The sequence below is a fragment of the Cupressus sempervirens genome, chromosome 10 (genome assembly GCF_028749045.1).
Source record: "Cupressus sempervirens isolate cs-2001-9-10 chromosome 10, ASM2874904v1, whole genome shotgun sequence".
NCBI lineage: Eukaryota > Viridiplantae > Streptophyta > Pinopsida > Cupressales > Cupressaceae > Cupressus > Cupressus sempervirens.
Window position 1 is genome coordinate 710,813,384 of NC_143127.1, and position 72,089 is coordinate 710,885,472.

General features: G+C 34.5%; 1 protein-coding gene and 1 pseudogene across 1 annotated transcript; one reads left to right on the forward strand and one right to left on the reverse strand.

Moving 5' to 3' along the window:
* Positions 1-30,483: 30,483 nt before the first annotated feature.
* Positions 30,484-31,464, reverse strand: LOC149535799 (protein DMP3 pseudogene; annotated as a pseudogene).
* A 31,242-nt stretch (positions 31,465-62,706) lies between these two features.
* Positions 62,707-63,231, forward strand: LOC149535800 (uncharacterized). The gene has a single exon (XM_089804276.1). It carries the CDS (start codon positions 62,934-62,936, stop codon positions 63,093-63,095), a length of 162 nt encoding a protein of 53 aa, XP_089660402.1. The 5' UTR covers positions 62,707-62,933; the 3' UTR covers positions 63,096-63,231.
* The last annotated feature ends 8,858 nt before the right edge of the window (positions 63,232-72,089 follow it).

A 72,089-nucleotide genomic window follows, 5' to 3' on the forward strand; every position in this document is an offset into this window, starting at 1 on the left:
AAAAACATTGTGGAAGAAGATAATCTTGAAAGATGTACCAAGGAACAAAGAGAAGTATTTATGTGCAACATAAGGGCAAGAGAAGCAATATTGTTAGCTCTACCTAAAAATGAGTATAGATAGGTAAAACTACTCAAAACTGTAAGAATTTGGTATAGCTATGATACCATGAAGAATTTTCCTTAGGGAAAAATAATGCCAAGATCAAGAAGCACAAGACTAGCACAATATGGACCAAATAATGTATGATCATAACAATATGAGAATGAATAACTAATTATCTTTCGATATCAAATTATTCAATGACAGATAAATTGATGTTTCAATGTTGTACATACACATTAGGAGTGCCTGAATATAAAGGCCTCTAAAATACTTCAAGAATGTCTAGGAATTAGCAAAATGATAAGCCTCATAGCTAAGCACATGTCCACCATGAGCAGATTATCCTCTATTAAGCATAGGAGTTAATGCGATGATGAGAGGATAAGCCTACATAGGTGTGTCATGTAAAATTATGTTGTAGACACCATGCGCTTAATAAGAGTGCAAACAACTTTGTTATCTACATGATAACTTAGTTGATTATGCAAACTCCAATGTTGTAGACACCATGTGCTAAATTAGAGTTGCTTACTCCTATGTTGTCAACATGACAACTGATATGAGTACGCAAACTCTTAGGTGTCTAACCTAATAAATAATAAAATAATGCATTTATCCTAAGTAAACTTAAGTAAAGTGTAATAATAATTAATTAATTGCACTAACAACCCCCCCCCACCCCGTAAGTGCAACTTAGGGGAATGCACTTAAGTTTACAAAAGCTATGATGAAAATGTAAAATGGGTCCCGACTACTAGGCCATGTTAGGTACCCATGTACAAATGCAATGATCTACATATAATGCAATGCAATGCAATGAAATCTCTCTAAAAATGGAGAAAGAGGGAAAACCTCATGTGAAAAACCTTCCCCCAAAAAGAGAGATAAGTACAATAAAGAAAGATGCATGTATGGATGGATTCAATGCCGAAAAAAAACATTTCTCCCTTTAGGAAGAAGATACACCAAGTATAGGTGCAAGTATGCTTCTCGCTGTGGATAGGAAGATGGAAGAGGAATCCAAATGTAGTATGTTGTGGATGTTGCCTTTGAAGTTTGGTCATATGTAGACAAGTCTTTGATGAATGTAGATGCCACAAACCAATTTGTTGGATGCCTAAAAGAAGGTGACAAACAAGCTAACATATCCATGTATGAAGTTGAATCAACCTCCAAAGACAATGAAGCATCCTAATAAGAAGATGTAGGAAGAGAAGCAATGTCGCCTCCCCTTAATAATGAATGCACACCCATGAAAGAAGCTCCCTGATGACTGAAAAAGTTGCACCATGGAAGCTGAATAATGGTCCTCCTTGTAGGAAGAAATGGTGCCATAGGTGTAGTAGAGAATACTCCCTATCTAGTAGGAAGAATCCTCAAAAGATAGGATGTCTGAGGAAACTAGAATACAATCTCCAAAGACTGATATGTCTCCTCTAAAGTAAAAGAGTTCTCCTCCAACTGTTGTAAAGAAATGCCCACAATCAAGCTAGTCTCAAAAGAAAGATCAAGTGGTTGAGGGTCAGAGTGTTCCCTCACAATAAGTGAAGAAGTCTCCTCAACAAAGAGAAGATTGATTTCATCAATGATGTCTCCCACATCTTCAATGTGAGGCACCACAAACAACCCTACAATGTCTAGAAGGAAGTCATCTCATGAAGTTGTAGGGGGAAGACATGGTAATGCTTGCTGCACTAAATCAAGAGCATATATGGCCAAAACTAGATCAGTAGAAGCAATGGGAACAACAAGAGGTATGATCTCAACTGGAGGTGAAGGTACCATAACTAGAGTGACTAAAGATAGAATGTCCTTTGGAAATGGAGGAACTGTAGGATCTCCATATGTTTTCCAAAGAGCCATCCAAATTTCATAAGGATCATTGACCTTCCTAATGACATCAAAACAATCATAATTGATATTGAAAAAAATGACATCTAAAATTATTTTAACAGGTGTTGGATCATCAGAGGGTAGTTCTTTGGAACATAGATAAGGAAATACTTCCTTATGCTCTCTTCTTAGATGATCAATTATCAAGGCACACCATTTGTGATAGTTCCTCTTTGTCAAACTCAGTCTAACACCAAACTAACATGTGAAACAAAACTCCATGAGATCACTAAATGTATGCACCCCTCAAAATGCAAAAATAATCAATGAACCCCCCCCCCCCCACTTTATACTTAGTGAGATTACAATTGTCAGTTGCCAATTTAGGGCCTAAGTGGACTTTTTCTTTTGCTAGTTACAACAACAACTGTGAAGCTATATCAGACTCAACAAGATAAGACACAAGATCTCTCAATGATCTAATTAATTACAAGTGCCAATAGGCCAAAATGAGACCAAATTCTAAAAGTAATATGTCTAGCTAGAATTACTCCAAACTGATACTAGATATGGAAAGTAGACAAAAAATTATGCACTCTAAAAAAAAATAGCACTTGACTATGTGTCCAAATGAGCCCGAACTAAGCCTTTGAAGTTGCAAAAATTGGGATTTGTGATTTGTAGAAAAAAATTTAGGAACAAAGATCTGAAACATCCTGTGCTAATGTGGAGATCACGAAATTCTACCCCAAAACAAAAAAAAATCTTGAAAAAAGGAGTCCATATGAGGGAGATATCACTATTCGAAAATCACCTCTGTAATTATTTTTCCTGAATCGCTGTTGTCGCACCTCCAAAAATCAATTAACTCTAGATTTCACCTCAGATGTTTGATATTGATGAAACAAAAGTCAATTTGGGGGGTTTTTTGACCTCTTGAATATGATACCAATATCTGATTGCAAATCTGAAAATCAATTGCATAGATCTGAAAAGATCATACCAATTTTGCAAATTGGGCCTTCAGATTGCGGTTTGCAAAAAAAAATTGCCTCAATTTTGCCTATAGCCCAGGATAGGAAAATTTATAGTTAAAATTCACCAAATCAATGCTCTGGATGCAATGGTGAGGTCCACTTTGGCTCTAGACACTCCCAATAGTTACAAATACTCTAGATCTGAATCGAGGTCCTCCGAGAGGTGAAGCAAGAATGGTCTCCAATAGCTATGAAATGACGCTCCTATTGATCTGATACCATGTAAGAATTTGGTATAGCTCTGATACCATGTAATAATTTGGTATAGCTATGATACCATAAAGAATTTTCCTTAGGGAAAAATAACACCAAGATCAAGAAGCACAAGACTAGCACAATATGGACCAAATAATATACGATCATAACAATATGAGAATGAATAACTAATTATCTTTGGATATCATATTATTCAATGATAGATAAATTGATGTTTCAATGTTGTACATATACACTAGGAGTGCCTAAATATAAAGGCCTCTAGAATGCTTCTAGAATGTCTAGGAGTCAACAAATTGATAAGCCTCACAACTAAGCACATGTCCACCAAAAGTGAATTATCCTCTGTTAAGCATAGGAGTTAGTGTGATGGTGAGAGGATAAGCCTACATAAGTGTGTCACACAAATTATTTTGTAGACACCATGTGCTTAATGAGAGTGCGAACAACTATGTTGTCTACATGACAACATAGTTGATTAAGCAAACTCTAGTGTTGTAGACACCATGTGCTAAATTAGAGTTGCTTACTCCTATGTTATCAACATGACAACTCACATGAGTATGCAAACTCCTAGGTGTCTAACCTAATAAATAACAAAATAATGCATTTATCCTAATTAAAATTAAGTGGAATAATAATTAATTATTTACACTAACAAAAACATCTCATGAAATTTGGAAAACCTTAGAAGTTAATTATGAGGGTGATACACATGCAAAAAGAGTTAGATTACAAAATCTGCATTTTGCATTCCAAGATGCTAGAATGATGGAAGATGAATATGTAAGAAGTATATTGGTAGAATATCTAAGATTGTTGCAGGAATCACATTTCTTGGTGGAAATAAATCTGATGATGAAGTAATATGGAAGATCTTGAAAAGTCTGACACCACCTTTCAAGATAATAACACAAATGATTCAGGTGATGATACCCTATACTACTAATTTCACCAAAGAAACATTGCTTGGTAGATTGGAAGTAGCAAAATTTGATCTGAAATAATCTAGAGAATTAGCAAAAGTTGAGACAACATTTAGTGCATTAAATATTAAACCTAGTCTAGTAAAGAACACAAAGGCACAAGGAGACATTGCTAGCAGCAACAAGTCTATTGAGGAAAAAATCCAGGAAGGAATGGCTCTTCTTGTGGAAAGAGAAAAAGATGGTAAGAATATCTTTAAATGTTGGACATGTAATGAATATGGTCATTATGCATCTAATTTTCCTAAAAGAGAAAGAAATTATAAGGGAAGATTCAAATCTAGAAAACCTAGAAATTGTTTATATGCTAATGAAGAAGAAGAAGAAGAATCTGATAAAAAAAAAAGTGAAGATGAATTAGGATTCATAACTTTAAAGGACAATGATCTTGATAGAAAGATTAGAGAAGAAAGCACATTGATTTCACAATTTGAAAGGAAAGATTGGATCATTGATAATGGTTGTTTACATCACATGACTGGTGATATGAGCAAATTTGTCAAATTCAAAAGTCATGATGGAGGAATTGTCAGAGTAGGGAACAATGCAGCCTATCACATTATGGGAATTGGATCTATCACACTTGATGGTAAAACAAATACTGATGATATTTATTTTGTTGATGGACTAAAACATAACATTTTAAACATTGAACAACTTATAGACAAAGGTTACCAATTACAGTTTGGTAATGACACATGCATCATCGAGGACAAGAAAGGAAAATTACTTGGTAGTGGCACAAGAACCAGAGGTAATGTATTTCAATTAAACACCACTGAAATAACATGTTTAGTAGCTAAAGTTGACAACAGTTGGTTATGGAACATAAGATTTTGTCACATAAACTGTGATAACATTGTGAAAGCTAGTAATACACTTGCTGTGAGAGATTTACCTAAGATCACTAAGCCCACTGACATTATTTGTAAGAAATGTATCTTGGCTAAGTAGAAGAAAGTTTCATTTCCTAGGAAGCAGTTTGGTACTACACAAAATCTGGAATTGGCTCATATAGGTTTGAGTGGTCCCGCAAGAACAAGAGGATTCTATGGAGAGAGGTATTTTATGATTTTACCAAAATGATCTGGGTAGCTTTTCTTAAAGAAAAATTAGAGGCATTTGAGAAATTCAGGATATTCAAGAACAAAGTAGAGAATGAATTTAAGATGAGCATGATAGGAGAAATGAAATTTTTCTTAGGATTGTAAATTGTTAAAAAAGAATAAGGAATCTTTATTTCTTAGACCAAGTATTTGAAAGATTTGCTAAAAAGATTTTGACTAGAAAATTGTAAACCTATTGCAACTCCCATGGTAACTGGTCACAAGTTATCAAGCAAGGATGAGGTACCTACTATTGAACAAAAGAAGTAAATATCTATGATTGGAGGATTGTAGTATTTGACTCATAGTAGACTAGATATAACTAATGCGGTTGGAATTGTGACAAGATTTTAGGTTGATCCTAAAGAATATCACTCCACAACTATAAAAAGGATATTCAGATATCTAAAAGGGACATCTAATTATGGCATTTGGTATGACAAAAGTAATGATTTTACTCTTTGCACTTATACTGATGCTGATTGGGCTAGAGATGTGGATGATAGAAAAAACACCAGTGGAGGAGCATTCTTTCTTGGTGGAAGACTAGTTTTTTGGCTCAACAAGAAATAAGATTGCACTTCACAAAGTATTGCAAAGGTAGAATATGTTGCAGCAGAAAAAAACTATAATCAAGTTATATGGATGAAGTAGATGATGGACACTGGAATTACATTCAAAGAACTTGTTATTAGTAACTATGATAATACAAGTATAGTAAGCATGTCTAAGAATCCTATTTTGCATTCTAAGACTAAGCACATGTTGGGTGATGCGACGCGCTCCCCTGCCCACAGGTGGTTAATTATGTGGTGTTCCATGTTCACTAACAGTCATGGCTTTTGGTGCAACGGTAAATGGGCCCTACAATTGGTATCAGAGCCTGGTTTTGGCCTGGTCATGGGTTCAAATCTCCCCAGTGCCTTCCCGACCCGCGTAAGCACCTGGTATGCGCGTCGAGGGGGAGATTGTTGGGTGATGCGACGCGCTCCCCTGCCCACAGGTGGTTAATTATGTGGTGTTCCATGTTCACTAACAGTCATGGCTTTTGGTGCAACGGTAAATGGGCCCTACAGCACATCTGTATAAAGTATCATGTGTTGAGAGAGAAAGTTTTAGAGAAAGAAATAAGACTGGAATACATTAATACTAAGGAACATATTGCAGACATTTTCACAAAGGCCTTACCAAAGGACACATTTGAGTATCTAAGAGGTATGCTTGGGGTTATGCCCCTACCTACTTTTGAATAGAAGATGCAAAAATACATCAGTCCAGGGTACATAGAACCATTGTTAGATTGGACTAAATGTTGATGCTTCCTCAATGGGGGAGTATTTGTGATGAACAAAGTTAGCAAAGGACTCCTGGTAATTGCTAATTGGTATGCAACAGTGTCTTTAGATATTTGAATTGTTTATGGATTTATATACAAAAGTTGTAAAGCAACATACCAGCTTGTGGTCATGCTAATAAATTATTGTATGTTCAAGAAAATGAACCATTTGTGTATTATCTTTGACATTGATGTCAATGGGGGAGCAAGTAACATGAAAAACATTATATGTAGTTCAATTGAGAAGAAAGCAGAACGTGATGGTATTTTTGGAACTTAGATGTTTTTCATCTATGTTGCCATCAATACCAAAGGGGGAGATTGTTAGCATGAATGCTAATACTATGGGGGAGCATTGTAGAACATTGATATGATGTATTTATAACTATTTGTCATTGATGACAACATAGTAATAAGTTTGTAAAAGATTGACAGGGCAACAAACTATGATTTCTATATTGAGAATATTATATTATTTATCTGATGATGCATAGTTACCAACACATACTACATTGTGTATTTGTTACAAGGGCAAGTGTGCAGAACCTAATGTGACAATGTACAAAAGATATGGTTGATCTATAGAAAACTGCATGAAAATAGAGTATTAGGAAAGTAGTTCCTATTGTATGATTGCTATAGTTCATTACAATTGTAGTGAAAGGTTGCACAGTGAATTGGAGACAATATATTGATCATTGATGATGTCAGAGACTGCGCATGCACAAAAGTTGCATGTGTGAAAGTTTGTGTATAATTATGAGCTGACATCATTAATTAAATGTGTATTTCATTTAATTAACGTGTGGAAAGCTTACTCAAGGATTTATTATTGAGCATGGTCTAAAGGAAAGATGTTTTCTGTGTTTTACATATAGAGAGGAGAGAAGACTTGTGAATTACTGAGTAGTAAAGCAATACAAAAGAAGAGTAACTTACCTATGCATGTAAGTGACCTTAAGGGTTATTGTTACTGAGTTCAGAGTTCCAGATCTGATTGCATGATTTGAAGGAGGAGTCTAACATGTTGGACAGAGGAAGAAGTGAAAGCTTGTTACACATCTATTATTATGAAAGGAATAGTATAGATTTCAATTGGACATTGGGTTCATTGATCTAATCCTGAAGTTGTTTGGACAGTGGGTTCAGCTGCCTTCCACAACTCCTAACAGGGTTGGAATCTCCTAATAGGGATTCAAAGTCTCCTACAAGGAACTCTTTGTACTAAATGTTGTAATAGACTACTAACAGGGTCTATCTGCTAAGAAGGAATATTCATATTAGTGCATCATTCCCAGTGAGGTTTTCCCTCTGATCAAGGGTTTCCCTAGTCAACATATCTGGTGTAATTGTTTATGTGCATCTCTTTATAGTTTTTGTTTACTTTGGTTGAATGGTCAAGATTGTTTAAGAGGATAAATGTTTTAAATAGTCATATAATTGATTCACTCTCCCCTCTTAGTTATATTGGTGGACTATTGTTTCTAACAAGATGAGCTTAATCCATTGGTGTGAAAATCCAAAGGCTTCAAAGGTTTTACATAAAAACCTCCAATCAACCATGTCATATGCTTTTTGAATGTCTAATTTCATGAACATGCTTGCCACTTTATTCTTATGGGATGAATGTAGCATTTCTTGTATGATGAGTATTCCATCTAGGATCAATATACCTAGAACAAAGCCAGTTTGTTCTTCTGATATAATCTTGGGAAGAATGAGTTTAAGTCAATTTGCTAAAATTTTAGATAAGATTTTATAGATAGTATTGCATAGAGCTATAGGTCTGAAATCTCCTAGGTTTTTGGAATCATATTTTTTAGGTGTTAGGTGAGAAAGGTGCAATTGATTTCAAACAGAAATGATCCATCATTTCTTAATGCTGCAATGGCTTTCCAAATATCAAAACTGATAATGACCCAACATTTTTGGTAGAAGAAAGTATGAAATCCATCTAGACCTAAAGATTTGTCAGGGTTGATGTTGAATAACACCATTCTGACTTCTTCCAAGGAAATAGGTTTGTTTAATGTTTTATTATCTTCTAATGTGACCACTCTAGGTATGGCTTCAAGCATTTTTGCTTGAACTACCCTATTCGAGCAATCATAGTTGTTTAATATGTTCTGAAAGTGACTCACAAAAATCTTAGCTATTTTGTCATGGTTTTCAGTGGTAGTACTCAATGGATCTTTGATTTTTATTACTTTGCTATTGGCTCTATTATGTAGGGTGGTGTTATGGAAAAATTTCTTATTTCAGTCTCCTTCTTCTAGCCATTTTTCTCTTGACTTTAATCTCCAAAAGACTTCTTCCTTTGTCAAAAGGTTTTCCTACTTGGCAAGCAATTCTTTTTCTAGATAAAAGTTGTCATTATTCATCCCCTTTTAAATTACTTATAAGCTTAATAATTTTAATCTTTCCTCGATCTCTAATTTTTCTTTAAATATATAATTGAAATGTTCTTTGTTCCACTTAAGTTTATTTTCTTTAATCATTTTCATCTTGGAGACAATAATGTACATTTTAGAACTTTTAAAATTACCTTGATTCCACCATTCTCTAATAAGTTCCATAAAGTTTTTGTCTAAAAGCCACATTTTTCACACTTGGATTTATAATAGGTTTATAAGGTTTAGAAAATTCAATTCTAACAGGATAGTGGTTTGATCCTACTATTTGTAGAATTGAGGATTGGATATTGGAATTTAATTCACTAAGTTCTTCGTTGAGAAAAAAATCTATCCAATTTCTCAGCTATATAAGAGAAATCTTTCCTTTTATTATTCCATGTGTACTTCCAATTATTAAGCGGGATATCGATTAGGTTGTTAAGGTCAAACCAATTTTTAAATTCTTTAGATGCTTGGGAAGCTTGTTGGATGCCTCCAAAATTTTCAGCTATATTTAAGATAGTGTTAAAATCAAGACCTATGAGAATGAGTTCATTTATGTCATTACTAATAAATATGCTAATTTCTTCCCATAAGATTTTTTTATCTGTGTTATAGATTGGGTCATAAATGTTTACTAAGATGAACTATAGGTTGGTTTTGATGCTTTTGACTCTGTTGCTCATCCAAGAGTTATTTTATTTTAATATATTTAGAGTAACTTTCCTGGGATTTGAAATCATACTTAAACCTCCTGAGGCTCCTCTAGATTCATGTAGGTTAATGTTCTAACTACCTAACTTTTTTTTTAGCTTGGTTCCTTCTTCCTTATTCAATTTTATTTCTTGTAGCATAATAATTTTAGATTCAAATTGTTTTAAGTTTTGCTTTAGTAATCATTTCTTACTAGGTCTATTTAAGCCCCTAGTATTCCAAGTAGTGATCTTCATACTTCCTTAGGAAGGATCTTCCCCTTCCTTGGATTAAGTAATTGGCTGATCTTTTGCTGCTCTTTTGCCTACCCATCAGCTTCTCTGAGTTCCTTAAGAGATTTCCTACCTCTTTCAACTTTCAATTTTCCATACTTGGGAGAGTTTATCCCTTCTTGGTTCATCAGAATACCTAGCTGCTCTATGTTCTCTTGTGCATTTAAAGTAATTTCAGATTGTTTTCCTTCTTTTTCATCTTTATCTTCATTTTCTAGTTCTTGTAACATTTTTTCTGTAAGGATTGCCTGATCATCTATAAGTCTATCATTTGTTGATGGTATCTTTCTAAAGCTACCCTCTTCAAAACCATCACCTTGAATTGTCATTGGTTCATCTTCGGTTATTTGTTGAAGATTAGCAAATCTCTTTTTAAGTCTTCAAAAGTGTAATTGTCTCCACCTAGTGTTAAAACTTGCTGCATTAGATCCTCTTTCTGTGATTCACTGCTCTTATCTATATTCTCAAAGCTAAATACTTGGATTAGTTCATTAGTTAATAATTCCAAGTTATCTTTCTCAATCTCATTTGAAATTACCCTTTCCAAGTCTTCATCCCTTGCTGAATCATTATTTAAGAAGTCACGAAAGTCTTTTGTTAAGGTTCCTTTATCTTGCTCTGGTCGATTTCCTTTACCTTGTGCTCACTGAAGTTATGATTAGAAGATTATTTTCTTGTGGATGGGGTCTACCAAAATTTGGTGAACTGATTTATTTCCTCTTTATTGGAGATTTTGGTTCCTTTACAAATTCTTCTTTCTGTTGCTGTGAGGTCTCCATATTTTCTTCTATATACTTAAGCTTTTCATGTTCTGGAGCTTCATTAATAAATAGATGGTTGTTTTCTATTTCTTCAATATTACTAATCAAGTTACCTAGGGACTTTTTTTCCTAGGACCTTGACTCTTTTTCTGATGCTTTTTCCTCCCCATTTATTACTCTTGTGTTCTTGTCCTTTTTTACTTTTTTTGATCTTTTCTTGAACTTCTTGTTGCTAGTAATTGTTCCTTGTTGCCTTGTGTTAGCTATATCTTGAATATTTTTAAAAAAAATTCTATTGACTTCTTTAGGGCTTTGATTTTCTCAAGTAGTCTATATTTTTAAAATAGGACCGATTCCTTTACAATCCTCCGTATTTGGTAATTCAATAGTTTCTTTACTATTTCCTGATATTGAGAGTTTTTCCTCTTTTGTGCTTTGAGATTCTTTCATTTTAACCTCTTGTGTTAACTCTACTACTTTCTTCTGTACTTTCTTGGAGATAGGAGGTGGGCTACTTTTGATCTTTGTAGATGGACTTGACAATGTTGTCTTATCTTTTGTAAGTGCACCAATTTCCAATACTGACTCTGCTTTCTCTATGGTATCCTAAAATGTCTTCAGTAGGCCTTTCTCATATATAGGATCCCTCTGATACTCTTTGATTCCTTATGTACATCATAGGGAATGTATTTTCAAGGTCCACAATTAATTGTAGATTTTTGAAAATGATTTTTCTCTCATTATGTAGTCTAATTATCTCTGAGATTTTACCTTCACATCTATGGTAGTTTAAGTTATAGATAGCTCTATTTGTTAATACTTTAATAGGATTGAATTCCATTTTATTTGCCTTATGGTTGATCAAAAGTTTGATATTATTGCAATATTTAAAAGATGCATCCATTCCAATCAAATCACCAATCTTGAGAACCCTATTTTCTTGATAATTTCTACATGCATTAGTTCTAGTGGGAGGGATTGAAGGGAGATCTAGGTTGGGATTAAGAAGTTTAACATTTCTTCCTTACAATCTAGTATCCACTCAAAGAATTTCATAGCATATCCTTTTAAGTAATAGTTAGAGACAAAGAGGAAGTCTTTTTTGACATATTCATCACTACAATGAATGTATACTAATCTAATAGAATGGTGAGAGATACTTACCTAGTTTTTGTAGAAATCCTTTAGCCAATTGATGAGATTGATCATTTCTGATTTTGGCCCATTCTAGAATGCAAATATACCAACATTTTGGCACTCCTGTCAATGATCTTCGCTATCTTGGTTACTAATAATAAGGAAATTTTTCTCAAATTTGATTGAATTGGGTCTAGGAGCCGAGAGGGGTTGAATGTTAGGATGAACAGAGGGTTTGGAATAGAATTCCTGCGATGAGGTGAAATATATGTATTAGGGGTGGCAAAGGAAGAATTGAGACTTGTGATCTCGGTCTTCCAAGGGTGACTCTTATAAAGATTCAGGGGATCCGTGTAGGAATCAGATAGAATACCTATTCGTTGAGAGAACAAAGGATTTTTATTTTGGTCTGCATATTTAGTGAGATTAAAAAAGTGAATTTGATTGTTAAGGCTTAAAGTAGAGAAAATGATAGGATGAAAACTATGCGAGCCTTGGGAGTTTAATAGTTTGGGAAATTCATAATAAAATTTTTGGGTTTTATTAGAGGTTTACTAATCTTATTCAAGGAGAAATGGAGTGAAGAGACCTAATTTGAATCCAAATTGGCTCAGGCATTGATATTCCTTTTCGCTTTTGTCAAAGTCTAAAGTTGTATCCTCCTTGCATGATTTGCCAGAATCTCTACTAAAGTGGCCCCTAATTTTTGAAATTTGTCTGTTGTCATCAGGTTGTTCTAGATCATTTTGCTCATCTAAGACTGAAAATGGATTCGTTGTTTTAACAACATAATTAAACTTTGCAAGGAGATTGTTATTGAGGAGAGGTACCACTAGTACATTAGGCCCCCATTTTTGACCAAAATTTTCGACCAAAGGCCTATTTGGGTTGTTAAATTATTTTTTTTTTCAAAAAATGGGCCCGATATGGTCGAAATTTCGACCAAATTTTGACTATGGTAAAATTGTTTAAATTTTGACCTTCAGAACATAAGAAAAGAGGTCACAGCAGTGTTAATTTTGTTTTGGGGCGCATCGTGACTGCAATGGGCGGGAGTTTGGTGCAGGGTCAACAGGAGAGGAGAAAGGAGGTAAGAATCTGGTCATTAGATATCATTCCAAGTTTGTTATCTATCAGAAAGTTGCAGAGGCAGATTCTAAAGCTATTCAATGCTTTTACATTTTCTCTTTCTCTTCTACTCATCGCAATTTAAAAAATAGAGCCACTGTTAATTCTTTCAGGTCACAAAGTTGTTTTATAGATGATGTTTAGGTTCAGGGTTAGCATATATTTAAGTGCAAGGATAAAGCTATAGAAAATTTATATTTCTGATATAATGCACTATTCATTTTTTGTATTTCTTTTGCATGCAGGGAATCTCAAGATGTCTTGGTGTTGGAAAACTCTAGATCGGAAACAAAGAATGTAATATGCCATAACTGCTCCCATTTGCTTTTTCACTCAAATTAGCAGCATTACCTCTGACAGAATTTGATCCAGACCCATTCACACAGGTTTGTGGCCATTTTACTATAGATTGCTTTGTAAGACATTAAACAAGAACTCAATCTTTAGGAGGATTGATATATTGTAGAACATCTGTATCTGCATTCCTTTCCTCTTCATTCCAGTAGTTTATTTTCATGTTTCTGTATGGCTTGCATCCACAACATGACCTTGTTGAGTCAGGAGTCTTTTTCACTACTTTATTTAAAGAAGAAAGGAAGCTTAGCTTGCAAGTTTTCAAAAGAACTTCATTGTAGAGTTTGGAGCCCCAGCAATGTAAATACTATGAGGAAACTATACGAGATGCATTTTTATAAGTTATACAAGCTTTCCTGGTGCAATCTAGAAGTACCATTTTAAGAAACTGTTTCTCCAAAATAGAAAATGTAATGTAGTGATTCTAGCAGATGATGTGCAGATGGGTATGCTTGTGTGGGAGAAAAAAGAAGAAGAAAAGAAGCAATTTTCTTTATCATCTCTAGCTAAAGACACAACTCATCCTCTTGAAGCTGTGTTATATTCTCTCATAGATAGTCCTGCTATAAATAATTATTCATTTTTCTCTCATGCTTGTGCTTTGAATGATTAGGAGTAGCGTGTATCTTGTTGGTGTTTCAAACTGCTAAAACTATCAAGCAGCAAAATGCTTAATATCACAGTGAAATGACTCACACAATCTAGGGATTAGCCAATTCCCAATATCAACAATATGAATGAATCACTATAACCCAACTTCAACAAAACCAAACGATGGTTTCCTACTCTTCTGGCTTTGCTAAACCAAGGTGGGTATACCTAGGGATAATTCTAATGCAACTATGTATGAAATTATCTTAGTTTCATTCTGATTCTCATCTGTTACCTTCACATACATACATAGCTCACTTCAATTCTTCAATGCTCTCAAACTTATACACATCCCTTATCAATAGATCTGGTCATAATTCTCCTAAAATTTACAAATATTCCTGAAAATAACAGCTACCTAAGACTCAGGAATTAGATATAAATGAGTTGAGACCAGCATTTATAATTCTTGAACAGGATTGAAATAATTTTGATTTTATAAGATGACTTGATATGCAGTAGCATAATTCATCCTTGTTTACTTCTGATTTATAGGACCAGTGCCTTATCCATTGGGCAAGAAATTGACTATTGGCGGGAGATCTAATTCAAATAACTTGTATAAGAATTAACCAACTGCAATCACCCATCTCCATTCTTATGCAATATCCCTTTTATGAACTCATAAACCCTACTGATTTACTGAAGCATTTATATAATTGCTTGAATTAAAAGCAACAATAAAACTAGCATACAACCCATCCAGACTACATTTAGCCAAATAAACCTTATTTAAATGACTTCAAAGTAAACAAACCCATAAACTAAAGACATAAATTGATGACACAGATATAATGTAAATACCCTATTGTATTATCATTTTCATATGACTAATACAATAACCAATAGAAAACAAATTGAATGCCCAGAATAGATTGCCATTTCTGTCATTTCAATTTGCTTATCAGAAAGTACAATGGAAGCAAACTCAAAACCCCTGCATACTATTGGACCGACTGTATATGTACTCTTTTTGAAAGAAAATAAAAAATTACACAAGTCTCAGACCATCACAATGCCTTGAAAACTCATTTATATAGATACGAGTTGTAACAAGCAAAGGGCTAATGTGATTGAGAGGTGTCCAAGGAACAAAACATTACACAAAAGACAAAAAGGTCACAACAGAATGCTAGGTGTATCAAATATTATTTTAGGTAGGCCCGTTCCTGTTACTGCTGTACTTATCAACTTCTGATTTGTCTCTCATTGTTCCAGATCCTCAGAATATGTGGTTGCTAGGCTAGCCAATGAGGGGTGACCTTGTGATGCCTTCAGATTAGTTTGTTCTTGTGGGTTTTCACTGCTTTCACCTTGAGCAGGCACTATTTCCTTTTCACTTTCTTCTTCCTTCAATTCTGGTGTTGATGTGTCAATGACTTGCACCTCATCTTCATGTTCCCTATCATTATCTGAACTACCTTCCTCCAACTACTGGTCTAAAGGAATATCTACCATCCATGTGTTAAACTCTATGTCATCCAGCCAGCTGAACCGCAGGATATCATCTTGTTTCTTTAATATATAATCAACCTCCTTTTCAAAACCAACAAATTCTTGCCTCAAATAATCAAAAAATAACTGGACTTTAACCAATTCCTCTGTCATGGTGGCCCACCAGGCATGCCCCTTTTCATAAACAACTTTATTTATCCTTATGCAGAAAAGGTCATCCAGTTGTTTACTCCATTCATCCTTATTTTTGAATTGGTTCTTTCTATCCAAAGCACAGGAAACAGATCAAATTTTTGATTCTTGTATTTATTCAAATAAGAAACAATTTTTAGTTGCAAAGCAACTCTCCTGTTATCAAAATCTGTCAAGTCATTAGCAATATCATATAATTTTTGAATATGGTCATTTGAAGACCTTATATCTGAATAACATAAAAGGGTGATTTCTTTTTCCCTTTTTCCCCACTTGTTAACAATAGGCTTGAGGATTTTATCATGGGTTTTTAGTTGCTCCCATATACTTATTACTCTTGCCAACTGATCAAAAAACAAGGGCCATTCAATCTTATCTACCAAATACATTAGGGCCTTTCTAAGCTTATCCTCATATTGCGTATTTAACTCTACATGTAAAGCCCATAGCTTATTTTTTTCTTCTTCAAAATCCTCAGCTGTATAATATTCTGGCCTTTGAGGTGTGTCTAGTAGTTCTAGAAGGGGGGTGGATTTAAAAGGTTCCACTGGAGGACGGGGGTATGTTATTCTTGGCCTTGTGGACTTCCCCATTACCTTGTTTTCAAGTTCAATTCTCCTTTTTACCTCCCTATTATAGGCCTCAAGAAGTGTTTCATATTTACCTTGTAACTCAGACATGGCCTGTTCCTCCTTCTTTGTAGTATCCAAAAGAAACTTGGAAGATTCCACATTCCAAGATGTTGCCTACACATGTGAGGTATCAGCAACTCTTCTCACAATTAAGCTTCCCATCAAGCCAGAGTCATCTGACTGTGATGATGTGGCTCTGGATCCTCTTCTCAGTGACCAACTGACCAATGCAACTTGATCTTCAACGAATGTAGTGCCTTGAAAGTTCTCTTTATTCTAGTCTTGCAAAGTCAATTTATTTGAAACAGAACTAAAAACTAAAGCATCAACAATATCCCAATTTGGCAACAATAAAATGTTAGATTCCTTGACCATTTTCCTCCCTTCCTCAGGGCTTATATTTTGCAATTCTTTTATCATTTCTTGTTTAGTTTGGTTCTGAATGGAAGTTTCATCCATTTCTGGATGCTCTGTTTTCATCTTTTTACATTTCTCCTAAAAAATGTTCATGTTTTCCCTCCATGCAAACTGCTGAAAAGCCCTAGATTTAACAAAACTGTCATCAGTCAAAAATTTATGACTTGCTTGCTCTAACATAGGGTCTAATTCCCTGCCACTATAATCTGATACAATTAGATCCAAACTTGGGAGGGAAGGTTCTAGAGGGTTACCCTCATCTAATTCTGCTTGAGTAATAAAAATACCTCCCTATGATCCCATCTGTTTGATCTGTTCACCAGTGAGATGTTCTTCTCCAATCCTTAGAGGGGACTGAGTGGGCGAATATTCATCAACTTGAGGCCTTTCTTCTGTTATTACCTTTTGCCTCTTAGGACTAGGCTCATCAGTTCTCTCCTCTTGGGCTATACTAGTGGATCCTTTTATTTGTTTGCCCTTATATATAGGAACCCTTTTATTTTGAATTATAGTATACCTAGGCCTCTTTTGTACAATTATTTTACCAGCTCCCACATTTGGGGTGAAAGTCAATCTCCTTATGACCTCTCTGGCTTTATCAGGATAGGAATCAATAAAAATTTGTTTCCTTTCATTCATGACTTCCATTATTTTAGGGAAGGTATTCATGAGTTTACTTATTTTGTCAACCTCTGTAACAACATTATCTAAAGGATCATATTTATTATCAAAACAATGAATGAATTCTAAGACTCGAGCATAAACTCTCCACTTTTCCTTTTTAGTTTCCTACTCTTGCAATGAGAATTCATTCCTTATAATGTCCTTTGGATAATAAGAATTGTGCTTGACTGGTCCCAACTTGATTCTATGCCTCAACATCTGATTGAAAAATCCCTCAGAATCACAAAAACAGGGATGAGAGACACCCATCATATACTGCTCCAAAATTTTATGCAAAAAGAGCCATCCCCCTTTTGTAATCACAAATTGATGGGCCACGGTGCAAGTAGGGAAAATTGACCCTAATTGCCTTTTCAACAAAAACATTTCTTCAACTCCCCCTAACTGCCACAAAACTTCAGCCACTCCTTCCCTCAAAGGTAATTGGTAAGGCAAAACATGAGGACTCCCTTTAAAACCATATATTCTGAAAATAGTAGAAACAGATTAAGGGATGATATCTCCCCAATTATGTGAAACTTTCAAGTCATGGGGGTTATCCATAGGCCTAATGAGACTCATTAGTGCTTTAGGGATTCTGAGATTGTCACTCAATATAAGGCACCTTAGCTTAGAAGCAAAATATCTATCAAATATGACAAAACTAGCATTAATTGCATCCCAAGTCATATCTGCACTCCACAACTGGACTGGCAGTATTTCCCCATTCTTTTCTTTGTTTAGTTCCATCTCATTACCTTGCCCTTCACAATCCCAACTAAACCAATGTGAATTTCTTTAGCCAAAAAGGAAACAAAATAAAAAATAACATCTACACCGTAGGAAGCAATCTGAACCATCATGTACATGAAACCAATGGGCATAAGTTCTTGCTCATCTTCACCAAAAACTCAGCATAAGGTCATGTATATCTCTATAGCTCGAGAAGTAAAAAGACTCTTCTTAAAAGGCTCTCTAGAGGCTGCAGTAATTACTGGAAAAGTTCCTATTACCAATATGTGCCCTCAGTGCACCTCCCCTGATTACATCCTTCTTTGCTTTATATTCATTCTCTAATTCTAGCAGATTGATTTGCACATGGTAATCTGATAATGGTTCCAGGTGAAAAACCTCTCTAATTTCTTCAAGAGTAATTGAGACTAGAGGCATACCATTCTTTCTTCTCACAACCCTAATGGCTTGGTCATAATTCTTAGCAATGGCTTCAAGAAAATCATAATCCATGAAAACACTTGGGACTACTAACTTTCCCAAATCAAAATTCCAGACATTAGCATGCGGGGCAAACAACTTCCTTTCTGAAAACTACTTTTTAAATAGGATAAGACCAGTTTGAGTAGTTTTTGTATCCCTTACCCAATTCCCCTTATCATATAGGCCATCCGTAATTTTAAGCCTAGGGTTTAAGGAAATCAATTTTTTAACTTGTGCAGGCTCTACAATAGACTCTGGGAGTAATTCTAATAAATCATCATGGAAATTCCTTTCCATATAGTTAATTTGCCCAGAAAATGGCTTCTTAGGAGGCATTTTGACAGTATTGAGAGAACTGGAATGCCATAGAGGTTATAGTATGAGTACTTACTTTACTTGTTGAACTTGTTCTTCTCTGAAGCTCTGCAATTGATCTCGAACAACCGAGGAATAGTTTTCATGTTCTTACCGAGCTTAACATGACAAAATCAATAGGCTCTTGTGCTCATAAAATCTGTAATCTCTGTTCGCGTGGGATTGGAATTAATGAAAATATCCTGTATTATACTCTATTTTTTCCACACGCGAAGCTTTCATTTATCATAAATGCGCAGGATAGAAAAACAGAGTGGCGTCGCATTTTCTTTTTTAAACTTGTGCCATTGATCCATGAAAAATCCTACGACCTAGGAATGACAACTAGGCTGACTCAGCTTTCTTCTTAACAAATTGGCAGTCAAACCAATGAAATACCTCCATCTATAGCTTTCCTTCAAGGTTGGCACTTCAAACTAGGCCCACGGATGACCACGAACACATGTCATCAACTCGCTAACTCATTATACATAACTCTCGAGCACCTTTCCACATTGAGCTAGCGATAACCACTGATCTTACTTTAATCATGTGGCAGATAATTGAAACAACCTTTAAGAACACAATGGTGGGTCCCTTGCTCGTTAACTTTCTATACTTATTTATTGCACATCTCCTCATAGTGAGTTAACGAGCGTCGTCGATCTAGATTTGATCTTGCAGTCAGCAATTTACTGCAATAGTGGTGGGTCACCACTCGCTAACTTGCTATACATAACTTCCAAGCACTTCTTCATAGCGAGCTAATGATGGCCTTTGATCCTGGCTCAATCTCATGATCAGAAATCTTTGTACTCTATACAGGGGAAGTGGGTCCATGATACCGCTGTCACTGAGCTGGCTCAACACACTGGCACATATATATATTTTTAAATCTCTTAATGACATCACATGTCTTGGGCCTCACCATGTTTATGACTTTCAAGTGGGTCGCTATGTCGCTACCGGCAAAAAAAACCAACAATCCGGCTAGCAACATGGCGAGCTCCGACGAATCAAAGTTTTTCAGCTCAAAGATATTTCAACAGGATGCCACCATGTAATTTGATCTGCACAGCTCTGCCTTATCACATCACTCATCTGGGGCCCACCTTTGAGGATTTTTTAGTTACATTACCATTTTGTGAGCAATCGCTACATTACTACTGGCATAAAAACCACAAATCTGGCTAGCGATATGGTGAGGTCTAGTAAGCACTTTAAAAACAACGCTCGAAAAAAGAAACTACAAAAGACAATAACCTGCAGAGGGACAAAAGTGAAACGTGCACCATATCTTCCTCGGGATCCTCAAAGTTACTTCTGATCTCAGAAAGACGTCGTCTTTGGAAAATCTGGGCATTCGCTATATCGCCACCGGCAAGTCGCAAGTGTTTTCAGTTAGCGACTTGGCAAATTGCTGGATAAAATTAAACTCTGGTGACACCACTTGCAAATATTTCCACGTGCCTTTCTTCTTGAAACTGACTGGTCTGGGACATAGTACATGGTCAATAGATATGTAATAAGACCCTATGAAAGTCCTTTTTGATATGTTTGTAATCATTTTAGTTAGATTTGAAAACATTAATTAACAAATACCACATGTGCAGATATAAACATTAATCACAACATGTCCAATTTATTTGTAGGTATATTTTCCTGTGAAGAAAGACTATGCTTGACAATATGAACCCAGAACAAAATAATGAGACAATGGCTGCATTGTGGGCTCAGTTCCGAAGAAAACCTGATAAATGTTATTGTCCTTGCAAAAAGTGTACGGGCTTAAAGAATCGAAGAATTCTAATCACAACAGCCCAGAGTCATTGTAGGCAATATGGTCATGTTGAATGGGGCCATGATTTTTGTCCATTGCTAAATGTGGATTTCCTACTGGAGGAACATGGAGGCGTGAATATCCAAGCTAAGGATAAAACTCCCATGGAAGAAGATGATAATGTGCCAAAGGACATGATTGAAGAAGATGGGATTGAAGCAAGTGATGAAGAGGCTCACAATGATGGTACTAGCGAATCTGATAATAATGATGAAGATGGTCTTGATATACCTTTACTTGAGAAGGCACATGAGCCCTTATACGAAGGCTACCAAACAACTCTACTGTCGGCTATAGTGTTGTTGGTGAACTTAAAGGTTATGAATAGTATATCCAATGTAGCAATGTCACATATGCTAAGTTATGTCATTTTTGTCATCTTCAATGTTAGCATACAATTACTATTCATTATATTAACAATGCATATTTGTTGTTGTAGGTTGATTAGTGAGTTTTTGTTACCACCATCAAAAATTTTGCCTCATTCGTACCGAGAATTATCTAACATTATGGATCAGATTGGAATGAAGTATCAAACAATACATGCATGTCCGAATGATCACATTCTATATTATAAACAACATGAATTTGCAACAAAATGCCCTGATTGTCATGTTAGTAGATATTGGTCAGATCAAATAACAAAAAAAGTGCCTCACAAGGTTCTTCAGTACATTCTCATTATTCCACGTCTTGAACGGTTATTCAGGTGCACTAGCTTGGCACAATTTATGGATTACCATGCACACAATAGAAGTCAGGATGACATTATGCAAATGCCTGCCGATGGTTCTGCATTTAAAGAGATAGAAGAAACATGGTCACACTTTAAAGAAGAACCTCGTAATCTGAAACTTTTATTGGCAGCGGACGGTGTCAATCCATATGGAGATATGAGATCTGTTTACTCAGTATCGCCTATTTTTGTTATTAACAATAACATTCCTCCTTGGATGTCCATAAATAGGGAGCACATAATGTTGTCAATGGTTGTGCCAGGTATTTTTTTATTTTATAGTTATCTAAATTAATTTATAAATAGTGCATGAAAATGGTTATAATAATTACGTAATGTTTATGTTCATTCAATTGCTAGGTAAATACCAAGTTAAATATATGAACATGTATATTGAGCCCCTAATTGACGAGTTGTTGAAGTTATGGAATGACATCACTATATATGACATCTCTAGACCGATAGGACATCGACAATTTCAATTCCATGCGATGCTTGTATGGACAATACATGATGCCCCTAGGCTAACTCATTTTTGCGGTATGTTATATTGTTAAGATTACATATTTTTGGTATTTTATAGTGGTTATACATTACTATCGAATGCTTAAGTTGCGCGTGATCATTGTACATGATCTTTTAGGTCTTCAGACAAAAAGAAAATTTGCATGTCTAGTTTGTCGTCCGAAGATGAAATGTCATCATTCAAGAAGTTTAGGAAAGCAGGTGTTTGATGAGTTTAGACACTTTCTCCACCATAATCATAAGTATCAAATTGCCGAAAAACATCTTTTCAATGGGAAATAAGAGACATCATCAAGGCCACGAAGAATGACACCTCATTTATGGAAGTTGGAATACGATCGACTAAATCGTTGAGGTAATGTCCAATTGGTCGTTCGAAGTTTACAATTTGTATTTTGATATTGTCTTATATTTACTAATGCTGTAACTGATGCTCATGAAGGTCGTCAAGGCATCAATGACCAACTTCCTAGAGGAATGAAAAGTTATCCTACTCAATTTAGTAGGTTACCATACTACAAGGATCTCCCAATCGCGCATTTGTTTGATGCTATGCATATTAGAAATAATGTAACAGAGACACTATAGAAAATGTTGGATGGAAGACATGATAGAGAACAAATTGCTAAAATTTGTACTAACATTCATGAATCTAATCATACACTAAAAGTTTTCATTGAATTAAATAGGAATGGAGACCGCATAAATACAAGTGCCCTTCCTTGGTTATTAACGGAGCAAAAAAGTGATACATTAAAAGAAGTCATAAAAAAAACAAAATTTCCAACAGGATTTGTTGCAAATATAAGCACTCTTCTATCAAAGAAAGGTGATTTTGGGCCAGGGTTGAAGACAAATGATTGACATACCTTCCTCAAGGTAAGTCATGTTTTCTATTTACAGTATATTTGTAAGATTGAATGTAGTACCAGTTGCATTATTGAATAATATATTGAAATGATCATTTTTAATGATTGCAGTTCATCCTACCTCTATCCCTTCCACAAAAGTTTGACAATAGTATTAAACAAGTTATATATGATCTTGGAAAATACATGAGGTTAGAAGAGTGTTTTTTCTTAGATTTGTAGCTTTTTATTTGAAATCTATTGTATAATTTTATTTGAAATCTCCTCTATGTTTTTTTGAGTGTTGAATCTCTTTTAGGTGGTTATCATCTAAAGAAATTGATAAAAAATACATAAAATATTGGAAGAGAAAAATTCCATAGCTTATGTGTGAAATGCAAAAGTGTTTACCTCCAACATTTTTCAATGCTCAAGAACACTACCTCATACATCAAGTTGAGGAGATTGAATTGTGTGGACCTGTACAAGCTAGATCAATGTGGATGGTTGAGAGACACTTGAAATTTATGAAGGGCTTGGTTCGACAAAGAGCACGTCCTGAGGGTTCTATGATAAAGGGATATATGATATACTAGACCATGGTGTATATTAGTGAATATCTTCCAAAATTTGCAACAGGTATCCATGTAGATTGCATTTGGGATCCCAACTGTAATGACAAATTCAAAGGGGAGTACCTGACAGGGAAAGGTAGATTGAGGAGGGTGATAGGTAATTATAAGTTTTTTTTTGTAATTTAACAATTCTTATACATCATCAATATATATAAGTTGTTTCTAACTGGTGTAATTGTCTTCTTTATAGTTGGTCGTGAGTGGAATGCACTACATTTTTACATTGCAAACAATCTTGATTAGATGACAGTGTGGATTGAACAATCTCAAGAAAATGGTCGCTCATTAACATGGGATGGTGTTGCATCGTTGGTTAAAAAAGCTCATCGTAATGGAGATCCCAAGGTTACGCCAATGGTACTTGATCTAATATATGGCTTAAGAGATACAAAGGTATGCATAAGATTGCTAATCATGAGACATAAGTTTAATATCAATTCATAGATCAATGAGAAGATTCTTGACATGTTTGAATAATTTCAAGTCAAACACCATAAAGCTATGTACTACCATAGCTATAAATTACACACAAAAAAGTTAGATGAAACGAAGAAAACGTGTGATTCTAGGATAAGTGTTGTCTTCATGGTCACCAATATTTCATCTAGAACTGACATACATCCTCAACAATTTGAAAATCGATACTATGGCATTTTGGATGATATACTTGAGTGCGACTTTGATTCATTCAAAATAGTTCTATTTTTCGTCAAATGGTTTAGGTTACGACTGAATTGAAATGATCTTGATAGGACTATTATTGAACATGATAGTGGATTTACTATGATTAATACAAGGTCATTTGAGCCTGTCAGAGATGAGCCCTATGTTCTTCCAAGTCAATGCGAGCAAGTGTTTTACTTTGGTGTTCTAGACAAACTAGGTTGGTCATTTGTTGTTAGACATGATCCAAGAGGAAGGCTAGTAAAGTATAATGTGATCGAAGAAGAAGATATTGAAGAAGCACAAGAGGAAGTAAATTTTGACCTTCATTGGTCGAAATTTCGACCAATTCCTACATGACCTTAGACAATGGCTTGCTGGGTTTTCGACCAATAGATTGGTCAAAATTTTGACCAACTAGTGAGTTGGTCAAAATTTTGACCAGAAAAATATTGACCAATGGGTTGGTCGAATTTGGTCAAAATTTGGTCAAAAATTGGGTCAAAAATTTGACCAATAAAGGTAAAAAATTGAACCCAAATGTACTAGTGTGCATCAGTGTGGATTCTCCCCAACTTTTTTCTTTCCTTGCTAAGGTTTCAGAATACCAGCAATGGATGCAGCACCAACTGAACATTAGGTTTTGATTTCTTCGCCAAAAACCCTATCTTCTTAGCTTGCCAACCTTGACCGCTTTGTTGTTTGTCTTCAATCGCATAGTTCACATTTTTTGCATTATTGATGTCTATTCTATTTGCCATTTTTTTTGAGACAATCATTTTTTTTTAAAATTAAGTAATTAAGTTATTAAAAATATTTGTAGTGCCTACCCTTGTTCACATCTTTTCTAGACTTATTGTTATCAGACTATGTAGACTAGTTTTATGTTGATGGTTTAGTGGTGTTGTTTTGACACTATCAGATATTATGATAAGGATTCCGTTGATATATGATGAGATTATTTAGACTTTACATTTCATGTATGTATGATGATCATTACATTGTTTTCAGTTATTAATGATGATTAGTTAGATGGTTTATTATCTCATGTGTTTTATTATGGTTACTTACCCCATACTTGCATGTGTATGGTGTGCTTGTTTTCTTATTGTATGGCGTTTCTGATGTGGTTAAGGACGGGAGTCGTAGTCACCTACTTAGTCGGGATCTACACGATGCACCACTTTCTGCCATTGTCTGTTTAGCTTAACATTATATATTGTATGTACATGCATGGTTTTTCTGCAGGTTGCAGGTACCGGGTATCAACTTCCCTGAATTGCCAAGATGAGCGTACCCTATTATACTATCTCAATGATAAGAGAAGGGAGATAAATTCTCAAGTCCAAATCCCAAACCTAAAAACCATTTGTCCTAGTGAGTTAGGACAAGTATCAAAGTTGAATACCCACCGAATGTGTCGGATGACATATTTCATGATTTTTAACCCTTTAGATTTATTTTGTATGATTTGTTCTGTGATGGGTTTTCATATTTTGTCTTGAAGGTCTATGGTGAATTTTCCATTAATTAAGTCTTAATAAATAGATTTAATTAATAAATTATTTATTTGAGAAAATTAATAAAATACTATGATCTTTGATATTTTGATTGTAATGTGAATTATTGGGGAAAAGAAATTAAATAAAAGAAAAGTAGAAATTAAAATTAATAATAATTATAAAATAATAATAAAGTAATAAATAAAATAATAATAATAAAAGTTATAAAAGATTAAAATGAAAGTTATAAAATTTAAATAGAAATTATTGGAGTTATAAGCTTGCATGGGAGTTAACATATGTCAACAACACGGGGGTTAGTGCATCAATTAAGCACAAGGTGTCTACAATTCTATGACTCATCAAAAAGAATTGGAAAAGACTCATGCTTAGTTGGTGATGCCTTTCAGCGGTTTCAAGAAGCATTCTAAAAGTTTCTTGAGAGCTCTTTGTATTCAAGCATTCATAGAAGCTTAGGGAGAGGGTGGAGAGCAATTTGGAGCATTGGAGGACTCAAGAACTCTGAAGAAGGGAGCTTGCTCTGCGGGTTTTCTGAGGAAGAGCGAATTAGCATCAGAATCCGGGTAGATTCTTGTGATTTTACTTATGATATTTTTGCATCATGCATTCCTATCTTCATTGTGTTTGTTTTATGTGTCTGAAACTTCTCTATGATTGAATCTGTAACTGAAATTGGAATCTAGATATGCTATTTGGTTGAGAAGAAAACAATAGAAAAACCCTAGATCCAATTGAGGAGAAATAATTAGATATGAATCGGATTTGGGTTCGAATTTATATTAAATTAGAAAGACAAGATTTGGAATTAAAATAGAAATTTTATGATGAAAATTCGAATGATTAGATGTAATCTTTCTATCAATTATATTTTTAGATGCATATGCATAAACCCTTTTATGGTTAAATTTAGAGAACAATTATTTTAAGAGGAAATTTTTAATTCATCGCAAACTGCCCTGTCGTTGCCTCTTGGATAGACCCGAACTTAGTCATTCATAACTTTTTATTGTGATCGAATTTATTCGATTGCTCCAATCAAAATTGGCATGACTTGGCCCTCTCGAACATATTTCAATTTCAACCCAATCCAATGGTTCATTAGGGATATATGCCCGTCGTACTGAGACTGTTTTATTCAAGGACATATATTTCTCCATTTCCCATAACCAAGAGTTCTTTATGCTAAAACTTCACAAGAAAAAAATAATATACCTAAGCATGGAATGGATTAAAGATATTATTGCAATCTTCCCTTATTAGAATCTTATTAATATGCATTAGTTTTATATGGTTTATTATCTAATCTAATTAAATCAAATTTAAGTAATATTAGTTAATAGTAGAAGAAGTGTAATTAATTATTAGTCAATCTAAGTAAATGGATTTTTAAATGAGAGAAAATTAAAAGAAAAGAGATTTTAATATAGTGGAATTTTTATAATGTATATTGAATACTATTTAATATATATTAAACAATTTTAGAGTTGTTTAATGAAGATGATAATGTTAAGAATTTGGAGATTATTCATGTTAAAATCTACAGTGAGTCTTATTGGTTTGTGATAGGGATCTTTTTCAAACAACGTTTACATAGACAAAATATTATTAGTACAATTAGCAAATGGAGTCTAATAGTTTTGAGGAGAAACTTTTATCTATCAAACAAATACATGGGTTAGGAAAAACGTGAAATTTATCCACTTAATATAATTTGGGAATATGTAAACTAAGACTTTTAAATTCAAATTTGAAAACTTAGTAAAACCAAAACATGTGTTTGCATCGTGTATTCTATATGCTTCTTGTTTTGGGTTTTGGGTTAACTAGTGTTGACCAGTCCTAGGTTGTTACCAGAGGCTCAGGAGTTATGAGATGTGTTGGCATGTTGATCTTATTTGGTCTCGATCTTTATAAGCCCAACCATGGTAATGTGATTGTATGCTCTATGAAATGTTTGTATTTACTGTTTGTATTTGTTCATCAGTCTTCATGTGTGAAGCTGAGATGTATGTGTATGAGACACTTGAGCTAATCATTTTTGAGTTATCGATCAGTTATCCTTGATTATTTTCTAGTCACCATGATGGGACTGAGATGTGGATTTATTCTTGATGATGTCATGTTGTGACATGTTTGACTCAACCATTTCTGGAGTCTTCGATCAATATGATTGAGGTATATATTTTGGTTATTGAGAACCATTGGATACTTTGATTATCAGTGATACTTCAGTTGCCAATAGAGAGCTGTTGTGTTCATGTTTTTCTATGGATGTTTGCTCATGGAGATTTGATGCTTTTATGCATATTTAATGATTTTATGGATTATCTTTTGTGATTTTGAGATTTATGAGTACATGGGCATTAGGGTAGGATATCTGCTTGTAGTGACGGGAAGTGGCTTGCAATGGGGGTCGGGGCCCTAAGAGGCTGCCAGGGTAACTCATTGTAAGTTGGATTAATAAGTGATAACATTCACACCTAATACTAACAAAATGAACCTAAAAAGATAAGTGTTTTGTTCTCGCCCATGCCTTGAGTGCTTGTACAGGCTAGGATGGGAGTAGTGAGACGCATGGTTGCGACCTTGCATTCCGTAGTATGCCTCGTCAGTATGAGAGGATACTAGTGGCCGCATGAAATCAGTATGGACCCGTGGAGTTTAGCTAACTGCCAGGGTAACTTGTACGTGATAATTGCGATGACACTTTCCCGCTTGCATAGTAGGTTCTTACATGTCATTGTGTGCCTCTGGGAAGTAGATGTCAGTTTCGTGATTGAAACCTTGAGTTAGTATACTTTTAGGATTCTTGGACTATAGAGATTTGTGCTATGTGTTATGGATAGCCTGTTTGGGACTTGAGATTATCTCCTCAGCACGGTGGGAGTGGACCACTTAGGTACCATGCGGTCGGGTGGTAGTGTATTTTCCACTCTTATCATTTGAGATACATCGAGACATCGTGGCTGATGCATCCTTCGTGATGGTGGATACGTATCCTTTCATTGATGATTAGCATATGTTAGATGATGTTATCTTATGCTTATATTTGCATGTTAGATTACTTTCTACATATGATGTTGTATATGTTAGGAGTGACATTCCTACTATGTTAATACCGATGATCCTTTTGGTGATTTGGGATGTTACGCACGGAGGGATGGCTAGGGCCCACGATGGTCTAATGATGCTATTTATGGTTGGGAGGAACCGTGCACTTAATTTATTTTGTTTGATCTTTATGATGGATGAATATGTCTTCTATGATGATGTATCATGTGATTGTCTTTGATGTATCATGGATTAGAATAGGATGATGTACCTTATTTCACATATGTATATTCTTTTAAGCCTTCATACCCTGTGACATGTACAGTGGATGATTGAGCATTTGGAAATGTAATGTATGAACATTGGACTTATCATTATTATTTCATGTGGTTATTGTACTAGATGGATTCATGTATGTAATTCAACGTTAAGGGATCTTAAAGAATGTAATCTGTTATGTATGTTATGTTTACTTTTCAGATGGACATTGCTATTGCTTCCGTTATTGTGAATAAGTTATGTATGGTATTTACTTTCATGTATAAAAAAAAATGTTACCAAACTTAGTGAAATTCTAGGTTAATTCTTTGGATCCCTTGGCGGGGCATTACAATATTAACTATTCAAATATAATATATTTTTTATGAAACAATTTTTGTAAATGTGAGAGTAATACAAAGATATCATTGACCCTCCACAATATTATTATTTTGATACAAATATAATAGTTAAACTTTAGTTGTACTTATCATCTCATTTTTTAAAGCAATGAGATGGAAAATTTTTTTTTTTTTCATAAATTAATAAAGTTAAGCATTTTGCATCTAACTTTATTAAACCCTAAAATATAATATTGTTAGACATATCCATGACGTTTGATTGGTTTAAACTATAACATTTAATCAGGAGATAGATTCTACTCAGTATCTGTAGTTCTAGAACTAAAAAAGACAATAGGGAGAACTTTCCCAATAGTTGTCTACAACAAGTACAATAAAAAAAAGTCTTACTATTCTTATACACATTTTTAAAATATTTAAAACATTCTAAATTAAATTTAATCTTACAAACTTTTTTATTCACATATTCATAGTTCTTATTTTCGTCACATATTTCCTTACATTTTCTCTATATTATTATTTTTTCTTTTTATTCAAAGAAGCCAAACAAAAACTCACAATAATTGAAAAACAACCTTCAAGATACCCAATAGAAACGCATAGCCTCTTTACCAAAAGAAATTCAATCTAATAAAATAGAAGGAACTCATGACAACATAGAATGAAGACGTGACATTTTCCTTCTGGCAAGTACTTGGTAGGAGAGTCTTTATATTCATCCTATAATAATTAGTCCATTGGAACATTAAAACCTAATCCATTATCATGAAATTAGATCTATGAGAAAAAAATTAATGATGTCCATAGACCAAATGATCTAAAGAACCACACTACAGATAGTGGGACAGATACCCCAAGCTTCAAAAACTTCATCATCCATCTCAAACATAAACTAGTACCCGGAGTTTGTAAAGGGTACAATCCACACTCAAAAAGGGCACTGGCTAATCTCTAAACAAAATGTACCAAAGACAGAAAAAAAAGTCAAACATGATTCTTTTTTCAATTCACGAAAACACAGTGAATTTTTTAAAAAAATTTGTTGTTTTCAATCACAAAATATATAGATCATGAAGATCAAATGCTGAAAATTTCAAAAAAATCATTATGTTTTCATTTTTTTGAAATTTAATCAACAATACAATTTATAGAGCGGTTAGCCGCGTCCCTAAGAAAAAACCAAAAGAAATCAAGTTTGTAATGTGTACATCAATCCCTCTTAAACCTAAACAAACTACAGACTAAATCTATTCCTAGTGACTTGGAAATGAACTAGTTAGCAACAGGGTATCCAATTCCATGGCGTGTGGTAGGAAAGACAACGAAGAGCACACTAGCGAAGAATCCAATCCCAATGGGAAGAGTCCTAAGAACCTGCTTTGCATCCTCTCCCTGGTGAGCCCAAAAACACTCGACCACATTTTCATTGAACAGGGCAACCGTAATGAACACCAAGAGAGACATAAGTGCATGAACAAAATCCAGAGGACCAAGCTTATACTGCGCACAATCAGGCACCTCCCCTTCAACATACTGGAACGTCCACAACCCCTTGGGAGTGGTCAATCCATAGTATATTTTCCCATCGGAGCCCTTAAAGCTGTCAGTAAAAGACACCATGAAACATGCAATCCCAAACCCAATAAGAAGCCCTGCAGTCATGTAGCGCATCCCCTCGTTGCATTCTCCATTGTTGGAGAAAATGGGGACGAGAACTTGAAAGGCGAGGAGGGTACCAGTTGGAAGAAGGTTTGCCAGATTGGCAGAGTATGTAAAGGCTTTCTGTGTCATTGTTCTTTTTAGGGCATCCATGGCCTCTTTTGAGCTCCGTGTGTTTCCCATTGCAGTGTTGCACATCGGAGGTCTCGAGGTCGAACCCTGCTCCTTGCAGGGGCCATTGTGGACACTGATGTCTATTGTTTGTTCTGCCGGTACAACAATTGTGAGGCCCGATTGCTGCTGCCTCCCTTTCATGGCCGCCTCTGTTTCCATTCTGTAATAGATTTTTTAGCCCTCTTTTATACTTGGAAGTTTTTTAGGTGCCCCTTCTAGCCTTTTGGGTTTCTTTTTTCCTCTGGTTCGGCGGCGGAAGCGGTGTTGATTTGGGGTTGTGGTGGGGGATCGATTTATAGTTGGGTTCATGACTGGATTTTGTTCACGAGATCCATGAAATTGGAGGGGTTTTGCAGTTTGGGCCACGGTAATCTCAATGGATTCTCACGGGGTTGTTACAGTCTTTGTTTTTCATGCGAGTCGGTGTTGCCATTAACTGGACAACTCGTTCTGTGTCCGTTTGTTCATTTTCACAGAACTTCCTGTGCGTGCATGTACACCATTTTGTTTGAGAATTTTGCCCACTTTTTCTGCAGCGGTTGTAAAAATGAAATAGATAGTTCGAGTCAGGAGGGAACGTTCCCTGTGAATCGACGGGGGCGTGGTTATGCTCCATAAATGCGTCTTCATCAAAATCTTGTTGCATTTTTATTAAGTCTTTTTTTTCCATATACATTTTCTATGTTGTACATCTGAAAATTTTGAAAAAAAGGGTTGTTTAGTCAATCTGACAAAAAAGAGTTAAAAAAACCTGGTCATTGATTGTCTTATGCAATTATATAGAAAAATGTAGAATAATTGATTGTATTATGTATTATTATTTGATTAAGCATAAATAGATTTGAACCCACGACTTCTTTGATAAGAGGCTCACAATTTACCATTGTGTTGTAGGTTCTTGCCTAAAAAATACTTGAGCATTTTTCATTTTATTTCTTAAATTCATTTTATTAGAATGGGTAATATTAGTGTATTATGTCAACTTTTATTTAATTTTAGAATTATTTTCATATACGTGTTTTATTTAATAATACAATTATAAAAGGTAAGTTTAAATAAAACTTATTTAAAATTAGATTAATGATTTCAAGAGGATCCACCTATCACTCTGATTTAAGATGAATCGGTAAGTCAAAGTTGAATGTATATTGTTTAAATAAAAAAATTGAGTTTGACTTATGTTGATTTCTATAAATCTTCACTGTGTCCTCATTTGATAATTCAGTGCCTTCTAATCAACGTCTCTAAGTTGCACTATTTTCTAAACATCTCAACTCCACATCTCAAAATAAAACTATATCCCTTTAAATTATCCATATGCTCCTTGGATTTGGTCCACTATAAATTTCAAATTAAAATGGCACACTTTCTCATTTCAAGCCATTATTGAATTTTTTCTTTATACTTTTATTTTGAAAAATCGCATGTCTAATACATCAAGGAAAGCTTAAACAGGACAATCTAATGTTTGACTTGCTTTGGTGGCTCATCTAAAATTATCCTAGATTGTCCACAAGGGCTTGCCTGTTAGTGTGGTTTTAGGTGAGTTACATAAGCAAGTAAAAGTATAGAGTGTGTTGTTTATACCAAAATATTGACAATTGATACATTTAGAGAGACTATTGCTCATGGCTCACTTCCATTCCTTATATCATCCAATTTTGGTTATCTATTTCTTTTCTAATGTTTACTTGTATTTTTCCACCAATTTGACCCTCCACTCATTATTTTTATTTGGATTTCCCTACTTTGTGTATTTATTTTATACAGTTCATAGTCCCTTTACTTTTATCTATCCTTTTCATTATCTTTACTCTTCTCATCTTATGTCTTGTATCCCTTAGATTCTACGTTTCATTATTTTTTGTTGGATGCTTATTTTAATTTTTTTTACAATTTTTTTTCTTTGTTTCACTATCTTTGAGCTTTGTTCCACCCTTTCCCCTCCATCTCCCATCTTCTTAACCTATCTTGTTCTACAACTCAACCATTTTTCTCCTTCAACTCTCTCATTCTGATGATCTGTCACAATGTTTGATTCGAAATGTTGATGCCAAAAATCCTATTTAATTGAATCCAAAAATAAAAACTACTAAAATCTATACAATGATGTTAAATTTAGCTTGTGTTTGGTGATCTCTATATATCTTCATTGGTCTAGATCATTCACATTAATCGTCATGTGTTCTCTAGCTTCTCATTAATATCTCACACTCCCTCACTCTAATTTCAAAAGATCTAGATCATGGGGTCTTCACCGAAGAGATAATACAATACCACATACTTTCATATTGGAGGGTTTTAAATGAGAATAAAAGGAAGGCAATATATTGCCTAAATAAGGTGGAGGGTTTTTTTTTTGCATTGGGGTGGGGTTATTAGATGGATATACCAGTGTTGGATGTTATTGGGATTGTTGTATAGGAGATTGCATTAAATATTTTGTCATTGATATCAACATATTTATTTTCTTGATGGTGTTGAGACTTTATTTTGTGGAGAGGTTGGAATAATATGATTTCTATAATATCAATCAAATGGTGCATAGTTGCAGATGCTTTTACAGATGTTTATATATGATCATTCTTAGTGTTAATATAATCAAGGCCCTAGATCATTGAGAAGTGTGTGTGTGTGTGGGGGGGGGGGGAGGGAATGAATCAGTAATCCACTAACTTCAAACTTTAACCACAACTTCACAAAACTGATTAACCAATATTAAATCTACCATCTATTCATTCATTCCATGATACTTGTGAAACTTATCAATCAAACATTTAAAAAACATCCACACAAGTAACATAATAACGCTTTGGTTTTTATCATGGAAACCCTTGGTTAGAGGAAAAACCCATAATGGGAATCAATACCAACAAGTGTTTTGCACTCTTCTAAAATGTGCCATATTAAAGGCTTGGCCATGATAGGAATTGCTAATAATGCCTAGTTAGAAGAAGACCCTATTAGGAGTCACCCAGTTAAGGGATTTAGCTCAAACCTGTTAAGATCTTTACTTTGTTAGGAGTAACCTTGTTAAAGGATTTTCTAACTCAAATTTAGGAGCCACCTAGTTAAAGGAACTAATTTCATATCTTGATAAAGATCATGCTCGCCCTTTTAAAAGTAATTATGTTTGAGGCGTTTAACTTGACAACCTATTGGGATTGATCAAATAGAATGATCTAAGAAATGCCACTTCAATTTACTACTTTAATAGATCATTTTCAATTCACCATATTCATCTCCTCACATATATTCAACTACCAACTTGATTGCACAACACTTGTCATTTACACACACTCTCATTGATACTTACAAAATAACATTATACCATATAATTCACCAACTTAACCTAAATATGTTACACCTAAAATTGATTGTAGATTGACCAAAATGTATTACCAAACCCTAATCTATTATCAACTAGTACTACATAATCAACCACTTAAATCATACATCGATCCAATAAAGAACATTTGGCAATATCACTCTTTCCAATGGACATGTACACACTTCTAAGAAATTCCATCACAATTACCAATGTATCACTAATTCATTAAAGCTTATCAATTCCATGTCATTGCCACATCATGGACTAACTCATAGATTTGAAAGATCTACAAGAAATAGCCTACATGTTGTCAATTCAAGATTAAACACAAACATTCAATATTATCTTTATTTTCCTTCTTGAATTGTCTTCAATCAATCCAAAATATATCTTTCAGTAAATCAAATCAAGCACAACTCTAATCATGATCAAAATACTTAGTAAACATCTCAAATCTCAATATCATCTCCCAAAACAACATATATTTAATAGACCAATCAAATCATTCATTGTCTATCATAAACTATTTAACTTACCAAATTGTCTTACTTCAATCAAACATAACTCACTCAATACTTATGTGTACTACATGAAATTACATATACAGAAACTAGAAACTTCTTTGAGTCTCCCATAGAAATCACACACTCTAACTCATCACACAAATCAACTATACACTTTATTTTCTCACCTATGTAGCTACTTTCCAATAAATAGTTCATAACCTATTATCTAGTTGACATTAGCGACAACACATAAAATGACTCAATCACCATAAAAAATATTCTTCAAGACATTTGCATCAATTAGGCCAACAATCTCCCCCTTTTACATTGATGGAAACACCAAACAACAATATCAACACCAGGTTCATGACAAAACAATATCAAGGTCACCAACCATCACCAATGCCCATTTAAACATTTTCAAACCAATAATTTATATAACTGATGCAACTAAATGCTCCCCTTGAGATAATTCATCTTTCGATATGTACTTCTATTTTGGCATGCTTCTTATCTTCTTATTCTTCTCACACTTCTCCCCTTAGTAATGTGATTTTCTTGTCCTTCTTAGTTCTTCTCTCCCACTATAGTAATTCTCCCCCTTTGACAATAATGCCAAAGGTGTTTCACTCATTTCTTAGTGCACCTTTATACTTTGAATCTCCAATAAATTTTTGGCCAACTACTACTAACAATCAGCCAACTGTTTAATCCTTTCTGAGAAGTAGTCCTCATTACACCAATCCATAAAATGATATACACAAGGCTTAGTGAATTGATGCAGTCATAGAATCTTAGTTCTAACCTAGTAGGGCTGATGCAGGAGCATCCTTGGACTATTGACAATCTTGCATCACCCAAAAAGATATGTTATTATTATTAATTTTCTAAATATCTATCTAACAATTTGATTCGGCAAACACTTGTTTGTTCTTTCTAGACTCTACAAGCTTAGCTTCATATTGGGGACCTATTATGGATCTTTATTCCAAGTATGCATAATTTAATGTTACAACTGGTGGAAGTTATGCTTCATCTTCTCAAGTGTCGATTTCTTATGTTGTTCTTCATACAATGCCTAATATTTAATTCAATGAGGTTCTACATTTAAGAGTTAGCTTACACACTCTTGGATTTATATAGTTGGTTAACATGTGGACCTATACCAGAGGTCCTATAACGTTTTATGATGTATTATGTATTTTTTCATTAATTCTTTGAGGGCCAATCCTATATTGTATAGAAAGTTTCTAATTATTGGAAACTATGAAGTCTAATACAACCCGTGTGTCTTGATGACTATATATAATGTAATGGAGTCCTAGTAGGTAGTATTTAGGAAGTCATTGAGTATATAGTTGGAGCAAGCTTCAAAGTCGCAAGTTTTCATCTATAATTTGGAATGTACTAGCCCTAATAGGGAAGCCTTAACAACATGACATATTATATACGAGTTGTCTTATCAATTGGTATTCAATTATGTAAATGAATAACTTTTTCTAATAAAGAGAGTTGTTTTCAATTGCATATTGTTATACTTATGCTATGTTGTTAGTAATTGGGGCTTGGTCATATCCTTTAGAGGTACACCTGCCTTTTACTATATTAAATGATATCAAAGTAAAGGTTAGTCTAATTGTGGCTAATCTAATCATTGTTAAGCTTGGTAGACTTGTCAAGACATGAATTTCTTAGTTGTTGGTTATCGGGTGGAAAATCGTAGTTCTGGCTCATAATTATAGAGAACTTGTCCAAGTTGTTTTGGTATCATATTAAAAACCTTTTGATTCTTGTTAGTGAACAAATCACCAAATTTTGAGGCAATTGTACCTTGTTTGATTTAGTATGCCATCTAGAAGGATGAAACCTATAAGGTTGGAAAATATGTTTGAAGAATTCAAGGCTGAGATGAGGAATGAGATTCAAAATGTCTTGAATGGATAGAGAAGGAATCCTTAAAAAAAGATGAATATCTTGAATTTGTTGAATATCTTGAAGTACCTGATCTAGAGATCTTTGCAGAAGAAGAAAGACTATTGAAGGCTATGTCACAAGTTGATAAGAGTCATAGAATGGACGTATCAAAGTATTCTATTTCTTTAGATCCTAAGGAATTGATGGATTTGATTAATCGACTTGAGGATTAGTTTGAGCTTGAAAATATTGTAAATCCACAGAGGGTTAGGTGAGCACAAACTAATTTGAAAGGTCATACTTCCTTGTAGTGGAAAGAATTGCAGAAGGATACGGAAGACAATGATGAGCCTATGATTAGTTTATGGAAACCCATGGTTTCTAGATTGAAGGCTAAATTTATCCCTGATGATTATGAACTTGAATTGTTTAAGAAGTTATAGACATGAAGAAAAAAGATATGTTTGTAAAGAACTACACTGAAGAATCTTACAAGCTAGAAATAAGATCTAGACATCATGAGTCTTCTAAGGAAAAGGTTACAAGGTATGTTAATGGTTTGAAATTCAATGTTCATAATGAATTGAGTATGTTGAAACATACTTTAGTTAAAGATTATTATTAGCATTAAAGATTGAAGAAAATTTTGGAAGAAATAAAGATAAACAATTGACTAAAGGAGATAAGGGTAAGCAAGTTGGTTCTGATAAGAAATATGCATTCAGAGGTACTTGTTTTAAATGTGGTAAAGATGGACACTGATCTTTTGAATATCCTAGTGTGAAATTTGACAAATAGAACTTGGTAGTACATGAAGATCAGGAAATGGAAACTTTTGATGTTGATTTGGCTTCACCAGAAGTTGGATAATCCCTTTTGATGAGAAGAATCATGAACTTGGGTAAAATCAGAGATCTGTGTTACCTTTTATGACCTCTAAACTTATTTTGGTCAATCCTCATTTCTTTATCAAAACTCAACTTTTTTCAAACACTAAAAATATATTTTTATAGATCTTGGAGTCAATATCATCATTATATAAATTTCATAGTGTTTTAATTAGTTATAATATGTTATAATTTCAAAATATTATAAGTAGATATTTTAACATTTGAGAAGATTCTACTTTAAAAAAAGGAAAAAAATAGTAAATCATATAAAAATAAATTTATATTTATATTTAGCCCTAGAGGAGAGAGTCCTCTTCAAGAATATGTAATTTATTTTTAAAAAGGTGTAGATTTGACAGTGAAGTTTTGTCAGGAGAAAAAAATGTTGATTTCTGATAAGGTTGAACTTGAGTACTTATAACAAAGAAAATATAAATAAAAAATCATTTCTTTTTTTGTTCCCTAGCTATACATGTCATCTATTGTTGATATTGTGGCAACTCATCATGTAGTGGGGGTTGTTGTGGTGCCTTCTCTAGTAGTATAAAACCAAAATTGTAAAAACCCTAAAATATTGATATAAGTGGTTGAGATGCATAATGCATTGTAATGTTGGTGAATGTTTTTGCTAGATAATAGAAAGGTTGAAGGTAGTGTAGGTGGATGTAGCTGGGTGAACCATGTTAAATTTGTGTTCTTTGTGTTTTCTTCTATTATTTCTGTGCATGACTATTTATTCTTATATTGTTTCGGATTTGTCAAACCATAACAATTGGTATCAGAGCAAGGTTTGTTGCTGAAGATTGATAGGAATTTTAGATTTGAGTGGGGGCAATGGAGGATTCCAGATTCATGATTGAAAAATTCAATGGCCAAAATTTCTAGTTATGGAAAATGCAGATGGAAGATTACCTGTATCAAAAGGATATGTGGAAGCCATTAGAAGGAAAAACCAAGAAATAGGGAACCATCATAGATGAAGATTGAGAGATCTTGGATAGGAAGGCACTAGGATCTATTCGGCTATTCCTTGCACCATCTGTAATGTTCAACATATCAAAGGTAAAAATGATAATAGAGCTGATGGAGACATTGGCTACGTTATATGAGAATTCCTCAGCTTTGAATAAGGTATTTCCTATGAAGTGCTTATTTAATATGAAAATGGGTGAGAGAGGATCTATAGCAAACCATTTAAATGAATTTAACAAATTTACCAATTAGTTTTCATCTGTACAAATTTCATTCGATGAAGGGGTTAGGGCTCTCTTGATCTTATGTTCTTTACTAGAAAGATAGAATAGCTTGGTTATGGTTGTAAGTAACTTTGTCTATGGTTCAGATACTTTGGAATTTGATGAAGTTTTTGGTGTTATCATAAGCGAGGAAATGTGATAGAAAAGCATAGGTGAAACTTCAACCTCATCAGGTTTCACTTTAAACATGGAGAAAAGAGGAAGAACAAGGGTCAAAGGAAAAGGGCCTTCGCATGACAAGTAATGAGAGATGTCAAATAAAGGACATTGTCAATCTAAAGGAAAGAAAGATTGTTGGTACCGTGGAAAGCCTAGTCACCTGAAGAAAGACTGATGGTCTCAGAAAAAAAAAAACAAGAAGACAAAAATGAAGATGACAGTAACGAAGCTAATGTTGCAAGTAATACTTTACAAGATTCTTTAATATTATGTTTGGATAATGTAATGATTCTTGGGTAAAAGAGTTTGAGGCTTTATTCCATGCTACACCTCATAGAAAATATTTTCAAGATTATGTTCAAGGTGGTTTTGGTCAAGTATATTTGGGTGATGATGAGCCCTATCCCATTGTTGAGAAAGGAAAAATAAAGATCAAGTTGCCAAACGAAAATGATTGGATACTATAGGAGGTAAGGCATGTCCCTAATTTAAGAAGAAATTTAATTTTTGCTGGACAATTGGGTAGTAAAGGATGCATAGTCATGTTTTCAGGCAATATATGGAAGGTCGCTAAAGGTTCCTTAGTAGTAGCTAAAGGTGCAAAGGTAGGCACATTATATCTGTGTACTAGAACACTTATTCTACCTTAGTTGCTACTGATAATGTTAATGCATAAAACTACTATAGATGTTGCAAGCACATATTAAAAAATGTGGCACCATAGGCTTGGGCACATGAGTGAGAAAGAAATAAAAATCCTTCACTTTGAAAATATATTACCAAGACTGAAAAATATTGATTTAGAGTTCTGTGAAAATTGTGTTTATGGAAAATAGAAAAGACTCAAATTTCTCAGAGTTGGGAAAGAAAAGAAGAGTGAGAAGTTAGAGCTAGTGCATTTAGATGTATGGGGGCCATATAGGTATCATCTCTTGGTGGCTCTTGTTATTATGTTATTTTTACAGATGATTCAACTAGGAAAACATGGGTTTATTTCTTGAAACAGAAATCTGATGTTTTTGAAATATTTAAGAAATGGAAAGCTTTAGTTGAGAATGAGATGGAAAAGAAGTTGAAGTGTCTTAGATCTGATAATGGAGGTGAGTATTACATCACAACCTTTGAAGATTAGTGTTCTCTTAATGGAATTCAGAGGTAGAAGACAATTCCAGGAATCCCACAAGAAAATGGGGTGTCAGAAAAAATGAATAGAACAATCATGGAATGTGCAAGGAGCATGAGATTACATGTTGGTCTGCCTCTTCATTTACAGGCATATGTTGTAAACACTATTGTTTATTTCATAAACAGAGGACCTTAAGCCCCTTTGGATGGTAGTATTCTAGAGGAAGTTGTTAGTTTGTGTGATTGATCAGGGAAGTACTGTATATACTTCATAAATTCTTTGGGGTTCGCAGCATCGCCCTGAAAAATTATTTTGGGTTATGGCTAACATATGGACGACATATGGCCAACATGTTGTAACCCTAAAGTGACATAAAATTACTTGTATAAAGGGGCTTAGGGTTAGGAATTGTTTCATGGTTGTGATGTGAAAAGTGGTTCTTGTGGTGGTATTGAGTTGTAAGAGATTATAGATTGTAGTAAGGTTGTAATCACTGGATCATAATAATATCAAACTTGCTGTTTGGTGGACATAGCCCAGGGATTGGGTGAACCACATTAAATCTTGGTGTCTTATGTTCTTTTTTGTGTGATCTAATATTTTCTGTTATTGGTTATATTTGCATGTAATTGTTATTTCTGTTCGTGGTTTAATCCTAACAAGTGGTATCAAAGCAAGGTAGTTCTTTTAGTTATCCTCTGTGGGAAAGTCTCACAATTGAGTGGGAGTGATGGCAGACGAGGGTAAGCTAAGGGTTGACAGGTTTAATGGGCATAAATTTCAGTTATGGAAGATGTAAATGGAAGACTATCTTTATTAGAAGGATTTATGGAATCCGTTGGAAGGAAAAACCAAGAATCAAGGATCTATGTCAAATGACGACTGATATCTTTTGGATAGAAAAGCACTTGGAAGCATTCAATTATGCCTGGCACCATCAATGGTATTTAATATTACAAAAGTGAAGACAAGAAAATAGTTGATGCAAACCCTAGCAAAATTGTATGAAAAGCCTTCTGCTTCAAACAAGGTGTTTCTCATGAAGCATTTATTTACTATGAAAATGGTAGAAGGTGGCTCTGTTGCAAATCATTTAAATGAGTTTAATACTATTACTAGTTAGTTATCTTTTGTGGGTATCAATTTTGATGAAGAAATTAGGGCTCTCTTGATTTTGTGTTCTTTTCTTGCAAGCTGGAATGGCTTGGTAATGACTATGAGTAATTTTGTTCCTAGATCTAGTACCATAAAATATGATGATGTGATCAGTGTTATTTTGAGTGAGGAAACTCGTAAGAAATTCTTAGGTGGATCTACATCAGGAAGTGCTTTGAATGCACAAAGTATAGGCAAAACAAATGAAAGAGGAAATAATTTCAAAAATTGTGGAAAATCAAGAGGAAAGTAAAAAAGGAGGAGGTCTCAATCAAGAGGATTGAATGATTGCTGGTATTGTGGAAAACTAGGGCATAAAAAGAAATATTGTTGGTCTCGAAAGAAAAATGAAGGAGATAATCCAGATGGAGACAAGGAGGCAAATGTGGTAAGTAACAAATCCGAAGAGGATGCTTTGCTTCTATCTTTAGAAATTGTTGATGATTCATGGGTTTTAGATTCTGGTGCTTCATTTTATGCTACACCTCATAGAGGTTATTTCATTGATTATGTCCAAGGGAATTTTGGGCTTGTTTATTTGGGGGATAATGAACCCTGTCAGATTGTTGGAAAGGGAAAAGTTGAGATTAAGTTGCAGAATGGGAATCACTAGCTACTACATGAGGTAAGACATGTTCCAAGGCTGAGTAGGAATTTAATTTTAGCAGATCAACTCAGTGATGAGAGTTGTTTAGTTACTTTTAATGATAAAAATTGGAAGGTTTCAAAAGGTTCTCTTGTAGTAGCAAAAGGTGTCAAAGTAGGCACCTTATATCTTTGTACAGTCATATTGTTCCTTCTACTTTAATTGTTTAAGAGAAAAATGAATGTTCAGGAATAGTTGCTATAGTTGAGTAGGGAGAACAAATAGCTGCTGTAGATTCTGATACAACACCATGGCACAATAGACTTGGGCATATGAGTGAGAAAGGTATGAAAGTACTTCATTCAAAGAAAGTTCTACCAGGTCTAAAATGTGTTAATATGAATTTCTATGAAAGTTGTGTGTATGGAAAACAAAAGAGAGTGAGTTTTGTGAAGACTAGGAAGGAAAACAAAAAGGAGAAATTATAACTTGTGCATACCGATGTATGGGGAGCACCTCATGTATCTTCCCTTGGAGGCCCTCATTATTATGTTCCATTTATTGATGATGCAACTAGAAAGGTATGGATTTATTTCCTTAGATAGATATATGATGTATTTCAAACTTTCAAGAAATGGAAATGCTTGGTTGAAAATGAGACTAGTAATATATTAAAATGTCTTAGATCTGATAATGGTGGTGAGTATTGTACTCATGAATTTGAAGATTATTTCTCCACTAATGGTATTTGTGGATAGAAAATTGTTCCAAGGACTCCATAGGAAAATGGAGTGGTTGAACACATGAACAAGACTATAATGGAGCATGCAAGGAGCATGAGGTTGCATGTTGGGTTGCCCTTACACATGTGGGCAGAGGCTATCAATATTGTTGTATATTTGATTAATAGAGGTCTCTGTACTCCTTTGGGTTGTGGTATTCCAGAGGAAGCATGGAATAGTAAGAAGGTGAGTAATTCTTTTCTCAAAACCTTCAGTTGTGAAGCATTTTCTCACATAGATTCTGAAAATAGAACCAAGTTGGAAGCTCAGTCAAAGAAATGTGTATTTTTTGGATATGGCATTAATGAATTTGGTTATAGGCTTTGGGATTTTGAAAATCATAAAATTTTAAGAAGCAGGAATGTCATATTCAATGAGAAAGTGTTGTACAAAGATCTGTTGCAACACCATGAGAAGAAAGAAGATGATTATGTAGTGTTGGATGATACTCCAAAAGTTGATGTTCCAACCATTCCTCATGATGTGCAACAATTGCAACAACAAATACCACACACACCAGTGAACATTTTAAACAGTCAACAAGGTAAATTAGACCTCTAGAAAGATTTTCTCCCTCTTTGTATTCTACTTTACTTATTGATGTTGGTGAACTTGAATGTTATGATGAAATTGTGTAGGTGGATACTAAGATTTAGTGGGAGTCTTCAATGAAAGACGAAATGGACTCTTTGCTAAAGAATAAGACATGGGATTTATGCAAGTTTCTTGTAGGTAAAAGGGCTTCATAGAATAAATGGGTTTATAGGTTAGAAGAAGAGGATGGAGGTGAGAAACAATTTAAAGCTAGGTTAGTTGTAAAAGGATTTGCACAGAAAAAAGGAATTGATTTTGATGAGATATTTTCTCCTATTGTTAAGATGACTTCTATTCATACTATTTTGAGTATTGTGGCTACTGAACATTTGCATTTAGAGCAACTTGATGTTAAAACAACCTTCCTTCATGGTGATTTGTATGAAGATATATTTATGGCTCAACCACATGGATTTGAGGTCAAAGGTAAGGAGAACTTAGTGTACAAATTGAAGGAAAGTTTATATGGCTTGAACCAAGCACCTCAACAATGGTATTTGAAATTTGACAGTTTTATGCATGAGCATGGACACAATAGGTGCCAGATCATTGTGTTTATTTTAAGAGGTTGGATGATGACAACTAATTTTTTTTATGTTTATATGTTGATGATATGCTTGTAGTTGGGTCTAACATGGATCATATTAAGGGACTGAAATGCTAGTTAGCACATGCATTTTGCTATGAAGGATTTGGGGGTAGCAAAACAAATCCTTGGTATGAAGATTTGGGAGATAGGAAGAATATAAAATTGATGCTATCTCAGGTTGATTATGTTGAGAAGGTGTTGCAACATTTCTCTATAGAGAATGCTAAAGCTGTCAGGACACCTTTACCTGGTCATTTGAAGTTGACTAAGGAGATGTGTCCCAAGATACAAAAAGAGGAGGATAAGATGTCCAAGGTACCCTATGCTTCATCTGTAGGAAGCTTGATGTATACTATGGTATGTATAAGGCTAGACATTGTACATGCAATGGGAGTCGTTAGTAGGTATATGAGTCATCCAAGAATTGAGCATTGGAATGCAGTCAAGTGGATTCTCAGATATTTGAGAAGAACATCCAATAAGTGTTTACACTTTGGGGGCTCTAGTACTAATTTATAGGGTTATGTTGATTCAGATTTGGCAGGGGATATTGATACTACGCAAAGTACTATAGGTTATGTTTTTACTGTTGGTGGGGTAGTCGTGAGCTGGGTTTCTAGATTATAGAAGATTAATGCTTTATCCACTACAGAGGCAGAGTATGTTGCTACTATAGAGGCAGCCAAGGAGATGATATGGCTTTAGTTATTCTTGGAAGAGTTGGGACACCCTCAATAGGATAATTATTTGTTTACAGATAGTTAGAGTTCCATTCATCTTGCAAAGAATTCAACTCTGCATTTAGAGACCAAACACATACAGTTGTAGTACCATTTCATTCGGTCAATTTTGGAGGATGGATAGTTAAAGCTAGACAAGATACATACAGATGAAAATCTAGCAGATATGTTTACAAAGGTACTAATAAGGGAGAAGCTGAACTCCTCTTCAGCTTCAGTTGGTCTTCTAGACTGAACATGAATAAAATAATAGCAGAGTCCAAGGTGGTTTTATCCAGTGGGAGCCCCATGTGGTAGCGGTATTTCTACAGGATCAATCTCCAAGTGAGAGATTGTTGTCTAGTGTGGAGTCTGATTAGTCCCCAAGTGGGAGATTGTTAGTTTGTGGTGATTGATCAGGGAAGTACTATACATACTTCATAAATTCTTTGAGGTTTGGGGCATTGCCCTAAAATTTCTCTTTAGGCTATGGCCGATGTATGGCTAACACATGGCCAACATGTTGTAACCCTAAAGTGGCATAAAATTACTTGTATAAAAAGGCTTAGGGTTAGGGATTGTTTCATGGTTGTGGTACAAAAATTGGTTCTTGTAGTAGTATTGAGCTATAAGGGATTACAGATTGTGATCAGGTTGTAATCACTGGATCACAATAATATCAGACTTGTTGTTTAGTGGATGTAGCCAAGGGATTGGGTGAACCACGTTAAATCTTGGTGTCTTGTGTTCTTTTCTGTGTGATCTAATATTTTCTATTATTGGTTATATTTGCATGCAATTGCTATTTGTTTGTGGTTTAATCCTAATAGAAGCATGGACTAGAAAAAATATAAATTATTCATTTTTGAAAACTTTTAGTTGTGAAGCTTTTGTCCATGTTGATAAAGAAAATAGAACCAACCTTGATGCTAAATCTCTAAAATGTACCTTCATTGGATATGCAGTAGATAGCTATGGTTATCGCTTATGGGATTTTGAAAATCTTAAAACAATCAGAGGTAGAGATGTTATATTCAATGAGAATGTCATGTATAAAGAATAGTTACAGGAAAAGAAGCATGAACAGGTCAAACAAGAATATGTGGTGTTGGATGAGACTCCTAAAACTGAAAAGCCATTGGTACCTAATGCTGAACATGAATAGGTTATCCCACAAACTCCTATAAGTGTTAGATGTTCTACAAGGTCAAGTAGACCTCCTAAAATATTTTCTCCTTCTTTGTATTCCATTTTATTTATTGATTTTGGTGAACCAGAAGAATATGAAGAAGCAATTTAGGTAGATGCCAAACAATAGTGGAAGTTGGGCATGAAAGAGGAGATGGACTCCTTGTTGAAGAATAAAACTTGGGACTTGGTCCCTTTACCTACAGGAAAAAGAACCTTGCCTTAAAAATGGGTTTATAGGCTACACAAGGAAGATGGAGGAAAGAAAGGGTATAAGGCTAGACTTGTGGTAAAGGGTTTTCTACAGAAAAAGGGTATATATTTTGATGAAACATTCTCCCCTGTTGTAAAAATGACTTCAATTAGAACGTTACCAAGTCTTTTGATTGGTGATTAATTACATCTTGAACAATTAGATGTCAAGACAACTTTTCTCCATGGAGATTTGGAGGTAGAAATTTACATGCAACAACTAGAGGGATATGAGGTAAGGGTAAGGAGAATTTTGTGTGCAGGTTAAGGAAAACTCTGTATGGCCTAAATCAGGCACCTTGAAAATGGTATTTAAAATTTGATAGTTTCATGGCTGAAAAAGGGTACAACAGATGTAATTTTGATCACTATGTATATTTTAAGAGTTTGGATAATGGGAGTTACATTATCCTATTACTCTATGTTGATGACATGCTTGTTGTTGGGTCAAATTTGCAACACATAAATGAACTTAAATAGAAATTAGCAAAGACATTTGCTATGAAGGATTTGGGTGCTGCTAAGAAAATCCTTGGTATGAGGATTACATGAGACAGGAAAAATAGAACCTTGAATTTATCCACAAGTGAGTATATAAAGGTGTTGAAAAGATTTAATATGCAGGATGCAAAAGCATTTAGTATACCTTTGGCTAGTCATTTCAAATTGATTAAGGAAATGTGAACACAGGCACAAGAAGAGGTAGATAAAATTTCTAACATCCAGTATTCATCAAAATTTGGTAGTCTGATGTATGCAATGGTGTGCACATGGCCAAATATTGCTCATGTAGTGGGAGTTGTTGGCAGGTATTTGAGCAATCCAGGTATGGAACATTAGAATGTTGTCAAATGGATTCTTCAATATTTGAAAGGTACTACTACAAAGGCATTATGTTTCATAGGATCAAGTTCTTCTCTGAGTGGATTTGTTGACTCTGATTTGGTAGAAGATATTGATACAGGGAGGAGTACTAAAGATACCTTTTTGTTTTCAATTTTCTAGTTATTTGGCTGACATTTTGATTTGGAGAACCCTTGTTTGTTCTTTCTAGATTCTATGAGCTTGGGTTCATATTGGGGACCTATCATAGATCATTATTCTAAGTTCACATAATTTAATGTTACAACTGGTGGAAGTTATGCTTCATCTTCTTGAGTACTAATTTCGTATGTTGTTTGTCATATGACGCTCGATATTTAATTCGGTCAGGTTCTATATTTAAGAGGTACCTTACACAATCTTGGATCTATATAGTTGGTGAACATTTTGACCTATACCTAAGGCCACATAATGTTTTATGATGTATTATCTATTTGTTAATTAATTCATTGAGGGCTAGTCCTATATTGTATAACACATTTCCAATTATTGGAGATTGTGAGCTCTAAGTTGACCCATGTGTCCTAATGACTATTAATGTAATCTCATGAAGTCCTAGTAGGTAGTATTTATGAATTCACTGAGTAGATACTTGGAGGAATCTTGAGAGTAGAAAATTTTTGGTTTGTAATCTAGAATGTATTGGCCCTAGTCAGGAAGACTTTACAACCCTACATATTGTATGTGAGTTGTCTTATCAATCAATATTCAGCTGTGTAAATGAAGATCTTTTGATAATAAAGAGAGTTTTTTTCAATTGCATCTTGTTATACTTATGTTTATATTGTTGGGATCTTGGTCATCTCCTTTGGAGGTACACCTTCCTTGCATTGCATCAAGCAGAATGACCCCTAGCTTACCTCTCATATGCTAAAAAAAAAATATTTGGGTAATGAATTAGAGGATATGTCTACAACTTGTTCCTTTGATGTCATATATTTTATTCTCACTTTCTTCTCATATATGTTTTCCCTTAGAAAATGATACTTAATTTCTATATGCTTTGTTTTGGGATGTTGGTTGGATTCTTTGATATGTTAACAACACTTGTGTTATCATAATAACTAGTAATGAGAAATGTTAGCTTCTCATTTATCCCTTCCAAGACTTTCTTGGTCCAAATTTCTTGTAAACAACTACTTGAGGTAGAAAGAAATTAAACTTCACCTATTGATGTAGATATACAAATTTTGTTTCTTATTGATCTAAGAAACAAGTCTTCCTCCAAGGAAGAATGCTCCACCACTTGTTCTTTTCATATCATCAATATTTCTATCCAATTTGCATCAATAAACACTTTCAAGGAAAAATATTCACTATGAGAATACTAGAGACCATAATTAATTGTTTCCTTAAGATATCTAGTTATCATCTTCACTACCACCATATGTGCTTCCTTTAGATTTGACTACAATCTAGAAAGTATTTCTATTGAATGCACAATATAAGGTCTATTGTGTACAATATAATGCAAATTTCTTATCACAGATCTATATATAGTCTCATTCACTAAACTTACTGTATCATCCTTAGAAAATCTAAAGCCTGTGACCAAAGCTGTCCCTACTAGTTTTTAATCGTCCATGCCAAAAGTTTTCAACATTTCCTTGACAAATTTGGACTGACAAATGAAAATTCCATCTTCCAATTACATCTCCTATAACCAAATAGATTTTTTTAATCTCTCCAATCATAGTCATTTCAAATTCTTTCTTCATATCTTCATCAAGATCCATAATTATATTACCATCACCTCTAAAGATTGGGTTACTTATAAATACTTTAACAATTAACAATTTAGCACCTTCCAATTTCAGATATACATTGTATATAGGAGGAAATGAGAATCAAGAGCATATAACCTAAGATCATTACATGATCTACCCTATATGTGTAAGTGTATGCTATATAGAAAGTGGGAAATAAGAGAGAGAAACATGTCAATCCCAATTCTAGAGGGTTAGGTCTAGAGATATTAGTGCTTACCAAATGAATATGGAGCACCAATTACAACTAGAATTAGGAAGAATATGGGAAAGATATATAAATCCTTAAAGATCCTCAATGTGTGTGTATATGCTAGATGTAGATGTGCTAAATTTATGAAGGATGGAAAAATAACTCATCTTTGAAGTATATTTTCTACTTGTTGTGGTGATAGAAAAGGGAGGAAACCTTCAGATATGGGCTTGAAATTGCATGATAGACAAAACCCAAAAATATTTTAATGATCTATTAGGGATGAACTAGTGCATTAGGGGTGCACTGTGACCCTGATTGACTATGTTTGATATTGATTCTATTTTTGTAGTTTAAAAGAAATCCAAAAAGGGTACTTCGATTTGCAACCTATTCATCAATTTGATATCTGCAGCCTGCAATAAAAAGAGGTTTTCATTATTGATGGGGGTTTTACCTTGGTCAAATCCTAGTTTAGGAAAAAAACCTTGCATTTGAATAATTGAAATAGCATGAATGTAAAGTAAATGTACAAATTCACCTTACAAATATGGATCTCTTGAATCTAATGCAATGTGCTTGACTTCACCAATAGATTTGGACCAAGAAGATGAAGATGAATTGATGTAGAATATGTGCTAAATGATCTTGAATAATTGAAGAAGATCTTGTAGATAAATTCCTTCAATTACTTTAGTGCTTGAATCTTTGATCTTCAATGGAGGAATTCTTGAATGGATGCTTAAAGGCTTGAAACTTGAATGTTTAAATGCTAGAGCTTGTGAATGCTTGAATATTTGAGAGCAAGATGTTGTGATCTGTTGTTGTGATTATGGATAAGAAATGGAGAAAATGGAAGGGTTTATATAGAGATCAAAATTAACTAACCCCCACAGGTTGACTCTCATAGAAGTTAACACCTGCTTATCCAAAATATAAGATGTAGAGAAAAAGGGACAAAATAAGGCCTCATCAGGGGCATAGTGTGCCCTTGATTGGCCCATTAGGGGCAGAATGCACTCCTTAATGTCCCATCAAGGGCATAATGTGCCCCTTATAGTAAGGTGTACAAACCCTAGGGATAATATGGGGGCCCCAAAATAGGTCTTAGGATCTAGAAGTCAAGTCTAGATTCCAAGGAAACCCTATTTCGATGCCAAGAGTGGATTCCAAGTGGAAGGGAAGGACCTAGGGGAAATAGATCCTACCTCGAGCTTGCCACCATAAAAATAAGAGATTTAAAGAGGATCTATTAGGTTTTATCCCAATTCCACCTAAGAGAGGATGGAAAAGGGAAAAGGAAATAAAAGAGAGAGGGATATTGATGATCTCACATTAAATAGGTGCTAAACCTTCATTAAATTGGATTGACTCCAATTTAAGATAGTACATTTATCCCCACTTTAGTGAGAGGATGGACTCAATCCAAATTTGTTCTAAAGTAGAGCATGAGGCATAAGATACCCTTATTAAGATTTAGGAGAGAAAGAATTAAGCCCCCAAGTGTTTAAAACTTTGCTAACTCCCAAATCATAATAAGGGAGAAATCATATTTTTAAAGAAAGAAGAGATTAATTATTATCTCACCTAGTAGAGTGCCCACCCTACTTTGAATTATTGAAAGAGATGCTAAAAAATATGACATTGAAGTAATTTGATAGTTTTCTAACTCACTAGTCAACCCATTAATAGGTCCACCCATAGATCAACATTGTACAATAGGTGAGCTAACACCAACATCCTCACCGCTATCTTTGGTTGCATCATCCTGATTATTCACCTTTCTCTCAAGAGATCTCATCATTAGGTTCACCTCTTTGATCTAATGAAAAAACCATTTAATGGACCGAAAATAGTCCAACATACTATTCCTACAAGTTAAGAGGGCATTGATATTGGATTCTCAGTTAGAGTCGCTCAGAATGCACATAGAAGGATCAATAATATATATGATAGATTCAAAGCCAATCTCATTTTCCCTAACCACCAGATTCATCTTTGGTCTGGAAATAGCTAGCTTTACCTTACTCAAATCAAAATCCTTCCATGATATTTTCTAACTCAGACGGGGATTCTCCTTGTCCACAGGATAAGAGGGAGAGTATATAGTAGGAGTCTTGAGGAGACTCGGGAAAAACTCATTGACACCTATTCTCCCATCGTCACCAATGAGATTAGGAATATTATTCTTTGGTTTTTTTTCTTTTTGAAATAGGGGATGACATGCTCTATTTTTTCTTCTGACTCTTAGGTTCATCCTTGTCAGTATCAATACCCTCCTCCTTCTCATCATATAACAAAGAAAATAAATACCTTATTACTTTTTCATCTTTTTTCCTCAACCTTCACAAGTTTTAGGGGTTTATTGTACATAGACACATTAGATTTTCCCTTGGTGGTGGTTAATTTCCTCATAATATACGTCCTCTCTATCCTCAATTTTAGAAAATTCATTAATAGATTTAGAGCCATCAAACTCAACCCTTGGATCACCTTTATCTTCAATGGGGATCCCTATAGAGTGCATCTTAATGTGCTCATAAATTAACAAAATATATGTCCATTATGCAGAGGGTTGTTGGTGACCTCATGAGACCTAATCCCATTAATGATGGCATTAAAGGAAGAGTACAAGTAAAATGGTATGGATATTTTAATCTTGTGACTTAAATAGTTTAGTAACACAAAATGATGTGTATAGATGCAATAAAATATCTCATCCAACAAAATGTAATATACAATAGATCTAAGCACAAGCCTCTATGATTTCTTAATAGACCTAGGGGGTAATAATTCCTACCATCCTTGACTAGGTGATGTAGAAGCATCCTAGAGTAGTTGGAAATCCTGTATGTTGGAGTGGTTTTGACTTCGGAGTTGGAGAATTTGATTGAAAGGAGGTGATGCTCGGTCACTACTTGGGTTACTCTTGGTTGTAGTTTTTTGTGAAGGACTTAGTGACTAAAGGAACTTAGTGATTCTTGTGGGATCTTAGTGGATGTGATTTCTTGGTATGCTTGATGTATACTTGGTGTGCTCAGTTTTTTGGTTCACCAACTAGATGTTCTTGGAGATTTGATCACTCGACTTGGTGCATTTAATATGTTTTGTGCATGATCATGATGTGTATCGATCATGGTTCACGTGAGGACCTATTTGGGTCTTGGTTCTTTCTCTTATATATATTTAATGATTGTTGTAAGCTAACTAAAGAATATTGGGTTTATTATGGGTTCTAGATGATTTTATTGGCAATAGACCGACTTGTAGTTGTGCAAGTGTAAAAGAGGGGGTTGGGCAGTGTTTAAGACAGTGGGGGTTAGCATGTAGTAGTAGAGATTCAAGAAGGAATCCAGAGTTGCAAAAATGTGAGAAGAGATGGTAGCTAAGTGTGATCTTAGGAAACAAGAAGGTTGCTTGGTGGCTTGCAAGAACAAGTTTAGATATTTCTTGAGGTTTCTACTAGATTGTTGTGTTGATCTAGATTTGGGCTAGCTAGGGTTTTTTGGGATCTTGAAAGGTCTTGAAAAACTATTGGCATAATTGCTTTTGTATATGGTCATAACCAGGAAGGCCTTAAATCCTGGCACATTGTATGTAATCAGTTATTCGATGAACAAAGAGTTGAATTTCCTATCAGAATTTGTATCTTGTGTTGTGTTTCTATTGTGTAGCTATTTGTTGGGGGCTTGGTCACCTCCATTAGGGGTTCATTCAACCTTGTACTATGTTAGGTGGTATCAGATTAAATGTTTGATCTAGTTGAAGATTGTTGGAGCTTTGTTGTAGAGATTCATGTGATTAATATTATAGATTTGTGTTCCTAGACTTTTTAGACCCTTCTTGTTGTTTGTGTGAGGTGGTAGGTTGTGATCTAACTTTCAAACAACTCGGGTTTGTCACTAGGTGCTTGGGTAGGATTTTTTTATAGATGATTTTCAAAGATCTTGAAGGATGCCTCCAAGAAGATTGGACACTAAGGTGATTGCAAATCTCTATGATGCTAAGGAGACTAACATTTTAGAGGAGGTTAGATTAGATTTTGTATCTGAGATGGAGTTGATGAAGAATGATATGGTCATTGAGATAATAAGAGCTATATCTGGTGTAATACAAAATATGGGTACAGGGGAATGTTATGATGAAGTTGATGAAGACTTTGAGGTTGTTGAATCTAGTGGTGAGGATAGAACTGATCAAATGGAGAGATCTATGGAAGACATAACTGGTCAATTGGATAGATTTGAAGCTCAGTTTGTATTAAAGCATAAGATGGAGGTTTCTAATATCTTAGGTACTTTGAATCCTAAGGACCTGATCGATTGGATTGGTGAGTTGGAAGACTACTTTAAGTTAGAGGATATTGTAGATCCACTCAAAGTAAGGTTGGCATAAACTAAGTTAAAGGAACATGCTACTTTATGGTGGAAATAATTGCAAAAAGTGAAATGAAAACCACAGTGTGGAGATTGATTGTGAAAAAGTTGAAGGATAAATTCATTCTAGTTGATTATGAACTTGAGTCTTGGTTCTTTCTCCTATTTTAAATTTAGGATCAAGTACCCGAGCCAAAAATGAGTGCCCATTTTTAAAAATTGAGCACCCATTTCTAAGAGGTCTCATTTCATGGATTTGACTTCTACAAAATTGCAACCCAACTTTGTGCATTCACTCAGTGGTACGATATTGTAGAATGAGTAGTTGTCACATATAACTTTGTAGACCTTGGCAACATGATTATATCAAGAATGTGTTTACTATTGAGAAGGGTAGACATATGTTTTCCTTGATTCCTTTGCAAAATGAAGAATTTAGTAGGAGGAACCTGAGTTTTTGTAAATGAGTTGAGTTGAAGGATTTTGAAAGGAGTAGATATCCATAAGAGAAATAGACCTGTGGTACACTGAGGAAGGATGCAAAGAACTAGAGTAAAGGAAAGGATTTACAAAAGTGGAACAAAGGAAAGAGTATACAAGTTTAGGACTTGGAGAACATGTATTTAAAGAACTAGTTTGAGGTTTATGTGTTAAATCCTAGAATATGTTCTTCTACCTATTAAGAAAATCTTTTTGCACTTGGGGTGTGTAATGCAGGAACATCCTGGAGTAGTTGGAAATCTCGTATGTTGGAGTGGTTTTGACCTTGGAGTTGGATAACTTGGTCGAAAGGAGGTGATGCTTGATCACTATTGGGGTTTCTCTTGGTTTTAGTTTTTCCCAAGGGGCTCAATGACTAAAGGAACTTGGTGATTCTTGTAGGAGCTTAGTGGATGCACTTTATTAGTATGCTTATTGTATACTTGGTATGCTTGATGGTTGTTGATGTTCTTAGAGATTTGATCAACTAAATTGTGCATTTAATATGTGTTGCACAAGATCGTGATGTGGATCAATTGTGGGATATGGGAGGACCTATTTGGGTCTTGGTTCTCTCTCCTATGTGTATTTAATGATTGTTGTAAGATGACTAAGGCATATTACATTTATCATGGGTTCTAGATGATTTTATTTTCAAGGGGCCATCTTGTGGTCATGCAAGTATAAAATAGTGGTTTGAGTAGTATTTTAGGTAGTGGGAGTCACTAGGAAGTAACAAAAATCTAAGAAGGAATCTTGAGTTTCAAAATTGTGAGAAAATCTAGTAGCTAAGTGTGGGCTTAGGAAACAAGAAGGTTTCTTAGTGGCTTGCGAGCACAAGTTTAGTTCTTTCTAGAGGTTTCTACCAAAGTCCTATGGTGATACATATCTGGGCTAGCTAGGGTTTTTTGGGGTCTTGCGAGGTCTTATAGAACTATTACTATTTAATTTCTTTTATATTTGGCCATAACCAAGAAGGCCTTACAACCTGGCAAATTGCATGTAATTAGTTCCTTGATGAATAAAGATATACATTTTTTATCAGATCGTGTATCTTGTGTTGTGTTTCCACTATGTGGTTGTTTGTTGGGGGCCTCGTCAACTCCATTGGGGATCCACTCAGCCTTGCAATGCATTACTAGGGCCTCACACTCCTCATCCTTTGAAAAAATCTCCACCACAACTTCAAATACCTTTTGTCTCTATAAGATTTCTTTCCAATAATAGGGATACCCATAACTTGAAAAATAAGGTGCTCTGTGACAATATTTTTTTACCCATGGAATTCAAGGGTTCCTTCATCCCAAATATTATGAAAGAACTTGGTAACATCAGGGTTTCCCCCATGAAGACGTTCCATGAATGACATCAAGTCTCTATCTTTCAAGATATCCCAAACTTTCTTTCTCCTTCCCTACTTCTCATAGCTAGGAGGCTCCCTTTGTCTCCTTTACCCTCCCATTCTAAAACGATATTCTTCACAAACCAGATAACTAATTGAATATTAGACTAGTGAGTGAGGAAGGAACTAATTGTTGCAGAAACTTAAAAAGACACTGATCAAACTAACCCACAAAATTTGTGAATAAAGGAGGAAATAGTTGTAGTGCCTATCCTTAAGGCACATAATATTCCTCATAATCATAAAAAGTATTACCCCAAAGTACCATTTAGATCATGTCAAATTACTACCTCTTTACCACTTATCATGTCATAATAAATACATGATATGAATTCCAAAGGGAGAGAAGCCCCACCTTGCCAATTCATCTTCTAGTTGAGCTTCATTGCCATGTTCACAAGAGAGTCAACAACCATATTGGACTCATGATATGCATGAGTAATACAATGGTTCTCCAAAGTTCTTAGGATACTTCTAGCTTCTTGAATTATATTTTCAATATTCCAAGAAGATTTAGATAACCCCTTTAGGTAGTTAATTATATGTTTAGAGTCACCCTCCAGCCAAAGGTTAGAGATACCCATGTCCTTAGCCATTCTAACATCTTGAAGGACCCCCATTGTAGCAAGGTGAGTGTCATAGCAGCAAGACTTTGGCCAAAATGGTTCCTTAATCCCTTAGCTATCCCATTAAAATTAGCTTTGTGCCAATCACAAGGAGGAAGAAGTTATCTTCTATCCCTTCTCCTATTATCATCAATAGTATGAGGGGTCTGTTCTGAATTGGTCAACATGTCCAAACTGAGAAAACGTATATAAGAATAATTTATGTTTTTTAGAACATCCCTCTCAACTTTAAAAAGAAAACCACCTTGGGGGGAAGAAGACGTGTCTTTAAAGATCTTGTTATTACATTCTTTCCATATACCCCAAAAGATATGTGGGGGAGAAAACGACCACTGATGCTTGATATCTTTAGAAAGGTGGGAGGGGGGATCCATTGAATAAATAATTAGACAAGTTAGAGGGGAAAATCTAGGCTAAGTTGAGTATTCCAAAGAAAAGAGATCAAATATCCTTGGCAAAACCATAATGGACAAAATGGTAATTAACCAACTCCTTATTAGCATAGCATAAAATAGACCTATTCAAGAGATAAAAGACTATCTTGCACAAGTTTTCCATAGCAAGGATTATGTTATAAAGGAGGATCCAAATGAGATATTAACTTTAGGTAAAAGACTTGAAATCCATGCCTTAGCCTAGTAGGGAGGAGAATCAGCGACAACATATAAGGAGTGGTAGGAAGAAGCAAAAGAAAAGAGTTTAGAGGAGGAAGCAACCCAAACTAGGACATCTGGCTTGTTAGCAAGGAAAATTGAGGAGAGAACACACATTAGAGGCACAAGTTGGGGATATATAGCTCCAAATCCACCCAATCAGTTCCATGCTAGTACTTAGCAACAAAGGTACCAAAAATTTCCTCATAGTCCTCCTTCCATGAATTAAATTCCTTAAGATTAGCTAGCCTCCCAATAGGGAGCCAATCATCATCCGAGAGTTTAATCAAATTTCCACTACTAGTCTTCTAGTTGATACCTCTAGCAACAATACCTTTGACTTTTAGAATACTATTCCATACACTCAAACCATGTGGGATGTTATTCGAGGATAAAAAGTCCCAAAGTGTAATATTATTGTAGAGGTACTTGTAAGAAATGACATCTCTCCATTCCTTGATGTTATTAAACATTCTCCACACCCGCTTGGCTAGTAAAGTCTAATTAAAGAGTCTCAACTTTCTTATACCCAAAACACCTTTAATCTTTGGAAGGAAAACCTAATCCCAAGAAATCAGAGGAAATATTTACAATTTTAAAATAAGAGGAACTCTTTGCATAGCACCAAATTAAAATATTTTGATAATTTTTCTAATCATCTAAAGTGAAATCATTTCTCTATTTTGATTAACAGGGTCTATATTACCATTCATAAAATAGAATGAAATGATTTTTAATTCATAAGTAAAAATAATGCATTGTATGTCTTTAAATACTAGTATATGATAACAAACTATGTCAAATATGGGTTTAGTCAATTCAAGGTCAAAGGATAAATGGGCCCAGTCAACAAAATATCAAATTTTAAATTTTGATATAAAAGGGGTATATTTTGACCTTGAGGTTATCCCATAATGACAAACTTATTGCAAAATGGGTTGACCATCAAATCTAAGTAGTAAATAGTTGAATGTAAGTAGATGCATAGATAAGTGCAATGACAAATTGGATTAGTTGAATATATCAAAATGTGTATGCCAATGGTGTAAGGAAATTAAGGTAGCAAAAAAACTTCCTATGTGCCAATCTTGATAGGAGGGTTTTACAAAAAAATTAAATCTCAATTCTTCACAACATTAATAGAAATTAAACATAAAAAAACATGAATAACATGCATACCACAATAGAGTGATTTACATGGGGAAAATCCTTTGAGGATAAACATCCCACACTCCAAAATTCACCCAATATAATATTCACAAATCAATGATAGATTATAATATACCTAAAGGGAAAGCTTCTTATAAGATTATCACCAACTAGCGATCTAGGGGAACTCAACAATTATTATACTCTTTTGCACACCCTCCATCTCAAACTCCTAACATATAGGAGATACAATACATGAAACCATCAAATGATATTACAAAACCATTGGCTAAAAATCACTTATAAAGTGGCACCCATCAGATGTTCAATCAAAGATGCCCAACAATGTGTCAAAACACACACCAACACATGTAATTCCCTTTTGCAATTGATTTATGTGTTTAACACATTTTTTTACATTTCCCATTTCAGATACCCAACTCTCAAAGGTCATACCTTATCAACCAAGTTTCTGATTGATGAACTATTTGAAGTGTCAGGAAGGTCATGTCTTGCTCTATCAAGATGTAATTGACTATGCTAGTTGCAAACACTTTTGATCATTTTAGAGCCTCTAGAGCCTTCCAAACTAACTTTGTAAAATTTCTTTGATAAATCATTAAAATAAAAGCTTTAATATCTTCAAAAGTAGGCATGATCTTGCAACAAAAATTTACCAATATGCTTATCCAGCCCATCTGAACCTTTTGGGAAAGTTTAGGTTTTTTTATGTTCAAATGTAAACCTACTATAAATAGTCATTGTATGTAAATGTAAGATTGAGATACATTTTCTTAACAGATGAATAAACCATGACTAAATGTCTAAGAATATATCTATATATGAGTTGATGAAGGCCTAAGAAAATAAACTCAACTTCACACAACATTATATCATTTGTCAATACATACACACACCAATACCCTTCTTCAAAATAAACAAAAAACCACATAAAAATATAATGGTATACAAATTTCTAGATTACAACACTTTCTTTATGGACTAATGCTTTAGGCATATTATTGTGTTTTGGTTTTCTTATGTTTTTTCTTGCTATTTCTCACAATAAAATATTTTTAAAGGCTTTGAGATCCCTTCGAAACCTACTTTATTCTTTAATCAAATTCATAATTATACAAATTTCACAATTACAACACTTTGCTCCTTCAGATAATGTATTTAGGGGAAGCATATCAATAGTTGTTATTACAAACTTTGTGTATCCACATATCCTAAGAAATACATAAAAATTTCGTAATTTTCTTGTTGTCTTTGTATGAGACTTAACTTCTTATGACTATTGTTGTAGCCACTAGGTAATATCAAGATATGTTGTAGAATTTATTATGGGCATGTTGGCTAATCTCCAGACAAATTGCATTAAAGACAAAAAAAAAAGTCAATTTTTATTTTCCAAATTCATGAAAGCAAAGTGATCTTTTCTCAAAGTTTTTGTCATTTTCGATACAAAATATGCAGATCATGAAGATCAAAAGTTGATAATTTAAAATAAATCATTGTGTTTTTTATTTTTTGAAATTTGTTCAATGATGCATTTTGTAGGGAGGATAGCTACATCCTTATTATGCATGCAAAGATAAAAAATGATCATGTCAAAATATCACTTTATATATGCTTAAAGATGCCTTATAACTATGTAGTACAAAAAACTGTAGAATGACGGCGTTAGGCCTAAATGTGAAGGGACTAATATGTTGGAGAGAATTCAATGCCTTGCCAAATTTGGTAAGAAATTTAGTGAACCAAGAAATTAAGCATGATGAATCCTAGCTAGAGAATTATTTTAAATTTTAGTGACCTATTGCCAAGTTGGTGGATAGGAAAAATTTATGAAAGACAGATGGCAAGGAGTGATGGAGAAGGTACTTGCGATAATAAATTCGCATGGCCCGAAAAAGAAAGAATTTTGAAGTTTGAGATGAAAGGTTTTTTAATGATTTTCCTAGGTGTGTTCTCGTACATTGGGAGGAGTAAAAGTTCAAATTTTAAATGGTTTGAGAGTATTGGGAATGATGGAAAAGATTGGGAGAGAGATAGAGGCGATCGACACCTGACATTAATTTCTACAAGGGACACTGCTATTATTATCAACAATAATGACCATTATGTTTGCTTAAGGGCTATTTTTTTTTGCCTAAGTGTGAAGTCATTCTTAGCAAGTGCTTCTGGGTTTGGAAGGAGAAGAGAGTTTTAGGAAAAATTATAGAGAAAGGTGGTGACCTTATGCGAATTGAGCCTTCTATGATAGAGGAAAATGCTAGGAAGCTACTGGTGTGGTACATACTGAAGGAAGGTGGTTTTTTTCCATTCATGGAGGTGCTAAATGGGTATGATGAAATTTATTCCTTGCAATTTTTCAATTCTTGGGAGGACTGAAGAGTCATAATTAATTGCATCTCATTTCATATCTCTGAGGAAGTCATCTCTTTGGTGACGGGACTGGCTATGAGGGGAAGGAAATGGCAAAAGGTGACAAGGGTGGCCGACGAAGCGAATCTGCAGTGCTTCTTCTTGGATGGTGAGGAACCTATTCAACACAAAGGTGGTTTTATGTGGGAGAAGCTCCCTGAGCCATGGAATGAGGTCTGTCTAATGTTGATGAAGTACCTAACTCTAGAAGGGAGTTATGGTGTCTATTATTACCACCATTTTCCTCTCCTAAACCATTTTTGTCACTATGACTTTATTTCCATTTCGTTCTTTCTGTTGCATCATTTAGTGGATACGGTAATTGATGTAAAGGAAAAAATGAGGAAGGGTATTAATTTTACCATTTTCCATGAAGGGTTAGTGTTCTAGCTATATCAATTCCACCTTGCCTTGGTCCCCCCTAGGATTGTCAAGATTGATATTCCTACCCATCCCAACCCCCGGCCCCAATTGGTCCCCCTTAGGATCACATGTCTGAGAGTCCCTACCCCATAGCATTTGCCTAGCAGGCTCCCTATTGAGTTGAAGCCCACTCCCACGAGAAAAAGAGGGAGACTGGAGAAGGGGAAAGATAAGGATTCAGAGGAGTTGGAGGATGAGGGGAGTGGGGGTAGGAGGAAGTCGGGGAGGATTGCTAAATTGAATGCTAAAAGGAAATTGAAAGCTGGGGCCTTGCAAGAGGAGTCAGATTTAGAGGACATGGGCCGTCCTAAATGAAGGATGAAAGAGAAGGCATCGAATTTTGGTGAGGGGACGATGGAGGAGGAGGAAGAGGAGGTTTTGAATTCCTCATGGTCTGGCTTGGGAGAAAGGATTAAGGAGAAGAAGGAGACGACACACGTTTCAACCACCATTGGGGTGGGGTGTGTGGACCTAACTTGGGACCAGTTCCCTGAAACTGTGGATAGAGTGCCCTCCCCTATAACGATTTCCTCCCCTATTAGGATTTCTTCCAAGGATATTGCTAACCCCTCGATTGTGCAGGATGTTACTATGGTGCGGGCAGATGACTATCTTAGTGACAAACAAGAGGTCACCATGGAGATTAAGAAGATGGCTGGCAATGACGTTTAGGAAAGAATTCATGCACTGGAAGAAAGAATGTGCCTTTTGACAAAGTTTACTATCAAAGTGACGCATGCAACTGCCACCACGCTTCACTTGCTTAAAGACCTAGAGGGCAGTCTGCCAAAGGAGGACTCCAAAATGTTGTTTGACTTCCTTGCGGAAGATTGGGCCAATATTTTCCTGAGGAGAAAGGAGGCTAAGAAGTCTTAAGGGCTCTCTCCTTCTAGTTTTTCATGTTCTTTTTTTGCTGGTTGTTGAACTTGGCTAGGTTTAAGGCTTTTATGCCTTTGTTTTTGTTAGTGTAAATAATTAATTTTTATTACACTTTACTTAAGTTTACTTAGGTTAATGCATTATTTTATTATTTATTAGTTAGACACCTTGGAGTATGCATACTCATATGAGTTGTCTTGTTGACAACACAAGAGTTAGCAACTCTAATTTAGCACATGGTGTCAACAACACAGGAGTTTATATAGTTATCCGAGTTGTCATGCAGACAACACAGTTGTTCACACTCTAATTAAGCACATGGTGTCTACAACATCTTTTTACATGACACACCTATGTAAGCTTATCCTCTCATCATCGCACTAACTTTTGTGCTCAATGGAGGATAATCCACTCTTGGTGGACGTGCTTAGATGTGGGTCTTATCATTTTGTTGACTCCTAGTTAGTTTAGAGGCCTTTATATACAGACACTCCTAATGTGTATGTACATCAATTCAATTTCATATTGTTACTTTGATCATACTTTATTGGTCCATATTGTGCTAGTGCTTGAGCTTCTTGATCTTGGGTGATTTTGCCCTAAGGCAAATTCTTACAATTTTTATATTTCTGTAGCTTTTTCAGTTATAATATAGGCAGTACATATGTCATGCCTATTGATACTCTTTTAGTTAAGTTTTTGAACTATGTTTTTGTATTTTAAGCGGTAGAGGGTAGTTTTGGTTGTTGGTAATCGGCTGGTTGTTCACCAGTTTGACTGTTTAAGGCCCAGCCCCCTAGTTTTGACTGCTTTTAATTCAAAAACAAACTATATAATTGTCAATACTTATGTACAAATATTCAAAACATAATATATTGTGAATACCAATTAAATTACACAACTCCTCTAATAATAACTCAAAAAATCTTACTACTAAACTATACGTTGATGACTATACATACATATGATATTTATTAACAATTTTTTTTTAAATTTTCATTTCTTTCAGTTTAGACCCAAGAAATTAGATAAACGAACAATGAGCAATAATTGAGAATTGGTCAATTAACTCTTCTCTTCCATTATGATGCGTAAGCGACCCACATTAAAAAATATCAATAAGCTGCCTAAACCTTATCCCTTATACGTACAGCTTACAGTCAACCATTGCATGGGAAGCATCTTTAAAGGAGAATCCTTTTTGGTAAGCCATATAGCGGACGCCATTATAGTTTTCATTTGCCTTCAAAATGCTCCATTCCCACCTGTCTAATATCAAAACATTAAAAACCTCCTACAATTGGAATTGGTCAGGAAGAGTTGACATTTGAGATTAACCATTAATAGGAATCTGATACCCAAAAGCTCAGAACAGCGTAATATCTCTGGAGCAAATATGAACAGCAACATGAAGGGTTTGATGATTGGTGTGGTGGGTGCGGCCATTACATTGTCTGCTTACAACCAGACTGCCATGACATCAACACAATGTATGGGACTTGGCCTCATTGTTCTTATATTGGGCCTCGCTGTAAAAGAAGGTATTATACCTCTCTGATATTCTTCTCTTTTGTAAACTGTGATGAACCCATTTTACTGGATCTGGGGAATTCCAGAGATCATCTCGGATGTTGAATTTCAAATAATCTTGACCCAATTTAGTTTCATGGGTAATCGAGTTTGGTGATTTTTCAGCTATTTTTTCATGAGACCGCCATGGATGTTGATGGTAGAGATCTTCATTCGATTCAATTTGAAGCCATTTTAAGCATATTTGTAAACTGGAAACATTATGGGTGTTTGAGATTGAACATTTCTCAGGCTTCTGTTTTTTGTGTGTGAGATGTGTTCTTCCTTCCTTTAAAATTGGACATATTGTACTTTTTTTTCCTCCAAAGTCAACTTCTTGCTCTGTGAAGCATATGCCCCATTTTGTTTAGTGATGCAGTGTTGCAGCTCAGTTGCTTGAATTCAATGTTTGCAATTTTTATCCAAACCAGATCTGTGTTTTCATTTTTGTGTAAATAATTTCCCGACTTGTTTATTGCAAGTGGTCATTGCAGAGTTTTAGTTTTCAATTGTACATATTGTAGTAGGAAAACTTTTTTTTCCAAGATCTGAACACAAGTTTTTATCATAAACTTTCAAAGAATTCATCAAACTTTTCGTTTTTACATGATTTAGCATGAAATATGTCTGTTTCACGTTGACATTAATATTTTATTGGTTTGAAATATATACGAATATGACTAAATAGTTTTTAATGTCAATAGATTTTCATAATTCTTCAAGTTTTAGTTGCTAATGCTTTTAGATTTCACTGTAAATTAGTTTTACTTGCTAATACTTTTAGATTTCACTGTATATGAGGTCTTTGCATGAATATTTCAGATCACATTCTGTAATCTATTGTGGGGATGAAAGAGAGCACAAATAGAAAGATGTTTCATTTTTGTGCTTTCTTTCATCCTAATCAGAGTGTGATCCTCATTTTTCTTTTCTTTCTCTTTGCTTTCTTCATTCTAATGATGGATCACGAAGTGTGATCCAAAGCATTGATGTGAAAACTACATACAGATCAAAACTAGAAGCATTAGCAACTAAATTTAGTTTGTGAGATTATATTTATGATTCATTTAGATTAGTCAATTAATTAATATTTCATTTATCTTTTGAGGCTATCTAGTTTTTTTCATTCTATTAATTGAAATGTGATCTTATACTGATAAAAAAAGCTCATAGAATCAATTTTAGAAATGTTCAAACTATTATCATGAACAATAATGTTTCTAGGCATGAAGATGCTAGAGGAACTCTAAGGAAGTTGATCCCCAAGAAAGTCTCAAAAGAGGACTACTCCCTTGTAGATAAGGAGATCTCAACAAAAGATATTCATAAAGCCATCAAGGTCCTTGGCAACAATAAATCTCTCAACCGTAATGGGGTTTTGGTTGAATTTCACTTTGCTATTATTAATTTGATTATTGACGGTCTCTCTTGGGTTCAAAAAGAGGCTATTAGTAAGGACTTGTTGGAACCTAACATCAATAGGCATGGACAATTAAGATCATCCCTAAAGATTGGGATAAAATCTAAATAAAAATATGGATAGCTACAGAATCGTGGCCAAAATTTTAGCTAACAAACTATTTAACATTCTGCCTAAAGTTATTAGTAGTACTTGAATAGGGTTTATTAAACACATATAGACATTGGAGATCCTTCTCACAAGTTAGGAGGCCATGTGGTGAGCCAAAAATACCAACCAAACAATAGCCATGTTTCTACCAATTTTTTTAAAAAGCTTATGATAGAGTGGAATAAAATTTCCTAAATAGGATGCTTAAGTATTTTGGTTTCCCCAAAGATTTTTGTCTCATGGTGCAAGTGTTGATGAATGATGCATGCGCGGTGCTGGATATAAATGGATCAAGTTTAGAAGTATTTCCAATAATTAGAATCATTAGGTAAGAATGGCTCATTTCTCTAACCCTATTCACAATTGTAGAAAATGTCTTACACTACCTTTGTAGGGATGCCACTTTCTCCCCAACTATGAGGGGCATCTTTTTTAACCAATAAGGAGGATCTATTGAACATGTAGTTTGTTGATGATATAATTGCGTTCTTAGAATTAAATGGAAAGAATATGACTACCTTCTTAAGAAGTTGGATCAATATTGTGAAATCTCTAGAGGAAAGATCTCCCTTGGTAAATACATCCTTATGTGACTCTCCCCAAGATCGGTGTTCTAAACACATCTTTCAATTGGGAGGGCCCTATTAGAAGCTTATAAAAATGAGAGTTTGTTTCCTCACATTGTCATCCAAATCCTACATATTTTCCCACTACTACTTATATTAATCCTATAATTTTCCCACTACTATCACTTGAGGCTTCATGATAATAGTTCTATGGTTATCCCATTATGATTTAACTTATTTCATAACTAAAAGTTTCTAAAGTCAAATACTTGAAAACAAAAGCATGACAATAAGAATAAATAAATTTCCACAATCCATAAAATCAAATGTTATTCTTTTTTGGATTTGATTGTGTAGCTTTTTGATGATGGATCACATAGTGCGACCTGAAATGTTGATGCAAAAAATGCTACACAATCAAATCCAAAAAAGAATAGCATTTAAAAATATGATGTAAGTTAAGGTGGAAAATTTTACTTCAAAATAGTTCATTCCAATATATTGAGAAAATGTCTCTATATGTCTATGTGAAACCCAATATAGATATATTGTTTAAAAGGAATTTCATTACATCTTAATGATGGATGAAAGTTCATCTAGACTTCACCATGGTCGTAGATATAAGGAATCACATTAAGGGAGCACAAAAAAGTCAATGAGATACAAAATGTAGTTCATTAATTTGCACTAAGTAAATATTAGAATTATGTATCAGAGAGATATGATGGAGCAAAGAAATTCTTTTATCATCTTATTGATTATTAAAGTCTTGATGAAATAAGATAAAGGATCAATAAGATATACCTATGTCTTATCTAAAGAAGTTAATCAAGATAAGAGGGAGATTCATCTATGAAACATCATTAATTGATCTAGCACAAAAGGGGATTCATCAAAATAAAATGTCACACTAGAAACCAAAGGGATCAAAGAGATGTGTACATTTCTCTTGAAAATGATAATAAACACATTGATATGGACATGACATTGAACATTTGACAAAGTGAAAAGCAATTTCATCAAAGAGAAATGTCACATAAAGAAGTAAGATGTTGATGGAACATGTGCATGATTTTTTTTTAAATTATTGGGTGAAGAATTACAAAATGACATTGATTTATAACAATGAAGACCTAAAAAAGGAGAAAATTATCTTAGCAAAAGGGCTTGTTAATAAAAAACATTGTTTAAAAAAAACATATTGGGCCCTACCAAATAGCTTATGAACAACCGAGACAAAAAAAAAGATTAAAATGATGGATTACATTGCAATGAATTGTAATTTATTACTCTAATGAACTAAGAATGCAACAAATATTAGCAATAGGAGGAGGCAGACACTTATCGACAAAGTAATCACATTGAAGAGACAATGAATACGTAAGGAGGAAAAATGGCATTTCAACAAAAAGGAATGTCTCATCCAAAATTTTGTGGACCCTATTATGTAGCCTTTGAGTCATTGAAGGAACATTAAAAGGCTAGAATTGTATGCTATATCTAAAATTAAAATCAAAGAGAATTGTACAATGTACCTCTCCAAAGAATTGAAGAGATAATGGATAACATTATCAATAAGGGAAGAGAATCTTCCATTAACATATCAATATATCAAAGGGAAAATGGGGACTAAAGGAAGTTTAATGACATTTCATTAAATCATGTTAGGTTGTGGCATCCACAAGTATAATCCTTAGAAAGACATTTTTATGGTCTTCTCAATAAAATGGAATAAAGCTTATAAGAAGAAAACATAGTCATTAAAGGGACATTGTGTTTTACCCAAAATGAAATAGGGTTCTTATGAAGTAATATGTTTCAATGAAAATAAACCATATTGAGGAGAGTCTCATGAGTCTACACGATCTCTCAAAATCAAATTATACATAAATTTAACAATAATAGGTCTCTTTAATCAATTAGGAATCAAAACTAAATGGAGATGATAAGAGATAAATGAAATTGAAGAAATGGTTATTGAGTTTCTATGATACGTGATGAGCAACTAAATAATATGGCACTAAGGAAAAGTGGAGGTCATGATGACATGAGATTTGAAATTTGGATATTTAATGATCATTTTGATATAATTTAAAGGCTAAATGAAACACAATTTGTTATAGATTTAAGATCATCAACCATACTTTTTAGTCATGGATTTGGAACTCCCAATTTTGACAAAATTCAGATTTCCATCAAGTTCTACCTAGTTGGGCAGGTACAAATATTTAAGTACTTTTGTTGGTTTTAATTGGAATTTTTGTTCCCTTATGTTGGCCATTTTTGCATATGAGATTGAAACTCAATTTTTATTTATTTTTGGGGAATTTGGCAACCATTTGGATGATGGGTTTTAATTTTATTTAATTTTGTCGATTTTCAACAACATTGATTTTTGAGCTATTTTTATATTGCCTCATTTTGCGTACAACCCAATTTTCTTGCCTAATTCTTGGTACTTTTTCTAGTCATGGATTTGGAATATGTGTTATATTTCCAATATGACCATATTTTTACTTTATCTTCATTGGGATTCATATAGAATCCATACTCCTTGATTTAGGCCAGTTGAGTGAGTTCATGATACTTGGTGATTTGTTGCCTTATTGGGTTTCATGTCGAACTCACACTCCCACATATAGGTTAATCGAGTGAGCTTGTTATGCTCGTTCCATTTGTTCCATTTCTCTTATCCAACCCTTGCATTGGTATTATGTGTTTACATTCATGAAGTTGGTTGTGCCCACATACAAGCACATGTAGATGCATATGACATGATGATGTGAGACCCAAATTCTTGGATATAGGCCAGTTGAGGGATTATTCATTATGGGGATGGGATGGGAGCTTGCATTTCTTTTGAGAACTCATTGTGTGATGAGCATGGGTATGTAGGGTAGACATGTGGAGTGGCTTCTCTCATATACCCCAGTGTATATTCTGACAAGGTAGCATGAATAAGTTCTAACAAGTGATAACTAAATATGGGTAATGATACTTAATATAAGATAAGTGAACACTTGAGCTGTTAATTTGAGGGTGTGTGTTCCTATGTAGTTAATCTAAGGGCATGGTGTGATGGTTTCCTGAGGGATTTATTCTCCACTAGTATGATGGTTTCCTAAGAGATTCATTCTACACCACATATAGCTTGGGCTTCTTGATGCAGGAAAATCATTGGTTTTGAGTGGTTCGTGCTTGATAACTACTTTGGAGTTCTTGGAGGGGTTCTCAATAGTTTCTTTAGAGTGTTCTTTGGTGTTCACTAAATGCTCTCAACATATGAGATCGTGCTCGTTTGATGTGGCTCGATCATCTCTTTGGAGTTTTTGGCTTGAAGATGTGTGGCTTTATTGACAAGCTCAATGGATGAATTGACTAGGCAATCTTGGTGGTGCTCAATGGAACACGATCTCAATGCTCTTTGCATTTCTTGGTTGACAATATACTCATTGGATGTGTGCAATTATTCTTTCACTAAGTGACTCAGTGTTTGTTCACAATACTCAGTGGCTTGTTGTTGTTTCTTGGTGGTTGGGTTCACTAAGGATTGCAATCTCGATTGTTTGGATTGTCGACTTGTGCATTTAATTTGTGTTGTACATAATCATGACGTTGATCAGCCATGGGTTTTTGGGGGCCTATTTAGGTCTTGGTTATTTTCCTATGTGCATTTAATGATTTTTGTAAGCTGACTAAGGCATTTTTATGTTTTTTTGGGTCCTAGATAATTTTATTTTTAATATGTTGACTTATGGCCATGCAAGTATATGAGGGTATGGGTAGATTTTTAAGAGGCACGAGTCAAAGGAAGCAAAGATTTAGGAGGAATCTGGAGTGGCAAGTTTCTAAGCAGAGCTAGTAGCTACGACTTAGGAGACAAGGAGATTGCTTGGTGGCTTGCAAGCACAAGTTTAGATCTTGCTTGGAGTTTCTACCAGTTTTTTGTTCTAGGCTAGCTAGGGTGTGGGTTGGATCTTGAGGGATCTTGTAGAACTATTACTTGCTTTGTATTTGATCATAACTAGGAAGGCGTTATAGCCTAGAACATTGCATGTAATCAGTTGTTCTATGACTAAATAAATGAGTTTAGTACCACATCATGTATCTTGTGTTCTATTTCCACTATGTGGTTATTGCTAGGAGCTTAGACATCTCCTTTGGGGATTCAATGGGCCTTGCACTACATCAAGTGGTATTAGAGCGCAATGCATTCGATCATATTAAAACACACTACATCAGATGGTATCAAAGTGTACTGCATAAGATGGTATCAGAGTGCATCACATCATATGGTATTAGAGCTACAATTCCTAAGCATATAGATAGATCACCAAATGTGAGGCAATTTGCACCAATACCTCATGCTGGGTGAGGTTTATTAGAGTAAAGGTTGATCTGCATGATGATTTTTTTCTTTGGTTTTTTGAAGATCTTGGAACATGCCTATGAGAAGATTAGACCATAGGGCTATTGTAGATCTCTCTGATGTAGTTTAGGCAAAGGTAACAGAGGTATTTTCTCAGATGGATATTTCTTTATATAAATGAGTTGAAGAAAATAAGGAGGAAACTATGTGTTACTAGTGTTGGAGTCTACCAATCAGGAAGAGAGTTGTCTAGCCAGTTAAAAAGTTTGTGTGGAGAAGAGGGCATAACAAGGTTGAGACAAAGGTTAGTTTTGTTGATCAATTTGTGGAATCTGATATGAAACTTGTAGAGCAATTTGTGGTAGTTTTCAAAGAGGTTTCTAACCTTGTGGATGTTGGGATGGATATTTGTTTTCATGATTAGTTGGTTGTGTTTGACATAAAAATTACAAGGCACCTAGTCGTGGATAATCAGATTTTTGTAGGTGATGATTTATATGTTGCAGAGAATCTTGTTGTAAGCATAGAGATTGCTGGTGTTTAGAGTTTGGAATGTTTTTTTAAGGGATTAAATATTATCATTGATGTGGTTTGAGGTCTACATGTTTTTTCTATAGATGTGGAGTTAGATCCTCTTGTTGCAGATGGAAGTGATAACTTGCATTTTGATTGGTTAGTGGTGATACAGATGATTATAGTGTTTGAATGGATGGAGCATATGTGGACGATTTAAAAATCTATTCTCTTATCCTTGATAGAGTGGAAGCCTTTAGTGAACATGAAGTTAGGTGTAAAATTCTCTTATGGTATCAAAGTGTGGAACACACTTTTCTATTTTTCTAAGGAGTCTAATGCATGAGCATCATGGGTTCCAAGGAGTTCATGCTCTGTAACTAAATTAAAGTTCTTGGAGGGGTGCTTGGTAGTTGCTTTGGAGTGTTCTTAGGTGTTATTTGAATGTGATCGACAAATGAGATCATGCTAAATTGTTGTGGCTCAATCATCTATTGGCAATTCTTGGGTTGAAGATCTATGGCTTCATTGATGGATTTGGTGGCTAAATGGACTAGGTGATCTTGGTGGTGCTCGGTGGAACTTGAGCTCGATGATCTTTTTTTTTTCTCAATTGATAATATGCTCGTTAAATGTGCGTAGGTGTTATTTCACTAAGTGGCTCAGTGTCTATTGGCAATACTTGGTGGCTTGTTATTTCTTAATGGTTGGGTTCACTGAGGAATGCAGTCTTGGCTTGTTTCAATCAGCCAACTTATACATTTAATTTGTGTTCTTCATGATTGTGACATGGATCAAATGTGGGATGTGTAGGGACCTATTTAGGTCTTGGTTATTTTTCCTATGTGCATTTAATGATTGTTGTAAGCTAACTAAGGCATTTTATGTTCATTTGGGTTCTAGATGATTCTATTTGTAATAGGTTGAATTATGGTCATGCAAGTATATAAGGAGGGGATGGATGGGGTTGTAAGAGAAGTGATTTCAAGGGAGAAGAGATTTAGGAAGAATTTGGAGTAACAAGTTTTCAAGAAGAGCTAGTAGTTGCGGCTTAAGGGACAAAGAGATTGCTTGGTGGCTTGCAAGCACACAATTAGATCTTTCTTGGAGTTTCTACCAAATTATTATTCTGGGGTAGATAGGGGGTGGGTTGGGTCTTGAGGGACCTTGTAGAACTATTAATTTCTTTCTATTTGGTTATAACCAAGAAGGTCTTATAGCTTGGCACATTGCATGTAATTAGTTGTTTTATGAATAAAGAATTGAGTAGTTTCATATTAGATTGTGTATCTTGTTTTTTTTTTCAGCTATGTAGTTATTACTAGGGGCTTGGACATCTCCTTTGTGGATTCTATTGGTCTTGTACCACATCACTTATCGATGCCAAGCACTTACACTCCACTAGAGTCCCTACATAGTTATTCTTAACTTGGATTTGACCAACAACCTTTTGTATTGCATCGCCTCTTGAGCATATAGATGTTGGAAACTTATATTTCTTGGTGTGTTTGCCAACCATGGGGATTTTTTTTTGTGATTTTGGTGAAGACACTATCTCCATAAGCATGATGGGTGTGGGCCTACTAGGTACCACATGCTTGGGAGATTTAGTTACCTATACCATTGGTGGGGGGTAGTGTACAAAGATGATCTTCATCTAGTTTGAGGTTGATGTTGGATGTTCACTTGGTACTTTAGTATATCTAGAGTCTGTTCACTTCTATTTTATACTTTACTTTGGATGTTTTTGATATCATGTTTAGATGATGTTTAGTATGTCACTTGATGCATTCCTTTATCATGATGTTGTATCTTGTTTCTTAGTTTTTGTTTCTTATCATTTCTTTGGAATAATGATGCTATTGGTAGATTACCATGTTAGATGTTCATGTTTCTTATGATGTTACTGATGATTTATTAGTAAGAAAGATTTCATAAGATAACATCAATGATCTTGTTGGAAGA

Coding starts and splice junctions, on each gene's coding strand:
- LOC149535800 (XM_089804276.1), top strand. CDS start 62,934: ATGAACAGCAACATGAAGGGTTTGATGATTGGTGTGGTGGGTGCGGCC.